The sequence below is a fragment of the Echiichthys vipera genome (genome assembly GCF_963691815.1).
Source record: "Echiichthys vipera genome assembly, chromosome: 18".
Classification (NCBI taxonomy): Eukaryota; Metazoa; Chordata; class Actinopteri; order Perciformes; family Trachinidae; genus Echiichthys; species Echiichthys vipera.
Genome location: NC_139843.1, coordinates 15,522,967 through 15,595,055, shown reverse-complemented (window position 1 = coordinate 15,595,055; position 72,089 = coordinate 15,522,967). Strand labels below are relative to the sequence as shown.

Below are 72,089 nucleotides of genomic sequence, written 5' to 3'. Positions count from 1 at the left end.
CTCGTTCAACTGATATTGCCCGCGGGTAAATTCCTCTACACTGTCCGTGTTGTGTGTGTGTGTGTGTGTGTGTGTGTGTGTGTGTGTGTGTGTGTGTGTGTGTGTGTGTGTGTGTGTGTGTGTGTGAATGCAAATACGAATAGAAGATGACGAGCTAAAGTCTACGCTCCTTCACACCACTGTAGGTTAAACAGTTCGTAGTAAATAGTTTACTTTATTTATTTAAAGGACTATTTCTGCCAAAGAAAATCATTTGTAAAAGGTTTCCCAAGTTGATCCCTTTAAAAGAGATTTTCATTCTCTCTTTATTTACCTCATTTGCTGTCAGGTAAAAACACGGTGCACAGCGGCCCCTGCTGTATTCATTATCCATTCACACAGTGGAAGTTCAGTTTTCTGCCTTCAAAATAGACAAATGCAGCTTCACGGTGATGACCACGTTCAAACTGTGTTTTTACCGGCTACTGCAAATATGTCCCATTGTCAGATTGACAATTTTCACCAATCACAATGTCAAGTTTATTATTTATTTTAAATGACGCTTCTCTCATAACATGCTGGGCCTCTGTAGCCCCTCATGTCTGATCAACTACTGCCCTCCTTTGGTGTGTTTCTGCAGCACTGGCATGACGTTTTAAAGGGTCAATTCACCCCAAATCAATCAGAAAATAATACATAGGTTTAAAAAAAAGAGGAAAAAAAATCTTATTTCTGGCATGAAGCATAGCTACCCAGATATACTTATTATGCCAAAAACCGAATCTCTATATAAATATTAATATACTAATTAATTAAAAAAGAATATAATAAAAAACAAAAGATGACACCTTATATACTCAAACTAGACACAAATGAGAGCCTATAGATGAACTTAATTTGCTCAACACGTGTAAAAGCAATCAAAACTTAAAGGGATAAGTCACCACCCAAATAATCATTTGTTTATTCATTCAGACAAATCGTTTTACCCTGAATTTTTGAAGAAAACTTTGTTTTTGTCACAAGTCTCCACAGTGAACAAAGAATAAAAAAGAGTAAATCCTTGATGCAATGTACATGGTTTTAACGACTTTAACAACTTCAAAACTAAATGAAATCATCCGTTTACCAACATCCACACAAGTGCAGTGTAATCCAAGTCTGGTTTATCCTGTTGTATGCTCAGTACTTCCAAAACACCTGCATCTTCGCTAAAACCTTACCATATAAAACACTTCTGCTCACACGGTGCCTGAGCCTGATTATGATAAAAAAGTTTTAGCATGTTTTTAGCCAAGATGCATGTGTTTGAGAAGTAGCTACTGAGCATACCACTGAGTAAACTCTGCTAATGCACAGGTTGTGTGAGAGTTTGCATACGGATGTTTTCATGTAGTTTGGTGTTGTTAAATGCAGTCCCCTATTACTTTAATGCATCAAGACTCGTCTCTGTTGTTTGATTGAAGTTTTCTTAAAGAAATCAAAGGCAACACTCAGGGAGTAATTCATATAATGATGACCATTTTTGGGATGAAGTGGTCTTTTAAGAGCAAGACATGTCATAAAATCTAAAAACCCTAAATAAAAGCAACCTCTCTTGTTTTGTCAGTATCCAGTATTATTGAGCAATCCCAGACCTGTTGAGTCACATGATCTCTGAAGTTGCCTTTAGGGAGTTTAGACACAAAGAAAATGGATGTTGTTTTTTATTTGTTTATGCCAATGTTTCTGTTATATGACAATTATCCTTAAAACACTCACATACATATTATATTTTCGAGTTTCAAAATACCAGTAATGTATTCCAAGAGCCTTGCAGCACAGTGAAAGGCCTTTTGAGGCATTTGTTGTGGGCAGTTCACTTGAGGATTCCTGCAGCAATGAGTGCTGTCTTACATCCAACACAGCATTACTTTATTGCTCCTCTGTTTCACTGGACAACCCAGATTTAGTCCTGTGTTACTATTTTGAAAAACTCTTAGTGCAATGTGTGTTGTGATACAGACATAAATCATAAATCTTCCAGTGGCATTGAAAATATCTGTTTCCATTTACAGTGGTTAAGTCTTGTGTCCAAATGGTTTCTCCTCACTTCCATCAACAGTCAAATAAAGACCAGAGGAGGACATCTGATCCCATGTTCCCATCATTTCTGTGGCAAGAATGCCCTTCATTACATGTTTATTAAGGCAGTTGAACATCTTGATCCATTAAAGTAGATATTTCCCAAATGCCCGCAGACCTTACAGCATATATAAGTATGTCTGAGAAACAGTGCATGTCTCAAGATGTTAATTTTTTGCAGACACAATCTGTGGTTCCATTATGCTCTCAGTTCTCACACTTTAACCCATTTGTGCCTAAGGATTATGTTTAAATATGATGAGAAAAAATGCCACAGCATTTGTTCCGATTGGTCCAAAGTCATGGACTCTGGCATGGACATACTTTGGGCAAGTATCTAACAGTATACCTTTGATATTTCTAGATCACATGAACAATTACACTTTTGTTAACGTTCAAAGTCAGGAATTTTTTTTATATTTGAAAAAAAAAAAAAAAAAAAAAAAAAAAAAACACTTAGAGACCTATAGCCATTTTACTATACTATATTTAGTCTTTGTGCACATGGAACTATGTTACTATGCATCCCATGTGAATGGATATAGTATGATAAGAAAAACTCACTTTAGAAGAAGAAGAAGAAGAAGAAGAAGTACTTTATATATCCCACAACAGGGAAATTTAATTTTTTCACTCTTATTATTAATCATGTTACACACACAGGCCCGAAATACACACACATGCACAAACAGGACCTATACATGCAATTAAGGAGAGATGTTAGAGCAAGGGGGCTGCCAGTGACCGGCGCCCCGAGCATTTGGGGGTTCGGTGCCTTGCTCAACAGCACCCCGGCAGTGCCCAGGAGATGAACTGGCACCTCTCCAACCACCAGTCCACACTCCATACATGGTCCACACAGGGACTTGAACCAGCGACCCTTTAAAACCAATTGGAATTTAGATTTTCACTTAGGCAAGCCAGGAATCCAAATTTAAGCTGTAGGCACTCTCGCAAAACAGTGGAAGATAATAAAGTAGATTATATGAAACTAGATAAATGAGGGAACAGAGGCCACTTCGGTCCGTACACAAGAAGATGCACAAACTCAGGGTCGCATTGATCAAATAATAGAAAGGTTTCAAATATATGAGCACTAAAAAAATCTACATTCATAACGTAAACATGTTAGAACACATATAATGCAATATAACAAAATACTTTACACATTTGAATCTGCTTCTAGATAGTCACATCTGTTAGCGAGTAACAATCCAAACCAAAGTATCCTCAGTCCTGCCAGTCTAAGCTTCTGTTTTATTGTGAAATTCTCATGAGGTTGTAGAATCACGAAACATCCACTAGATGGTGCATATGTCTTACATTTCAGTGCGGTGGTGTCAATTTGCAAAGACTGTCCTGACACACACACACACACACACACACACACACACACACACACACACACACACACACACACACACACACACACACACACACACACACACACACACACACACACACACACTCACACACACTCACACACATACACAGGAAAAATGAAAGAAACCAGGCTCTTCTCAGGATTTGCATGGTGTGAAGATCAAGTATTGGATGTTTTTTCATTTTTCATCATGTGTTAAGCTTCCTTCCTCTTGAGATGCTTCAGTGTGGGTCCGATCTTTAGAGACACTGTACTGTATGTGATATTGACTTCCTAGTAGTGTTTATTATGAGATTTCATAGTCTACGTATAGCCTTGCATTGCCAGACCCATATCCAAATCATCATTCTGGGATACGGCGGAAAAACGTTCTGGCTCCTTTTGTATTTCTTTAAACCAATCACAATCGTTTTGGTGTCGCTAAGTCCCAGATGCAACAACGGTGCCCTTGCAAATGAGATAGCGGAAAGGGCCTGATCCCAAGCAGCACTGTACAACCGGTGAGTGAGACTTTCTGTGTATTAATGCAAAAATAAGGATTCCATTCTTGTGTCTAGATAAACTCTCGGCTAAGTTTTGAAAATGACTATGAATTACACATTAAAGTTGTCAGGTTACACCCATAAAAAAACATGAAATTGCAGAGACTAGACCCCTTATCTAAATACTTGGTGTTTGTCTTTGATCCACAAATGTCATCCCAGACACCAGACACTGAAGAGACTCCCCAGGTACAACCTGTCTGCATAAACTACTAGACACAGTGGCTTATTGTCTGATGTTGCTCCTCTGTAATGTATGTACAAACATGCTCAATTATTTTTTTTCTGTCTTAGAATAATGTGATTTATCTTAAGGTGAAAATCGACCCCTGCACACGGTCAAAGGAACTCTCTACACTTCTCTGTGAGTCACCCAATCAAACCCTCACAACACAGTAACATGAGACAGCTTTCAGGGGCATGTTTTGTACTTTTCTAATGCGGTGTGTAAAAGTGGAACAGCTGGCTTGGTTCCAACACACGACAAAAGATCAGACCATGCCCAGAGAAACCATGGCAATTACCAGCTAACTAGGGTTTGGTCTGATCACTGTAGAGCAAAAGAACCCTACCTTTTGTACCGTACATTATCAAATGGAGCCATTTTCCCCTCAGAAAAAGCAATTTTCTTCCTTTTTTTTTACTTCTCAAATCTTCCTGAGAGTCATCAGTGTGATTAAGGGAGCCCCGTTAGGCCAAAATGAGCAATGCTGATGGTAATGACCTTCAGACATGAGGTATGAGGGAGAATCATATTAGTCTAGCAGCTTTCTCAGGACCTTGATAGGATGACAGTTGATGTAGTTATCAAAAAAAGTTTCACCCAGAGTACAAGCTGTACCTCTCTGCGTATCTTTTCTCTTGTTTTTACAATTTTGAGATGCCAGCTTCAGCATTCCAGATTGAATTGATTCTCCCTCAGACTGTATGTGGTATTATGAAGGCCTCAAGTCAAATATGTTGTACATCTGCTTTCTTGTGCTCGAGTGTTATTGAAAGCATGACATTCAAGTTGTATTGAGAAATGCTCATGGATGGACTATAAGACCATGGGCTCCTGGGCTCAGTGATGGAAAAGGTGTCTACAAAGGAACAAGACACCCAAAACTAAAGAGTCTACTATGAGTCATTTTGCATCCGTTTGTATCCACTTTTAGGCATTTTGCGTCACGTTATTATTGTTTTGGATCTGTGTTTGTTATGCATCTAATTGGGATCATTTTGCATCTCTTTGTTGAAGTTTCGGGTCTATGTGGTCATTTTGCGTGTCCTTATATTCATTTTTTTGCATCACTGCATTTGTTTCTGTTCGGTCATTTAATATCTATTTTTAGTTGTTTGCACTTTTTTTTGAAACTCTGTGAGTGTATTTTGTTGTTTTGCATCAGTATTTAATGTTTTGCATCTTTTCATGACAGTTTTGCATGTCTTTGTGATAGGTTTGTGTTTTTTTAGCAATATTTTGTGTGGTAGGACCTTTCAGTTACCCATCCTTGTTACATACTGTAGATATATAAAAAAAAATATTGATGGTGTAAGAATTTATGTTCTGGCCCAAACATGAAAAAATGCTATGCACTTACAAGACTAACAAGGAGAACACATATTTATGTATACACCTACTACCCATTTGCACAATAAGGACTTCCACAGCAACACTGAGTGTTATATTTATATATTATACCCCTACACACATACAAAAACTCAAAGGGATCCCCATCAGCGCAGAAATGTGAACATAATCCCACAACCATACACCTACACTGCAGAGGATGTTTAGACTTTAATTATGAGGGGGACGGTGTCACCACAAAAACAAACTCCCCTCATTGCTTCCTACGCCCCCACAACCATCAACGCAATTTCATCTCCCTTTGAAAACTTCAAGGCAGCAGCGTGGAGCTCCTCGAGATAATAAAGTGCCACCGGCTAGTTTGTGCTGATCTAATTGAATGGTCGACCTCGGTCGAGGAGGGAGTCAGTGCACTCTCATGTGTGGGAGAACTGGAAGTCTATTAACTGCTAACTCTCTCTTTCTCTACCCCTCTCTCGCTCTCCCAACCTTCCTCAGTCCTGATTAGAGATAAATAAGGAGAAAATGGCAATGAGTCAAGGACTTCCAGCCATCTGCGTAATGTAGCTCTGTGGCCAGACCAAATCACCTGATGCTTTTTACTTCAACTCCTCTTTCATCAGTAAACTCTTGTCAGTCTTTCCTCCAAATGTTTCCAGATATTTATAAAGTACATGGTCTGCAAAATGCATTATCCTGTACAACATAATGGAATAGAATGAAACCCATCAGAAAACTACAGAAATGGGCTTTCCCTGCTGAAACTGGCTAAAGGTCAGCGCTCCCATCTCTCCAAACTAAAAATACTCAACTCGATCTGGGATTTCTCTGGAACATATGATCGTTCCAGCCTCCCAGCGGTGTTGTAAGTTGCCTTAGCTACATGAAATTGAGGCCTCCCTGTTCTCAGGCTGCTTCACACTAGGACTGCAGTGTGTGTGTGTGTGTGTGTGTGTGTGTGTGTGTGTGTGTGTGTGTGTGTGTGTGTGTGTGTGTGTGTGTGTGTGTGTGTGTGTGTGTGTGTGTGTGTGTGTGTGTGTGTGTTTGTGTGTGTGTGTGGTTAACTAAAGAGGACCAGAGGAAGTAGCCCAGGTAAGGCCCTAGTAATGTGTTCCCAGGGGTCCACAGCTGCGAAAGGAGTCAAAAAGCTAATAGAAGACACATGTGGCCAGATGTTGAAGGGCATGCTCTTTCCCCCAAACACACACATGCACAAAAAACATATTCAAAACACCTTCTAAAGCTAAAAGCTCCCCTGCAGGGCTGCTGCCTCCACCCCACTGAAAAACAGAGTGGAGTGCACTGCTATTGACCGTCTTTTAATGAAGCACTAATGACACTTGTCTCTCTGTAGTCACACGCAGCAGTTAACACACTTCCTTCACTCCATCATCACCATGTTACATGCACAGTACAGATAATCTTTAATGTGCCTTTCATTGTTTAATTTACCATCAGCTCCTGTTGTTGTCCTTTTAGCCAAACAAGTTCAATGTCGCGCATAACTGATATACATTAATTAGTAGCCTACATCCTAATATGTAAAATGCAACAAAGAAATTAGGTTAGTGAAGCTTAGAGCTGAATGATTATTTAATAATATGGTCGGTCACACTGTTTTGTGGGCTATCATGACAATATGATCATACTGTACTGGGCTATATATTGCGCTTATGTTAATATGTTACAATTCTAATGAGTTTCTCCAAGCTAAATTAAACTGAAAATTGACTAAATGATAACTACAAGCATAGCTATCATGCAGGGGAATTGAAACTGTTTGCTAAAATAGCTCATATAGCTAGTAATAGGTAATGGTATACAGCTGAAATAAAATCTCTAAACAGTTGATTAAAGCTAGCTTAAAGTTATGGATAAACAACTGAAACGATTAAAAAGGTGAATTTATAAAATTCTTAGCGAAACGTAGGCTAATGGCAAGCTAAAATCAATAGATAGCTGAAATATTTAGCTTGTGTTGAACATGCTAAACGTAATGGATAATTAGTTGAAATAGCCATCATCATCATCATCATCATCATCATCAATTTGAAGTTTTTCTATGGGACTGTGCCTCCTTTTGCCATGATTTATTTCACAAACATATTCCTGTTCATACTGTGTGATAATCATTTCAACCTTCTCCTAACTGTCCTAAATGAAGTTATTGTAATCAGGCCTCTCGATTTGAGAACAAGTACTCAGTCTGTATTATATTTGGATGCAGGGAGGTAAACGAACGACCTCCTGGACGGAGACAACAGGTCTCTGACCCGGACAGCATTCCGTGTCAATCAGCATTTGCAACAGTGCACTGCGCTAATTGAGTGGTGCTATCCAACTCAGCTGTGAACAGAGCCAGGCACAGAGAGCTGGACAATAGCTGCCTAAAATCCCATTAGTATGAATTTGTGTTCTTTTATATGCAGAGAAAGACAATATTGTCCTCATCAAGATCTCAGAATCAGAATCAGAATCAGAAATACTTTAACAATCCCAGGGGGAAATTATTTATATCCTACTGATGCATCCGACTAAAGTTTGTTATCCTTTGTCCCTTGTAAACTTATGCTGTATGACATATTTTCCTCCCCCTGATGTGTCTCTTTCCTCTGCCAGCCGATGCTCCTCACGCCGGCCATCACGTCCTTCTAGTCCTCCTAGTCCTCCTAGTCCTCCTAGTCCTCTCCATCTTTTCCACTCAGCTGGCACAAACACCAGACGCTACACAGAGGCATCCGCACAAGTGTTCCCCGTCCTGGCAACCCCAGCCTCATTGACAAGAATGCATCTATTCTCTGGCTCCACTCTGCCAAGAGTGGATGAGTGAGAGCGGCCTGTAAAAGCAGCTGTTCAGGGAGTGATCAAAAGAAAGAGGCAGACTTCTTTGATTACTACCTCTTTGTTCGCCCTCCACTTAAACTTACGTATTCACTAAGGCTATTCTCTGAGTTGGCCACGAGCCAGGGCAATGCACTAAGCTTATCGGTTTGAGAATAGATTTTATCATTTAAAACCATTTACAAAATCCAAAACCTCACTTCCCAAAGGATATATATTTAAACTATAATATTGGCAAATGTCTCAGTCTCCCATGACTCTAACTGAGTCCCCACAGTCCCACATCATCTTAACCCTTCACCCCTTTGTGACAATGTCTTTTGGTTCTTATCACTGAAGAGTGAATATGTAGCCTTGGTTACAGCTACTCTCTCCTTGAGTCTTCTGGGTTGACATGCCCTCTCCCAGGATTCTCACAGGAAGCTCCACCCTGATCCAAGCATGTTTGTTTTGGCTCAGACTGAAACGCACAGTGGACTAGATGAAACTGCTCCCTTCTATCTGCTGATTATCTTGACCAAATCTCAACACAATCAAATGCTTTTCCTGGTGTTTCTAACAAAGTTTGCCCTCCAATTTGCTTTCTATGAAGGCTACAATTTAGCCTCATCAAAGGCTTGCCAAAGTGGTCAAAGTAGGTGTCAAGAGAAGTTGCTTTTACACCAACTGTGTGATCTTACACTTTATCAAAGTGTAATATTGGCAAATGCATACACTTAATCAAAGCCACATGTAAAAAAAGGTTGTTCATTGTGATCTCCACTGCATGCATCTTTAATGCATAACATCCGTCGTTAAACTCAATCCTACAAGTAAGCCATTTTTAAAACTTCATGTAAAAGATGAACTTTTTATAGTAAAATATTAAATTCTAATAGTTTCAACTGCCTCACACCCAGAGGCACATATAAAATCCGAAAGCACATTTGCAAATGCCCAGTACAAATGTACTCAGATGCCTTTGACTGGAATTTTTGTAGGTAGGAAAATCACACAAAAGTCTTGTGTAAGACATCCACGTAGTTATTTGGTGGGCTTGTTAACACAACGCAGAAAGCTGTCATTTCTCTAGGCACGCCTGAACATGCCACATTTGGGGAGTTCCTGTTCTGCCGTCCTTTTTCTCCTCAGCTTACACAAAAAAAACTCCAACATCGTTTCTCATCTCCTTCTTATAAACTTGCAGTCACAGCCCTTAAATCAAAACGTTGAAGAGTGAGTCAATCAGTTTGTTAAGTCAGGTTGAAACAGAGTGCGTCAGTCTACAGCCACTCTAATCCATCTGACCATGAGTATGGTTCTTTATAAATATTTGGCCCCAGGAGGTGAGTGCCCTCCCTCCTACATCCCCTCCCTTGTCTACCGTACAGGTTTTTTACTGGATCTGGTGTCCTCAGGGAAGGGATGACAACACAAAATCTAGTCTGGGAAACAAGGGATATAGGCCTACACCTGTATTGACTGCTCTGCCAGGAGCAGTCAGGAGTACCTTGAGGGGTACTGCAGTAGCTTGGGGGGTACGTGGACAGATTGTGGAGTAGCTTGACTAATTTGGAAAAAAGGAAATCATGATTGTATCCAGATACTGAGTCTGTGGTACCAACATTTCACCAGTCAACAGTTAGCTAAATGGGTAGACCATCTTGCAATGGGATCACACCAGCAATGGCCACCCATCTTCGTACCCTGCCTTTATTTTGATCTCAACTACACACCTGTCAGGTTTTGTGACTGTATCTTGCACGGTTGGGATGTTGTCACAGTGACAAAATCTGACCCAAGATATATAAACACCAAGCAAAGTAGTACAGTAGGTGTCTCCAGGACCACAATTTGCAATGATGACACACACACACACACACACACACACACACACACACACACACACACACACACACACACACACACACACACACACACACACACACACACACACACACACACACACACTCACACAAACACACACACACAAACACACACACAAGGTTTAAGCAACACCAGTGCCACAGCTGGTAAAAAGTTAGCATAAAGTAATGGATAAATGGTGTTTAAGCTAAAAGTAATTAATACAAACAGTTAAAATGGTGAAAATCTGTTACTGATGAACTTTAGTTGGGGATGTGTGTGGGTATGTCTGACAAAATACATTGGGAACCACTGGTAAAGAGCATCTTCCAATAGATATTCATTAATAGGTTAAAAAAACCTGTTAAAAAAAATGAAAGCTACTGTGTATACTCACATGAAAATCGCAGCTACCTTTGAGCGCTTTTTCATCCTGACAATGGTCACCTCAGGTGCTACACTTGAAGGCCACTACCACCCACAGTGTCGCAGGCCACACTGCGAGGGACAGCGCCCCCAGACCGGCCTCTCTGTGTTTGCCTTACTGCTGAGTCTCTGCCACTGCCTCTCGATAATGAATGGACATTTAATGATCTGCGAGGGCCATTCAATTGAGTGGAAAATGTGCAGGTCTGTAGAGTACAGCTCCACTTGTCGTAGGAGACAAAGGGCTCGGCTCTGTATTCACACACACACACACACGTACACACACACACACACGCGCACACACACACACACACACACACACACACACACACACACAAACACAGGGGACAGAGTGGATTCACACACTGGCTTTAGAGGATGCTGAACACACACACCGCATGCATGGCACTTTTCACACACTTTAGCACAAATTCCTAATGTGCTGTTTTTAATACAGAATTTGTTAGCAAGGATAAAGGGTGATATTCACTACTTTTCAAAGGATGCCTGCCCTTGCCCAAAAAATGACCCCATACGTTGTTTGTACAAGCAGCTTATTAGGACTCCATATTTACGTTTATAGCGGCGACGACCTCCAGTTGCGTAGTAATTATGATCGGGGCAAAAGAGGAAGTCAGGGGATGTACTATAAAAAGTGACTACAAACTACAAACCCAGGACTTTCACCCAGGAGACTGCCGTTAATGTAACGTAACATAATTCTATACGTCTATGACACATACAAAACTATTACTAAGTCAAGTTACGTGACAAACGTACTTATTTTAAGTAAATAATGGTCTTTTCTTTTCCTAAACCTAACTAAGTAGTTTTGTTGCCTAAACCTAACCAGCGTTACAAAACATCAACCACGTATTTAAAACTGCAACCCTTTCGTTTAGGTATAAGGATGTACTGCTCTGCTGCCACCAGTAGAGGCGTTAGGAACAAACTAGGGTTAGGGTGGGAACAAACAAACTATGTGGTTGTATGGATTAGAGGACTTGTTTCAAAGTCATTTCAACAATTCTACAAACAAACAAGTATTGCTACTATCAACTATTGTACGACAAACAGTTTCCACAATTACTACCTCCTGCCTCTTCATCAGAAAACTCAATCAATTGAACACACACAGACTTTTATATTTGCATGATGAGTTTATTAACGTTACAGCAGTTTCACCGCCAATCAAATCTGAACCATCTGCCAACCTCAGTTCACTCACAACAAGCAAAAGACACGGGCCGCAGGTTTGGCTGTGGAAAACCAACACATGTGTGTTCAATATAAACCCATCCTTTTATGTTCCAACATTCATTTGTAGGACATGTAAGCCTAGTCATAAACAAAAATAGCACCATGTGGTGATAGAGGGTCCACTGCAAACAGCCGATCAAAAGACAACAGGAAAAGAAATCCCTGGTGTTTATAGGAGGTCTAAGGGATGACTGGTGAAGTTTGCATGGGGTCGGGCAACCAGACGGCTTATATGCTACGCAGACAGGAGGGAGGCTTTATAAGGAGCATTGTAAATCATAGCAACTCACTTTACCACAGGAGGGAGGACAAGCGACGTGGGAGCAAGCTAGCGTTTGTGTTTGCTGGTCAGATTTACTGCAGTTACTCTCCAGATTGTGTCATTATTCAATGGTCTGTCCACAGGATTACATTAGGCCTGGTCACAGCACCATGCATCAGATTTACTGCCCTATATATTCACCTATTATCCAGGGTGAAGAATAGTGGGGCTGTTGATAATTGTATTAAGTGACTGTAGATAGGAATATAATTATCTAGTTTGTCAAAGTGGCAATGTGACTTTCAGAGACAATTGTAAGACAATATCCCCCATCCTTTCATGACCTTTCATCTCCAGAGATAAGACTGTGTTAACTAGAATAACGTGTGGCCACATGTGGGGTTTTTTCTGCTGTGCACCCATAAAGATAATGCAGTGCTTTCTGAAAGAAGGGACTGTTTAGGTCCCAGAGACAGATAACTGCTCCTTTGGTAAACATTACAAACAAGTGACGCCGTCGGCTCCATAAGATAGTTAAGTATCAAGTTCTAAGTTAATGTGTCCCATTGGATGGGGGGGGGGGGGACTCTTGACTAAGGTGAAATGATCTCCTGACCTTTTTGAGCACATGCAACAGCTAATAACTAGTGTGGTCTGAGGTTAAAACGCAGTCCTGTTATGACTGAGCTCTGGCTAAAGGTTAAGCGTGTGTGTCATTACCACAGAGAGATTTCTCTTTCACCCACTCACTCCCTTAAAGATCTTTGTTTTCTATCTGACAAATAAGCTGCACTAAATGAATTTGCATGGTATTTTTGTGGTACCTATTCCTTCTCTGTCTTTCATACTAAGAGCTCATGCCCAAGGTTATCAGTCCGCTGGGCACAGAGCCAGATCAAACCCAGCCTCCTCTCAAACATGTCTTTCTTTACCTATGACTCCTCTGCACAGAATCGTTCATTTTCAACAAAAGTGTCTCCACGGGCAGAGAAAGGAATGCCGCGTGGAGTGACTCCCTTTTTAATGATTAAACATTACTGAGAGTGCACCATTGTACAGCAAGTGTTTTAATTTCATCTTCACCCTTAATAAATCATTAACTCTATCACACATTCCTATCACGGTAAATGCAACGTTTCCCGAAAACACCGCAAAGGTTTGGGAATGAACTGCTCGGGTCTAAGTGCATTTTTAGCAAGTCATAAATTCCGCTAAGAAAAACTGTCTAGTTGTTGTATATTACTTTCTGGCGTGACACCAGTTGTTTCAAAATAAATGCTAATTTGCTTTGCTGCAGAAAGTATACTTTATACTACTCTCTAGGGATGGGTGATATATTATATTAGATCGTGAAAGATCAGAACATGTTGACGTTAGTAGTATCGTCTATAGGGCCCATTCTATCCATTGTTATTCTATGCTTTGCACAGACACATTAGGTTTTTTTCCTTACTTTTCCTTACTTCCTTACTATTCATAGAATTTGTAGAATAAGCTGTAAACTATGCACCTAAAAAATAGATAGATGTTCTGTGCAACCGCGGACCCTAATGTATTTAACAAGGTGGCAGTGCCGTCACTTCACAGAGGCCGCCTTTCTTTCCAAGCTGCCACACATAGTCTTACATAGTCACACAAGGTGCGCACATCAGATGGTAAGACAACAAACCACAACCACCTACAAAGAGAGCATCCTAAACAGTATGCTGAGAGTGAAATGGTGAGGAGACCAGCCACACCGCAGCCACCAGAGGCAACAGGTAGCGTGAGTTAGCTTTTTGTTAAATGTCTATTATACTTGGCACAAATTGGCAAAATTGCACAAACTGATTAAAAAAATGTTTAGAAATTATATGTTTTCTCTTTTAGGGCTATATTTTTATATAGGGAAATACTTTGTTTGCACTGTTCAGTAACTTGCAAAATAATTTAAAATCTATGTAAAAAAAAAACGCCCACCCCTACTACTCTCATATCTGTATGATAAACTACAGCTAGCAGCCAGTTATCTTATTTTAGCATAGGGTAGCCTGGTTCTGTCCAAAGGTAACACAATTAGCCCTTACCAGCACCTCTAAATCTCACTAATTAGCACTTTATTTCCTGTTTGTTTGTTCAAGTGGCAACCTCCGGGGCTGAAAAATGAAGTCAATGGAAGAAGTACCAAAACCTGCAGTTCCTTGAATGGCCACTTGAGGCTGGCTCCAAGAGTGAGTCAACCCCCTTGGACCGGCATGTTAAGATGACCAACTTAACGGCAGAAATAAACATAAAAACAGTTTTGGGTGTCTATAACACTGTGCTGCAACACATGTCCTTTGGTTTAATTAAAGGCATTTTTTAAAAGAATAACCGAATACCTATGAATATCCCAACAGTCGAATATATGGGTCCAGGCCTATCAATCACTGCTTGTGGCAAAGAACAGACAAATGAGATATAACATGTTACTTTATGAACTTCAGAGGCGCTTTTAGGTGGAATTTCATAACTGAGACAAAGCCAGATTTCCAGCTGTTGCTGGCTGTAGCTTTATATTTAGCAGAAAGATATGAGTGTGGTATCAATCTTCTCATCTAACTCAATGCGAAACACAAATAAGCTTATTTTTTTATGTCGAACGGTTCCTTTAACAGAAAGAAAGACAAAGCGGAGGTTTCATTGTTATCTTGGGAGTATTGTATTTATGACATGGGTTTGTGTAACAGCTGTTTTGTTTCCACAACACAGCAGATATGTCCCGCTGTCTCCCATCACTCTATTCGTCTGCCTGAAAGCTAAGCTGAAAAACAGGTGCCACTGGACAGTGGGAGAGTGTTGGGAGCCACGCCTTCCTCCTCAGGCTATACATTCCTACCCATAGCACAAACTGGAGAACGGAGGAATAGCAAGACCTTGTATGGCTCCCAAACCCCTGCTGCATTTCCTTCCTGCCACACAAACACTCGAAGAACACGCACATGTGGATGCTGACAGCCCCTGCCCACAGATGAACAATTGTGAACATATTCCCAAAGATTTACCCACATGAATGAATGAATGAATGAATGAATGAATGAATGAATAAATGGAGATTTAACAGGGGAGGGAAAAGAAATGCTTGGCAACCTAGAGAGAAGTCATAAAACACAATTTTCACGTGCAGAGACATCGTATGGAGCGGTATCGTGTAACATCAGGCCAGTTGTCCCATATTAGATGTATAGTACGAACATATGTGGTCCAGTTGGGACTGTGGTAATGGCAATTCCATCCTGTGTTACATCAATCCTAAGATTTGTTTATAACTCATGAAATACAAGATCTTGATACAATGTGGCGTTTTGGAGGATGATTGAAATAACACATGTATTTTTACAGTATATCATGCCTCCCTTCATACCAAAACTGATTGGTAGATAAGCCGGCGTCAGCTGTTTTCCCTGCTGTTGTGGACATTTGTTAGGTAAGATAGGGCTAGTATGTGTGGACTGCCCTGTATTATACAATACTGACTGCGATCTCTTTCTGTGGAGACAGAGGTTGGGAGTTGACTGGATTATTCAGGCTAAAGCTAGGTATATGAAACTAAATGACATATTATTAGATTTTGCTCATGTATTATTTATAGTTTGTTCTAAAATTGTTTTTCTGTCTCCAAAAATGCATTTGGTATTCTGCAGTTTAGCCAAGGAAACAGGCAGTGTATGAAAGTTAACCCTTGTCTTCACAGTGGGACTAAAATTGTGGCATTGTTATAAAGCTGCACATCTGTGTCACTGTGCAGAACGTCTGTGGTAAATTCCCGGTTTGGTGGACAGGCACGAGTAGATCATGTTTTATTCCTGATAAAAGGTCATCCGAGCCCAGCAAAGATTCCTGGGTGGACTTTAAACAGACAGCAGTGTCTTCTTCGACAGACACTACCACCGCTCAGAACATACTGGCTTCATAGCAACTCCCAGCTCCATGGCAACGGCCGACTCTGTCGTCGCCGTGCAGCGAGGGGTCGGTGTGAGAGCGTGCTGTGTTTCATATTCAACCAATGTCCTGCTCTGTATGTTATGTCCACCAGTAATGTGGATTCATATTCATCTAGTTACTTGGAGGCCACTGACATTTTTTTAACCTTGCGTATTTTCATGTTTACAAGGCTGTTTCTGTAGTTCTCACATAGTGTATTCCAACCCACTGCCTGAAGACTTTACACAAAGCCTATTGAGTAACTAGAGATAAGCGTGATGGGACTACTATGGAGCATAATGTTGCACTCTGTCAATTTATTATTATCACACAATCACATCAGAAACTACACGTAGCATCCCGCTCACCCACTCCGTCCCATCAGCCCTCAGCACTGTTTAAAAGGATGCCTCTGTGGAGCCATTCGGGATATACGACGAACCACAAAGCAGCAGGAAAGAAAGAGTGGGCATGTAGGCTCAACCTCCACAATTAAATGGATATGATGCCGCATTAAGAAAAGCATAGGAATAATGGCCAGGAGAATAAGGGGGGTAATGGTATGGTGCGTTTGGTGAGGAAAAAAACAGGAAACTGGGAGACAAATTGCAAACCACATTCCATGTGTGTTGTGTGGGTTAAGACTGGAGTATTGTAGAGCAGGGGGCTCTGGGGGCAGCAGCAACTGCATTTGGGTCTTTGTCCTCATGGTTCACAGAGACAGGTATAGGCTTACAGTTGGGTCAGGGGAATACACATTTAAAAGACGGAAGGTTTTTTTTTCTACTGTAATGTCGGGCAGGGGTTGAAAATGAGCTCACTGCCCTGGTGCGTAAATGCTATCAGATACAACTTATGTACATTTTAAATGTTTGTAACTCTATAATGAGTGTAGAGACAGCCATAACTGTAATTCACAGTTTGCTGTCAGTGCAATTAAACACCTGATGCAAGGGTAAATCTTTTTCTAACATAAAGAAGACTGCAGTTTGTCAGTATCAGCTGACACATATCCGGAGTGACAACTCTCAGATGTCAATAGTGTGGGTCTAAGACCCACAGGGTTTAAGGATCAGGTGCTCTACAGCCCTTTCGAATGGGAATTAATCACATAGAGCAAAATAACAGAGGAGGTTGGATTGTCTGTTGTCTTCTGTTAGTTTAAATTACTCTCTGCTAATGTCTCTCTTAGGACATTTGGCTTGTGTCGATTCAGGGCGGACGAGCTGTGTCTTTATTTACACGATCGCATGGATCTGTTCAACGTCAGCGCTGTACCAAATGCATGCTTTGATAAGGCAACAACAGGATGTTGACACTGTATACACGGGCATGTTGTGCACTCACCTTTGGGCTGAAAAGCACTCCCTTGCAAGATAATATTTAAATGCAAACACAAAGTTTAAGCCTGGATTAACTCTGGAGACATGTTAATATTCCAAAAAATACAGACTGGGGATGTTAAAGTGACAGACAGAGAGGTGACCGCCAACAAAGATTAAGAGCGCTGAATTACAATCAGTGGAATGCACCTTGACCTGCTGAATGCCGTATGTTTTCTTTGTTTTGTTTTATACGTACTTCTTGTTTCCTGGGGGAAGGGGAAGTCACATGTGGTTCATAAGCGATATGGTTTCACTATTTGACACAGAGCATGCACACAAGTACCTGTGAACACCTGAACAGAATGTAGTCAAGAACAGCCACACCTCTAAATACAGGCAGTGTTTCTTGAAGCCTGCAGAAAGTTTACCCTGTGTGCCTCTGGAATGTGCACAGAGAACTATATTCCCCACAGAGCATTATTTCACTGGGGAATGGAGAAAGAGATTACCTCTGGGTGAGAGAAACTCCTGGAGTGTGAGGAGATGCAGAGTGGGAGCTCGGCTCATCAATTAGAGGAGGTCAGCGGTGCCAGATGTAAGTCAGGAGTCAGCCAATAAAGCAGACACGATGAAAGATCACACATTGCTGTGAAGATACAAGCAAACAGGGAGAAAGGAGAGGAGATGGAGCTGCAGCTGGTCTCTCGACACCAGGGGGTTCCTAAGAGAGAGAGAGAGAAAGAGAGAAAAAAAAATTGGAGAAAGTGGGTGGAGGGGGATTCAGGGAAAGGAAAAGGATGCTTTAAAAAAACTCTGGCCTGTTCCGTGAACTCACTAAGGGGATTATGGGTTTAATGAATTGCCTATTGGAAGCCATAAGTTTGCGCGATAGGCAGTGGAGCGAGGCAGAGGGTGGCTGTCACAAGAGTGCCCATGTGAGGGCGGCCCATGCGTCTTGTTTTGACCTGAGGCCTGACTCTCTGAATGTTCAACAAACAATCATTTCAGAAAACCTGAAAATTAGCATAATTGTCAGGTTCATAGTTGCATTTTGGGTTTCTACTAGAAGATTGATGTTCATAAAATACACTTTTTCTCATACTGTCTGTCTGAATATACCTGTATTCATCCTCTGTCTAGTCTGACCACCTATTCCAGCCGGCATTCTCCTCCCCTCCGCTATCACGGCTGTTGATTTTGCAAGGGCATCGTCGCTGCATGATTGTGACTGGTTTAAAGAAATAGGCTACAAACATGCCAGAGTGTTTTCCCCCTATCCCAGCATGTTAACTTGTGTAGCCAGACTTTTCATCCAGCGCTGACACAGCATTGTGGAGATTGACCCCTCCGTATGATACGCTCTGTTTTAGCGCCTGTCAAGGAAAGCCCAGTCTCTGCTCTGATTGGTCAGCGTTTCCGGGTTTTCAGTATCAACAATGTCATTGCAGCCAGGAAATGACTGCAATAGAACTATAGCAGCACTTTCTACCTATAGCTGTGACATCACAGCAGTACAGAAGTCCTGGTGGCTCGTTTAAATACACACTTTCTGAATACGGTCTGTGTGCATTTGTGTGGATTTAGCGCTTTGATACTTTCACTGTGTTTATATAGCACCCCAACGTACTTTATAATTGAAAAATGCATGGAAATCTCTCTTTACAAATGGGACCTTCAATACTGCCTTGTTGTTTGTTGAGAGAGGACTCATAACAACTTACATGTATTGAAACCAATGGCTGTCTTTTGTGATTTATTTATTTTGCTCTTGAGGGGAAAATATGGAAATAGATGTATTAATAAGGCCATTTAATTGTTGATTCAAAACTAATTAAAATCAGAAAGAGCAAAAAAACTTTTTTTCGATACTAAACTTGGATAAAAAATAAAAGAGGAAGGTGTTTGCTGGAAGGTTTTATAAAGGCATGAATGAAAACCCAAGCCACATATTGCATACAAGTTATTTTCAACATGTTGTGTTTGTTCAGTACGTTATTTCAAAAGAATAGTGAATTGTGGACAGGCAGAACAGGTGGAGAAGAAAAAAGTTGTGCGTGTGTGAAAGAGAGAAACAGACACAGGAAGGGGGTTAAGGCGAGTGACTGGGGTTCCACGCGGCTAACCACACTCTGCAGTGTGTGAATGCAGTCAGTGCACTGGTTTCAAATGGGTGTGGAGGGCAGATAGGAAGGAAGGGAGAGCAGGGGAGGGCAGCAGAGAGGGAGGGAGAGGCAGAGGGAGGCAGGCACAGACACCTAGGCAGTCGCCTTTGAGTGCGAGGGGGAACAGCCGGCTCTCAATGGGCAGGTTTCTGTGAAGCGCGACCTACCTGTTGGAGTTCATCGCGGGAGACAGCCGTGCCGGACGCACGCCGATCGTGGATCTGCGGGAAACCCACTGCACTTGCGAGGCATGAACAGCCCAAACATGTCTCCCGGACTATTGCTCTGCGCTGTTTTGTCTTTGTACCACGGGACGCAAACCTGCAGTGGATTTAACATAGATGAACGGTTTCCTGTGATCAAAGAGGGGAAAACAAAAGGCAGCTTCTTTGGACTCTCAGTAGCTCTGCATCAGCAGACGAAGGGCTCCAGAAAGTACATGTAAGTTACCCGCTGTGCATGTCTAAGAAAATGCTCCACTTCTCATTTGGAGGTTAAAATACGCAGCCTGCGCACCTGCTTTAGACCAGGTGGAATAGCGAAAAACAACCATTTGATCCGCCTCAGGGGAGCTTATTGCGCACAGTTACTGCGCAAAAACCCGCGATGAAGCTTAACGAAGACTCTTTATTGCGTGTCACACCTGTGGCCTGTTTATAGTCTGCCCTTCGGACTTGTTTAATGGTTTTCGCATCACACACTTCCTTTTCTCTACACGTAAAGTAGCTCCTGTATTAAGGTCTGTAGACATGTTTTTACACGAACTGTGTCAGGTCATTTGTGCGTCTATCATAAGTCAAAGATTAAAAGATTTGATTGGACGTGCGGAAGTTAGTACCATGGTCAGAAGGCAGTTATAAAAACATGTCATTTGTTGCATCTGACGTTCTCCAACGTAAGTCATATTTTTGAAAATGCATAATTGACTAAATTAGAAATTGCTTAATTCCTGTTCTTTGAGAGGAACATGTACAGTAGCTGCAGGTTAAACAGCTGGGTCAGGTGAACACAGGCCCAGCAACTACAATCTGGGGTTTTTGTATGCTGTGGAGTTCAATGAACACGCTGAAGCGTCTTTTAAGATCAGGGCATGTGGGAAATTAAGTACTGATATAGTTTATAAAAACAGTCATTTCAGATCACTTTATGGGTTCCCATATTTGTCCCTTCTGTGTCGACTTCAGTGTCCATGCTCTACTTTCTATCCTCCTATCCTGGGGCTATTACATTCAGCTGAGACACAAGTGGGTTTGTGTTTCGCAATAAAGGTGTTCATTGGCCTGTAACACTTGTAGGTTGTTATTACCAAGACATGTGGATTTAACAGTGGTTGGGAGGATTTACATGAAAGTGCATTCTTTTTTTGTTTCCGGACTAGTTGATGTTCAAAGATAAGAATGTGTGTGACGTGTGTATCTTTCTGCAGCTTAATAGGAGATCCTCAAACTGTATCATTGTTTAGTGTAGGATTTCCCTCGGCCAATTACAGTGCCCCCCCCCCCCCCCCCTCATCCTTCCGCATCCATGATCACACAGCGTGTCCATAATAACTTGCTGTTATCTGTGTCCTCGTTCTGCTTTGAAGGGCTATGCAGGAAGAAAATTGTAAACCAGGGCCCACTTCCTCTTGCCACCAGTGAAGATTTATCAGTCTAATCTCTGCAGAAATTTCCCCTATAGTTTATAGAATGGACACCACTGTCCAGCTGACACTGGATCAATGTGCCATCTTGACCTTGTCCCCAGAGGGATGGAGTCAACGTTCACAGACTGCAACCCAAGAAGGGAACCACATGGCCGTGGTGAAGAGGCCGAAGGGGACAAGGAGGCTGTGAAAAGTCCCATTAGCCCACAGCTAGCTTAAAATACACCAAACCGACATCAAAGAACAAGTGATGATAAAGGCAGACTGTTGTGTCGCCTCACATCACCTGTGTCTTGGCCAAAATATTGCACTTGAACACGACTAGCACATATGTTCTGTATCTGCGTGAGAGGAAATAAATGATCCATATCAGAAGTTGGCAGTAGTCTGTATTCGTCATTCTAAAAGGGAAACCAGAAGACAGGACTGCTTAAGACACTTGTCAGCCAGTTAGCACACGTGGGCTAGTGAACAATAACAAAATCTGCGTCATGTCCTGCCTCCTGTACGCTCTACCCAGCGTCAGCCATTGTCTAAAAAAATATCAAAGTACTTCCATAAATTTGAAGAAACAAAACGGTTCATCTTGTAGTTTCTGCTAGCTTGACACCAACCAAGCAGCTAAAGCAAAAAACTATGCCAACCATGTCAGCAAGTAGATAGGCTACATCTTCTGTATTTTCTAGACCCCTGACATCTTTAGGTGCCATCCACTTAGCGTCTGTTTCTGGTACAAGGGTGCTGGGGAGCTTTTCTTCCCAGCACTTCAAAGTGCTGCCGGTGGATCTTGTTTCTATGACAACAACATTAATGTTAGCTAGTTGGCTATAGCTAACAACAAGCTGACAACAAGATTACAATGCAAAAATCATCAGTGTCCAGTCAATCAGCTACCACAAATGGGCTTTTCTGTCTTTGTCGTGATAATTTCCTGAACAGGAGTATCTGGGAGGAAATTAACGTTTTTCTTAAAAGTTCACAGATTTTCCACTCGAAACACTTGGACCGCCTGCACAAAAAAAGGCAGAGTGCTCAGAAAAAAGTCACTGGTCCAGCACCTTTTCTCTAGGCAGCTGCATGTGGCCGCATACGCTCTCTCCTCCTAGTAAAACTACATGAATTAGTCATTACAAAGACTGGGACAATTCAACCCTGAAAGTGACTCTTTGATTCAAAACGAGAGTGTTAACCTACATACCTGCAACCACAATCTTACTTTCACTCTTAAATGTCTCCAAAAGAAAAAGCATTTTGTTAGATGCAGTATGTTAATTTCTCCCATTTAGACAGTCCATTTGTGATCAGTGGAGCCACCACTGTTGAGTAAAGACGGTCATCCAGTACTCCGACCTAGTTGTGTACATACTCTGTGATTCTGTAAAGACACATCACAGTATGCTGATGGTGTGTCCCATGTTTGACTTAGGTTTACAGTGCATGTCTGTTTCCTCTCTGTTGTCTGGCTTCCTTTGTGGCCCCAGATCTGTCTCACCGCACCATAGAGCTGTTTGTTACACATTTCCTCATTATATAGGTGAACGAGAGTGTGACTGTTTGAAAAATGCAAAATCTCTGCATATAAAACGGTCGTGACATGTACAATGATTAAAGTGGCCTTTCTTTGTGCATGCATGAGTCAAACAGAGTCCAGGATAAAAGTCAAGACGGAGGGTTTCCACTCCCACTTCTGCAATATAGCGAGTGCAATAAAGCGTTCCTTAACCTCTTAAGATGTACTCTATTATCTAATAAGTCAGAATCTAGCAGTGTATTTGGGCTCAGCTGAAGCAATTTTAAAAAAAGGTTTTCTGAATTGAGGGGGGTACATGACTAATTAGTAGACCAACATTGCTTCTTCTTGGGGCAGGGCTGCGCCTGAATTATCTAAAAGCTACCTGAGGCCAATTTGTACGGGGTATTCACTTCTTCACTCCCCCCGTCTCCTTGAATCACCCATTTAAGGTCTCTGAGAGATTTCTTTCTGAGAGGACTTTTTTTGTTCTCTGTTGTAGTAGGGAGGAGGGACTGGGCAGTCAGCTGGCCACCTATTGGCTATTCCAGTCCCCTGACCCCATGGTATGCTTGGAATGTATTACCCTTCTCTGCACAGTCACAATTTACCAGGTTTCAGGTTGAGACAAGACAGGAGTGAGTGATCCTTGGGAACACACACACACACACACACTCACATACACACACAAGCCGTCCAAAATCATTCTGTTCATCCTTCAGCAGACAAAGATTCCTTAATTGTGTGGGTGGGACCCTCTGCGACCTGAGAGGAAGAAGATTTAATCCCTCTCACTGATGAATATTTAATCAGAGTTGAAGTTGCTTTGCTTTTCCAGCTCATCTCTGTCTGACTTCAGTGGCCTGAGGCCATGAAAGTCAGCCATTTAATTTGACGGGGCCTTCCCAGTTCTGCTGTGAGGTACAGATTAAACGGGCCTACCTACTGTAAGGTTTATAGACACACAGTCTGATGTTTGGTCTGAACATGCTCTGCTTTTTTTCAACCCCCCTTTGAGTTTGTTTGAATGAACACCTGATTCCTAAATCAAATTTCTGTTTTGCAAAGTTAATGTGATGCAGCAGAAGAAGATGGAGGGTTGTACAGAATCTGCTCAAACCTTTAATATTAAACTTCAGTTTTAGTCCTTTAAAGACAAGGAATAATGCACTATAGACATTGAAGTGTAAAGATAAACTCCATGCAAAACCTGTCTTGAATATTGAATAATGAGCCCATGTTCGTTTTAGTTACAATAGTTTCCAATGGCAACAAGTTGTTTTTGAGCCAGTACATTATCTTGTGGATGTGTTCACACAGTAATCGCACATATTCAGTGTAGACAACACATGAGGGCTCGCACTGAGACTGTGTGTAATACTCAAGAGTATCACTTAAACTGAGTGCCCCAATGTGTTATACATGACATGCTGTAGCTCAGGCCAATGTAAGTGATGCAGGCGTCCAACTTGGCTGTGATCCAACATTCTCCCTCATAGACTGAGAGCAAGTCGGAAATTGTGTGAAAAGGACGGATGGTAAAAAACAACATCTGAGTGAACATGTAATCTTATCTATCTCTGGAAGTTAGTTTTATACTTTTTTTTAATACGTTTATTTTTGGGGGCTCTATGTCGGATACCTTGCCGCTTGAGAGGAATTGAGGATTGCTGGATGTAAGTCATCAGATTCTATTCATTCAATTATAGGCCAAAACTGAGTTCTCAAACTAGTGAGTGTTACACACTTTACAGCCCCCTGATATATGTTGTCACCTTAACAACTACCCAAAGATCTCCAATTTCTATTGAAGTAGTCAAATGACCACGGCAAACAGTTCAGTGCTCGTTCTATCTGCTCAAATGGAATGAGAAAAATCCGGACAAAAACACATTTATTAACAACTTAAAACGGCAAACTCAATTGTTAAAAAACCCTTTATGAAAGACTTGACATTTTCAGCTGCAGACATGATGGTTTGCTAGGAAGAGATACACCCTACACACCTGCCAATGTGACTTTTTACAACTTGACAACCCAAAACCCAAAGCTTATAACTGATTTATGAAGCATTAGTCATGATTCATTAACCATTGATGAATCCATTAGTTACAGCAGTTTATAGGTTGGAAGTTATACATGGTAAGTGCTTTCTAATTCATTGGAGTCTAAGCCAATGCCGTGTACAAGGCAGACACAACGTTAGGTACAAGTGTGTCCATAGTGACCGGCCCTAATCTTTATGGTATTTATTGGCTGTATCCAATCAGTTGGTAATGGCATTGGTTGCGTTTTGTGTAGCAGTGGAATGAATGACGGCTTCTAATAACATGTTGAAATGGATCCCAGCGGGACATCAGGCCTCCTGCTAATCTCCACAGAGGAGATTCTCTATGGTGGTGCTTTCATTGGAAATACCTGCAGTGAAGACTGTTCCTATCTTCACAAAACTGTAAGAGATCCCCCTTTTCTCCTCTGCTTTTAGAGATACCCTCAAACAGCACAGAAAAGAAGCAGGCCCTCTGGCCTAATGAGGGCTGCCTGCAGCTAGAAAAACTATATGCTTCAATACCTTTCCCTCTTCATGCCATTTTTCGTCTTTGAAGGGGAAGTGATCCCAAAGTATAGGTTTACACTTGGTATGTGTATGTGGAAGTCAGTGAATGCTGTAACTCGTTGTCTGTATTTAACAATACAAAATGTGCGGAAAATATGTTATAAATATGTATATATATATGTCTCCTACTATATACTTTATCGTAAATTAAAATAAAAGAATGAAATACTTGATAGATAAAGCTAAATATCTGCTCCAGTGCTGTTTGTGGGCGTTTTTCAAGCCTCAACAGGTAGAAACCAGACATTTCATGCACACACCTGCACTACATTTATATGCGCTGAGTAATATCTGAGTGAAGACTCAAACAACTGGGCATGCTAACAGTCTGCTCCACTGCAGCTGTGAGGTAGTCCACCTGTAGACCCCCCACTCCCTCCCCCGTTTACATACAGCTGGGGTCAAAATGTTAATGGAAATGCGGTTACTGATACTGTGAGTCTCTTGGGAATTCTGCTATGGCTGCATGATGTGTCTGCTGGTGTGGGGTCACTAAGAAACATGTGTCCAGGCTCAGTCCAGCTGTGAGCCCTGTTTGTATGCATACATTTGTGTGTATTTATCTCTGTCGGATTGGTTGATTTGAATATTTTTGTGTGCGTTAATCATGTGTAGCAGTGTTGCGCTGTGCTGCAGTAGTGGGGGTTGCCAGTCTGACATCATTCACCCTGTGAAACCAGACACTGGGTGAACTTAGTTAGCTGATCAACCTGTAGACATAAGCCAAAATAACACTGGCCTTGTCATACAAGGTTTTACTTGTTGCTAATGAAAAGCGAGTTAGTTTATTATCAGGGGGATGGCCTGCCGTGTTTATTTTGTCACGCTGGGTCTAAATTAGTTTGCTCTCTTGTTACTGTTTCACCTGTGGCAGATGGTGGTCTTGAAACAGGATGTTTGTCCTGCTGAGATTAAACTGGTGTGTTTGTCTATGAGGAACGCAGGTGCAGCCTGATATTTTATTTTATTTTACACTATTCAATTGGTCCGTTTCTCTTTTGATCAACAGTAATGTATGCATTGCATTTCATTTCCGTCAAATGTTTCCTTTGAGACTAAATTATCATTCCTCACAATGATGTCAGTTCCTCTGTTTCTGATTATTCTGCATCCTAAGTCTGCTACTTTGATCTTCGATCTGAACTCAGTGACAGTTAGCAAGAGCAGATAAGTGTGACTGAGGCTTTTTAACAAAAAACTGATTAAAATTGATCAGTATTCTGACTGTATCCCACCAGGTGGATTGCTGTTCATATAAAATTACAGTTTAACCACCACTGGCCTCTGCAGTGTGCACATCATTTGCTAGGTTTGCCCATTATTCAGGACAAACTGCATTTCCCTCTTTGCATGTTTTGTTAATAATTTACACCCTTCCATAGTTTTACTTTTTCTTGTGGCTGAATGTTACTGTGTGATTGTCCCATGCTATTTATTGGCTACTTTTGATGTTACTATTACATAGTATGTAGTCATTTCACACATTTCTGTTTTCCAAATGCATCATTCTGAGCAGGCAGTGACTACAAACACAGTGAAGTTGTATTTGGAAAATATAAATATTATTTTGACCATATTGCCCAGGTGATGGCAGGTGTGTTTGACCACTGTTCTACTTGCATCCGGCCGATGTATCACTGTTTGTCCGCAGAGGACTCATCTGTCAGCCATGTTCTGTTCCTGCACACACACACACAGTCAGTGAGTTAACAACTAGGTGTGGTTTCTGTGAATAGTCTGATAGTAATGTGCATGCTCACCTTCACGTACTGCTTTATGAGAGTGTTTCCTGAAAGTACAAAGAACTCGATTTGTCACAGTGCTATTGGGATACAGAGAAACCACACACACACACACACACACACACACACACACACACACACGCACACTGTGCACTGACTCCTTATAAGCAGCACAGTAATAGCGGACCACATTGAAAAACATGTCCATCATATCATATCCTCTCATCTCTCAGTGAAGTCATTACATCATTATAAGAGCATAAAGAGATCTCCGCCCTGGTCTGCTCTTGTCCTCAAGCTTAATTCAATCTGCAAATTGAGTCGCTACACTCAATATTATCTCCATTTATTTGCTTGTGGCAATGTTTCCGTGGAATCAATATGAGTTGCCTGTCGTGCAATAGCTTTGTATCCTACTGATAAATACTGAGGGTGCAGTACAGGTGGGTGTGTGCGTCCATGCAATGGATTTAGGATTAGGGGTGGGGATTAATAGCATTGTGCCTGTTCCTCGCTTGTACTTGTTTGGCAGTTTGGTGACCGGCCATGTGCCACAGTGTAGAACATGAAATTCAGTGGTGTGTTGGTGGTCAGTGTATTTTGTGCACACCTACACCGACCTATTTTACTCATATGCTGCTTGTTTGTTTCACTTTTATTCTTCAGCAAGCAGACCTAGCTGATAACACTGATTTATTATGTCTCTGATGCTAGTAAGCTAACGTAAAGGCTAATGTATGTTTTTTCACCGACATTCATCATCCACAACAGCTTGCACAGTTGCTCTACTTCCTGTAAGGCAGCAGGTATGGGTTTCATCTTTTATTTGACTGGTGTGAACATGCTCTCCAACTCCAAACGTTAGCTGAACTAAGTCTTGCACAAGCTGCACCAGCCTGTTGCAAAAATATTGAACCATTTTTTTGTTATCTTGTGCACAATCTGATAATTTAACAATTGGCCAGTTTATGCAGTAAAAACAATCGTGTTGGGGATGATGACATCCCTGGTGCTCTCTTAAAGGTCCCATGTTGTTAAAAGTTGAAATATTATTATTAGGGCTGGGACTTTAACGCGTTAATTATGATTAATTAATTAAAGAAAAAAATGCGACAGAAAAAATAATGCAACAAAAAAAATAACGCAACAAGCTGTCAGGACTTCTGTACAGTTATATAGTATATAGATAGAAGGTGTCACTACAGTGCTGTTACAGTCGTTCCCCGGCTGCAGTGATGTTACAGAGAGCACAGATGCAGAGAACATGAAAACGCTGACCAATCAGAGCAGGCTGGGCTTTTTAGTCGGAGGTTCTTAAAGAGACGGGTGCTAAAAGATGTGTGAATACATGTATATTCAGACACAGTATAAGAAAATAATGTGTTTTTTAGAACATTTAAGGATGTAAACATGTTCTAGTAGAAACCTAAAATCAAGTATGAACCTGACAATGAGCTTAATATGGGACCTTTAAAGTTCTCATATCACTGAACCTCCTCAGCACTGTTCCACCTATCCCCCCACTGTATCCTCATCTCACAACAACTTGTTACCAGGGGCAACATCTGCGTGTGTCTACTTGTACTCAGTGGGTCCAACAACAGAGGCCTGACGCATCACATTTTTTTATAGCAGAAGAGGTAGACCTGTGGATGTGCCTCGATTCACAAAAATGATCATCCACAGATACTGTACCATACGGTTTCGTAGGAGAGACATTGGTGGAAAGGTAATGGCTTTTATAATGTATTTACATGAATCCCCTTTCATCTGTCATCTCTATAAATTGTATATCTTTATCAGTGGTCCTTAAAAGAGTTGCATGGCTGAAAAAGCATTCCCTGAGGTGCTCTTACATAAAGCTGAAGCTCTTTTCTTTTTCTTTGCCCTGAGGGCCACGACCGCACCCTGTGACCAACAGGTTTCCCTAAGCCTTATCTAAAAAGGTGATCCATCACTTGTATAAGGCTGACATACTCAAACACACTCGCAGCAGCTATAATACTCGGCCTCTTTGTCGTCCACTTTCTCTCACTTTACCCATTTTTAAATATTTATATCTTTTGACATTTAAGGCAAGGGCCAGCAGGGTTGTGCGCCAGTTTCAGACATTTATCATGCGTCTCATCACTGTCACAGGCCTGTTCAGACTGAGCCCAGATGAAGATGAACGGACTCTCAATGAGACATTTCTGCTCTTGTGTAAGCACGACTGACTGGCCCTGCACATTGTCTCTTCCTGTTAGTCTCACTAAAGCCTGAAAGATGTAGAGGAAAATGTCATCCGAAATAGTTTAGTCATGTTTAATTAAGTTGGATTTCCTGATTTCAATGCTGCTGATGTTATTCTGAGTCAGGAGCAGTCTGCTCAGGGGTGAGAGAGAATATTACTTAGTTTTAATTAACTACCAGAGAGCTACATGTGTTGTGTTTAGTGACTTATAGACATATATGTCTGTTTACCAAACTGAGAAGGCCTTGTAGTGTTCTCTTTTTCTCTCCTGTGAGACATGGATCACCTTTTTTTCTGCTCTCCTCTCTACTCCCTTCTTATCACTTCCTTGCTTTTTCAACACCTCCTCCCCCGCCTTTGTTTTTTGGGGCGCTGTCAGTAGCTCCAGCGGGCAAGTGGTGATGAAATGACTAGATAAGTTGACCTCTGATATGAATTTACAGTAGCTGATCTAACTCCCTTCTTCTTGGATTTTCTGAAGAATGCAGGCCATGCTCACCTTGGCTGGGTGTGTTCGCCACAGTAAATATTTACTTTACCCAGCCGATCGCTTGTGAGGCAGAGGGGGCGAATTTCAACATGTCCTCCAGTTGGAATGCAGCTACAGGTTGCCCCCCCTTCACTTCCCTTGCCTTTGACAGCCTGTTTATGAGGAGGTGATGAGCTAGGAGGGAGATATAGGAGAACACACAGGACAGGATATGAGGTGTGTTGTCATGGCCAAGTCAAGTCTTTGTGACTCAAGTTTGGGTGATTTTCATGTATGAATTGAGAAGACTTAGGAAATCATTTGAAATCCCCTCACATTAACCGGCTGACTTGCGTTCTTTAATGTGAAAAACAGCTTTTTCGTCAAGGTTTTCATCTGATAACATAGATATGTTACTTTTAGGCTTATGGGCTGATTAAACAAACAGTATACTAGGGCTGCACAATGAATTTATTACATAAATTAAGTATTGTTGCGCTGCCTACAGACTTGAGAAAAAAAATCTTTGTTTGGTACAGATCCACCCAAAAATTAATATAATATATTTTTAAATGAAAATGGGAATAATTATGTAAAAATTATAATTTCTTCACGAATTTCGTGAATATCACAAATGCAATATCAGTAAAAAATTAAATATATAAATGAAATAGAAGTATTCATGTACTCACAATTTATTCCCCTCAAGCTTTACAAAATAAGCAGCATATGTAAGTAAGACAATTATCAGTGCAGAAACATAAGCATGTAGCATAACCATATTTAACTTCTTCACTTATAAAAATGTAGCTTTACTTACACCTACACTATACACTCACATATTAATATGTATATTATGCAATTAACATGTAAAATAGCCTTCACCTTTTACTCCTACTTTTCACAACAGAGCTAGCGTAATTACATGCTAAATCACTCGTGGCTAAGCTAGGTAATGTGCTAATCTGCTTAATACTTAAAGGGGCTAATGCTGCCTCTACTTTGTCCTTTTCTCGTCTTCTTTCTTCTGCTTTTTATTGTATTTAACAACTTATAAGCTTGACAGCTAATGTCATGTTTCTTCAGTGTTTTGTCAAGTGCGTCAATTAATAATGACGTGCAGAAAACTAGAGCGGTAATTAGTTACCCCTCTTCATTTACAGTTACTAACCAAAAAAACTAAAAATTGACAGTGTGAGGCAGTTACAACCTTCTCATCTAAATAAAGCGAATAAGCGTATTTCCCAAAATGTCAGCAACTGTCCTTTCATTTAAGGGTCACCTTCATGAAAATACAACTTCCCTGTGTTAAAGCTGTATCTTTACTGTGTGTCAAAAATAATGGTGTCAATCAGCAGTGCTGAATTTCCAACAAACACAGGTGACCCACGTGGCTTGAATGAGACAGTGAGACATCAGTGAGTGTGTTTATGAAGTTGGGCTGGACCATGTCTTGCAGCATGTTCTTTTCTTTGCTGCAACGAGCAATCTGCCAGCCAAGGTTACCCAAGCCTCCCTAAAGCGTGCGTGATAAGCACTGGACTCTGTGCCCCAATTCCTCATAGTTTTTTTCTCTGTGTGCAAAGTTCACACTAACAGGCCTCTACGTGTTTTAGAACAATCTTGCTTATTCTCGGGGCTGACCTTTTTTCTTTCTTGCTCTTTCTAAATGCTTTGGCTATGTCACTTTTGTTTTTTTCCCCCACAAGAATGGCTGACCTTGTAAGTGAGTGTTTTGAGACACTGTGCCATTTACAGCTGAAAAACATTTTGGGTGGCCGTGACTTCTGATTTAACGATTATGGAAGTAGACAGGCAAGTTGTGTATCCAGACAACACACCTACGTACTTGCTCATGTGCTTACATTTTCTGTTGTATGGGAACACACACACACACACACACACACACAAACACACACACACTCATACTGTAGATTACAGAAGGGGCCTCCACACTCACAGTGGCCCTAATTCTCCACATATCAGTCAGCCCCACTAACTACCGCAAACCTCTGTGGAATCTCAGATGCTGTCTACATTACTGAATGATTACCTGAGCCAAGGCCTGTTCCTTCCACTCCACTGGAAACTGCTGGCCCTCAGAGGCCATCTTGGCTCTAGCTGGTTGTCATCACTGTGGCAAGATAAGTGATTCATTGCTGATAATGCCCATCTGGTAGCAGAAAGAAGGGAAGATTTTGCCTCTAAGTTTCAAACGATCGCTGGACGATGTCTGTTTTTTATGCAATATTTAGTGTAAAGCAATGTGGTCGCTGCCATATAGTTCTGGTGCACTTCTTACCCTGGTTGTAATGAGATTACATAAGTAAAAATGTATGGCACAACTCCTAAACTAGGATCAGAAATGTTTTTTCTCCAAGACGACTAGACAAGTTACAAATCATTAATGGGGTAATTCAATCTAAGATCAGCGGCGGAAACAAACTCACATGACTGATTTCCATGCAAAGAAAGAAAATTCTGAGTCCGCTCGTGTTCAGGTGGCACATCAAAGAGAAAATATTTGTGTCTGGACTCTCGAGATGTTCTCAGGATTAGATTGCAAGTTTGTTTGGGGCATTTTGTCTATGTGAGGGTGTGCTTTAATACAGAAGGCTGTGGTGTGGTGGTAGAGCATGGTACACAGTAAAAACTCACTGCATAACCTGTGAGTAATGTGGGATCGACCACAGCTTACCGCTAAAAATATTTTACTGAATCTATGACTTTATTTAATTTTACTCAGATAACAAGTAGTTCAGTATGCCTCATCCTTCTGCCATGTTTCCTGAGAACACAAAAATCAAGTTGCAACAAGGAAGTGATGACTCATGAGAGACATTTTGATTTGAAAGCGACTTTACTGTTAAGGTGTGTTTTAAAGTATACACCCATTATCTGTATTTAGTCTTGCTTATCAGTGTGTGTGTAACAGGGGTATAGCTGCCCTTCAGTTAATATGCCCACAAGCTGACTAATATCTTGACTCACCACTTTCCACTGTTCACAACTGCCAGCGTCAGTCAGCGTTGTATTCTAACTTTCACATTCAGGAAGCTAGCATGAAAAGAACACACTTTGACTACAGCGCTATATGCTTTTGTTTCCATCATAGTCCAGCGGGCAGTGTGTCACATGCACACTGTAAACAAGACTGTCGGCACCTTCCGCCCACAAAGTGGAGCTAATAAATCTTGTGCTGACAGTAAATAGTGTGTCCGTGCTGAGCCTTGAAGAGGGAGCGATCCTTCTACTTCAAAGTTCTGCGGTGTGTTAAAAGGTGCTGATGTAGGGAGTGTCTGGGTGAGTGGACAAAAAGATCAGGTCCATCACCAAGAGGGCAAAGTGTGTGTGTGTGTGTGTGTGTGTGTGTGTGTGTGTGTGTGTGTGTGTGTGTGTGTGTGTGTGTGTGTGTGTGTGTGTGTGTGTGTGTGTGTGTGTGTGTGTGTGTGTGTGTGTGTGTGTGTGTGTGTGTGTGTGTGTGTGTGTGTGTGTGAGTGTGTGAGTGGTGCTCAGACTTGTCATGGGTCATGCTCACTGCTCCACTCTTTCCACTATTAATTCACAGATCATGTGAACTTGCTCACTCTCTGTGTATTTGTGTGTGTGTGTGTGTGTGTGTGTGTGTGTGTGTGTGTGTGTGGTTCTCATAAATGTATGCACAATTTAAACCTGTAGGATTTTCTGTGTTTAGACTAGAAGGATTATCTGATCAGATATGATCATCTAGCTTTTTTATGTTCATGCTGCATGTCTCTATGTTGATTGCCCCATATTGTCCCCACCACGACAAAGCTCTGATGTGATAATGTGTCTCTGCTTTTCTTTTTGTCTGTTTGTGTGTGTGTGTGTGTCTATCCAGGCTTCTTGCAGGAGCGCCCAAAGAGAAAGCCGAATCTCTACGAAATGTCAATGAAACAGGTGCCATCTACTCCTGTCCCATTACAACAGACACGGCCGACTGCTCCAGAATGGACCTGGTCAGCACGAGTAAGCATGATGCACAGCTCATTTTGTCATTTCATTCATTAATTCATTTAAACCTGTATTTAATCCTCAAAAAGGTTCCCCTCATTTACAGTGATATCAAGATACAGAGGAATACAGTGTTAAACAAAAGAGGGGCTTTCAAGTGAAATTCAGCGTAAAATCATCCCAGGGTCTTTTTCAGCAAATTAAATAATCAAATAAGCCATTGAGACAATTTTTTGTGTGTATGAACTATTAACAGAGATATCCCGGAGAGTTGCTAACAGTTGCTAACAGCCAGCCGTGGCTAGCACTGATTAGCTCGGGACAGCAAGGTGAACGCATTAAAACGACTTTTTAACCACTAATACTGCTCATGATAACACCAAACCTCTGCAGTAGCATGATACGAGTCCTTAAACATAAAATGGAGCACCAACAACGTAGTTAATGAACCCAGAGTTTATTGAAAGAGTTTTTTTAAAGACTTACCTACTGGCCCCGGTACCAGCTCCTCTCAGAGTAAATTCCATTTAAGTCGATTACCAAATGCAACCCAAAAGGAAGGAACCCATTGATGATTTATTCCAACAAAACATGCAAACTTTTGGGTTTGTGGCAGTTTGGTGAAATACAAGTAAATAATAGATGGTCAAAGGTTTGGTAAAGTCCCAGACAGCGAATTTCCCCACAGCACCGAAATGTCATGCGAGGGGGTGGGGACGTGTGTTGCCGGAAGGGGCTATAGTTAGAGATGGCATCAGACATAGCATCAGTTTTCGGTGTGCAGGCATTTTTTAGTGTGCCTGTGATTACTGTGAGCCCATGGGCACCGACGATAAAATGTTTATGCTGCCAAGAGAGTGACATGTTTCGAATACTGCAACAGCTGTGTGACTGTTATGGAGGATTCCCCATCCCTCGTCAACCGCACCGTACTGGACACTTTGTTTCCATGTCCCCAGAATAAATTGGAAGAGGATTCCTAAATAAATCATCAATGGGTTCCTTCCTTTTGGATTGCATTTGGTAATCGACTTGAATGGACTTTACTACAAGAGGAGCTGGTACGAGTAACCTATCCTATTTCCCATAATTCAACAAACAGAAGGTTTTTAGTCCGACCCCCTCTGTCCTGTTTCTGTTATTATCCCCATGATGTAAACTGACACATGAAAATTTGAGTTTCACTCCATCACGTACAGTTTACTGTAGATTTCCCTGATAGCTAAGTGAGGACCTGAAATAATAATCTGCAAATGACAATCAGTTCGCTCTGTCATTATTCAATGGCCAGAGCCAGTGCGTCAGAAAATCTTAAAGTCTAATCCCTTAGCATGTCCTGTGGCCTTCATGGTCATTTGCTGCACCTACATGATTAGCTCCAGGATATGAAACTCTCAAAGTGCATCTTTCCCTAATTGAAGGTTATTAACTGATAGACTTATCATTGTACTACTTGGAGGTGAATTGGTCTCCCGGAGGCTACGAGTAAGAACCATAATAAAAGGATTCCTCATCACTTCTGAGGTTGGAGTGACTGTTGCTGCAGTCACGGTGCATTCTTGTGGTTTGTATTTGTCAGGGCATGATCCAGGCTGAATGAAGCTTTACTGTTTGGATTGGTTTTCCTGTGTCTGTATTATAATCATGTTGAATGTTTTTCTTTGACATATCTGACATGGACTGTATGTTTTTTTTTTTTTTTAATTGAATATGCTTAATTAACATAAAATGTTTTTGAAATTAAAAGAACAAACATTGGAATAATCTTGATGTGAAAGTGTGCACACTTTATTTCCATGTTCAATGTGACCATAAATTCCCACATCTGACCCATTCACAGCAAACCCATCTGAGATGGTGGAGGGCATGTGGCTGGGTGTGACAGTGGCCAGTCAGAGAAACCAGCCGGAGGGACGCGTGCTGGTGAGATGACACCCCGTTTTAGTCAGAGTCACAGGTTGCATATTATTTATATGGTAACATAAAAACCCTTTGTATTTCACGATGTTGTGTCACAGATGACACGGTGTGCTTGTTGCAATATTTACTGCAGCATAAAGCAACCAGATGATACACTCAGCATGCACACATCCAAGACAGAATGACACCTGCAGGTAGAGAGATTTTACCCCTTTTAATATGATTCAAAGAGAAAATCTGCTTCTATATGGGGAAATTGTCACTCCTGGTTATGCTGCGTTCACTTGTAATCGGAAATCGGGAACTTCCAACTTCTGAGTCATGCTTGTAGTAAGGGCAGAAGGGAAATAGGAACGTGTGTGTGTGTATGTATATAAGAGGGTAACATAAAGGGGACAGACCAAGATGGAGGCTCTGAAAGAACAGGCTCACCTGCAGCTACATCATACCGCCAAAGAGGCCGCTATAAACAGGCTATCTCAATTCGGATGGAGTACAAGTTTAAAGCTTTTTTCAAATTTAAGATTTGTATGTTAATGTACACTTCACAGAATAAGTACAGAAATATTTTTTTTTATTAATTGTAGCCCTGATTTATTCTCAGTATGAGTACATGATCACAAGATACACAGAATACACACTCTTCTCTGGTCTCCAGGCGTGCGGGCATCGCTATGTGAAGATCATCCGAGGCGGCACAGAGGAGCAGTGGCGAATGATAGGAAAGTGCTATGTCAGGAGCAACGACCTGACCTTTGACCCTGACGATGACTGGCAAACCGACACGTATCAGGTCTGCGACCCCAGCTACGAAATGGAGCTCGAAGGCATGTGCAACATGGGCATATCAGGAGGCATGACGGACACTGATGTCTACATCGGTACTACAGGCAGCTACTTGTGGCAAGGTGGGCACTGAAGAGTTACCTCCAAAAAGAGTGTGTTTTTGTTACTTAACACTGAAATAATGGGCTGGTTTCACAGACAGGGATTAAACCATGTGCAAGTCTGCTAAATTCTATTGTTAAGTCTACACTGGGATCATTCTCTGTCTGGAAAAACCTGTCCGTTGTGCATGACGCAGACACAACATTGTTGTCTAATTCTGCTTTGTTATAAAGGAAATGTCCATGTAAAGTGGAGAAATCCAGATCCATTGAATTCCTGGGACTCTATAAGCAAAGCGATCGGGCAGCTTGATAAACGATACAGTTACATGGGTAAATATACAGTATGTTTTTGCATCATATAAATATATACATTGATACACTTCCCCATGCTTTATTAGGCCTCTTAACCCTCCCACAGTCAGGTGACAGTTTAAGAGTGAATCTCAAATTCTGTCTTGCGCAGGTTACTCAGTTCTTGAGGAGAAGAAGCTGCTGATCCACGACGATTACACAGTGGTGACAGGGAGTCCCAGGGACGAGTCCAAGGGCTCTGTGATGTTTGGGATAAAGACTGACAAAAACATTTTGCCAGAGCTCATCATCCCTGGGGAGCAAGTGGGCTCGTACTTTGGGAGCAGCCTGGCTGTCACCGACCTCAACAATGACGAGTACGTCTCTGTGCACCACACTGAAAATTTACACTAGCTTTAGTCTTATATCTGTCTTCTATAATACATGCTGGGAATCAAAGAGACATTTATTCATTATGTCCTTGGTTTAAGAACATTTTTAATAAATATCCAAACAGTGTTCTCCAAATGAGAAAAAAATCAGTGCCTCAAGATATGTTTTACGACAGGGACCAAAATAAATTGGTATCCCATTGATTTAAAACCTAATCTTGCCACTTACTGCCATATTTAAATCATAAACTGCTAATGATTTCTAAATTCACAGATGGAGAGAAAGTAAAAGCATAAGTTTGCATAGGTTCGTGGGTTGTCTGTAACTGTATCTTGTGCTTTTGTGCTGCCTCACGCTTGAGTGCTCTGTAGCTATGATCCGCCTGCACAGAGAATGAATGACACTGATGTATGTATGCGCAGAGATGAGAGGAGAAAACCTGTCCCTTCAGCAGCTGAGATAAGATGTTCCTAATGACATCATGATGAAATCATGTGTCTTCCTCAATGCACGGGTGAAACCTTGTTAGGCCTGTAGGACTTTGAGAAACACTAACGTTTGAAACATTCAAACAAATGCCCTCTTCTGGTATGTGTGTGCGTTTGCATGTATATGCATACTAAAGCATATTTTGGGATATTTCCTTTTCATGTTAACAGCTGGAACGACCTGATTGTGGGTGCCCCATTTTATTTTGACCGTATGAAGGATCAGGGAGGAGCAGTGTATATCTACATGAATGAGAATGGATCGTTCCAAAAGACCCCCAGCGTGGTGCTGAAGGGTCCGACAGCTTCTGCATTCGGCATTGCAGTGGCTGCCATTGGTGATATCAACCAAGACGGATTTGAAGGTATGAACTTGTTTTACACTGACAGACTAAATAAAGTTCAGCTCCATAGAAAAATTGAAAAACCCGCTTCAAATCTCCAAAAAGGCTAAGTAATTGCACCCGAACTGCAAGTTAATAATTAAAAACAACTACAAAATGGTACTAAAGTTCATTTTATGAAGTGTTTCTATTATTTTGTCTACCCCTGTGCATACGACTGTATACTGAAAGGCTCTGCACTAACTGTTCTGCTGCCAGTGTTAAAGAGGAAGTGTTAAGTTCCCCATTAAGACTTTGAATTATTGTTTTTTATGCACTGTTGCTACGCTATTATTTCAGCACAGGAAGGTAATGCACTGCATTTTCAAAGCTGTGCAAAAATGAAGCAGTACTATGCTGCCACCTAGAGGGAAAATATATTCCAGACCTTCCTCAGTGTCTCCTCAGCAGTCTGCCTTTCCGTGGTTCCTTTTTTACATGTCGTGCCATCGTTTATGTGTGCAGACTTTGCAGTTGGAGCTCCATTTCACGACACAGGAAAAGTCTACATATGGATGGGAAGTAAAAAGGGAATCTCAGAGGAGCCTAGTCAGGTAACATCTGACTTCATGCCACAGACGTACTTCAGGCATACTTTGAAAGGGGCCCAGATTTATTGTGTTGACGTCCCATGTGCCGTTGTCGCCCCCTGTAGGTGATTGAGGGTAAGTCGGTGGGAAATGGAGGGTTCCACACATTCGGCTACTCCCTCAATGGAGGGATGGACATGGATGACAACCGTTACCCTGACATCTTAGTTGGCTCTCTGGACAACCGCATAGCCTTGCTCAGGTAGAAATAAGAGAGATTTGTGTGTGTGTGTGTGTGTATGTGTGTGTGTGTGTGTGTGTGTGTGTGTGTGTGTGTGTGTGTGTGTGTGTGTTGAGAGACTCCTGTAACCTGTATCTTTTTGAAATGACAAGACATTTTTTTGGTTAAAGAAGAAAATTCTATTTGTGTCTAAGGCAGTGTTTTTAAACTTATTGATGATGTACTGTAACTCTGGTACCGTCTGATTCCTTTTATCGTTTTTGTATTTGTGTTCAGGGCTCGCCCAGTCCTCCACTTGACGAAGGATTTCACTGTGGAGCCAAAGATTGTGGACCCCAATGATTGTCCCGGAAATACACCATGGTGGAATATCTTCTCAGAATATCTCATTCTAAATCTTGCTCTTATGATTTTGTCTGAAAATATATTTGTTTTTTTTCCTTGTGTTTTACAGCATTACAGCGACTCTGTGTATGTCTTTCACTCTAAGCAATGGAAACAAAGACTTCAAGAAAAATACAAGTAAGTCGTCTTCCTTTACCTAAATTACTGATTTTTTTTACCAATGCCAAATCATGTAATGTGTAAAATAATAATAATTTCACAATGCATACAATAAAGCTGCAATTTTTAATATGTATATCTATAATTTACAAAATGTGTAAAATGTACTGTGTGTTTCTACTTTGTAAAGCGATAAAGTACACGGTGGAGGCCGACGCAGATAGGAGGAGAAGCCCTCGTGTTCGTTTTGAGGACAATAATGATGACACATATACTGGCTTTCTGAGCCTACCATCTTCCAAATCCAAGTGTCATACTCTGAAACTGACTGTCGTGGTAAATCTTCAATGCAAATACACCATATTGTGTGTGTGTGTGTGTGTGTGTGTGTGTGTGTGTGTGTGTGTGTGTGTGTGTGGGTGTGTGTGTGTGTGTGTGTGTGTGTGTGTGTGTGTGTGTGTGTGTGTGTGTGTGTGTGTGTGTGTGTGTGTGTGTGTGTGAGATATCTTATTGACTGTTATGGACATCTGTTTTGTTGTTTCACATTATTTGAGAAGCTGCTGTTGCTAATATATTATTCTTGGTTGATTCTGCAGGCGCCTGTGAGGGACAAACTGGAGCCAGTGGTCTTTTCCCTCAGCTTGTCTTTACATGAACAAAAACCTAAATCCAGACGTTCCCTGCAAAACCTGGACTTCTTCCCAATTCTCAGCCAGGAGCAGAAACTCACTCAAATAACTGAGGTATGGAGTGATGCGTACTCAGGTCACATTTGAAATAACAATAGATAGTGAGGCACATGTATACATGTATGTGATAGTAAGTCCCCCTGAGGTAAGGTATGTTGTAATACTACACCTCTCCTCACTTTCTGTAGCTGCTCGCATCCGCTTCAAGACACTAGCACTTGCGTACCGGGCTATTAACAGATCAGGCCCAGCTTACATCCAGGAGGTGATCAAACCCTACACCCCTACAGCCCGCCCACTCCGCTCTGCATCGGCAAATTGGCTTGCTGCTCCCTCACTGAGAGGAACACCTAGTCACACGTAATTCACAAATGTTAGATATCCTGGCTCCTAAATGGTGGAACGAGCCCCCCCATCATCACTCGGATAGCAGACAGTCTACACAGCTTCCACCGCAGACTAAAACGCATCTCTTTCGACTGTACCTTGGCTAAGCAGATGATTTATTTGAACACAAAATAAAAAATCTGAACTATAGTTTGGCTTATTTGAAGCTAAGCATTTACTTAAAACTAGCTTATCTGGTTTGTACCCTAATTACTGAATGCACTTATTGGAAGGCACTTTTGCCAAAAGCTAAATGTAATGTAATGTAATACTATTTGCTCTTATTCCTACAGATTCACTTTCAGAAGGAGTGTGGCACAGACAACAAATGTAGCAGTAACCTACAGCTGACAGCCAAGTTTGCTGACGAAAAGGACAAGCCCTTCCCCAGGTGAAATGAAATTCTTAGTAATGAAAATTTTAACAAATGTCACAGATAGCTTTTGGGAAAATATGATTATTGTTTTCTTTCCAAGACTTAGATTAGAAGATTGATACCACTCATGCCTTTACGGTAAATTTTAGCTTGCACCAGCAGCTGTTTAGCTTAGCTTAGCTTAGCTAAGCATACAGACTGGAAAGAGAAAATATGTCATATATTGTTTGTTTAATCCATGCAATTGCCTTTTGCCTTTTATGCTAAGCTAAGCTACCTAAGCAAGGATATAAATAAGGCTGTAAATGTATTTATTAGCCAACAAAACATTTTTAAGCGAAGAAATAATACATTGTCCCTGTATCCGTGTGTTCAGGCATGGCAAATCCCAGATTCTTCAGTTCAACAGCAATATGAAGAGGATACAGCTATTAGTGGAGGTGACCAACTTCCCTACTCGGGGGAAGCTGGGTGAAGACGCACACCAGGCCATGCTCAATGTCACAATCCCTGAAGCACTGAAATACTCTGGTGTCAGGTCATCGGTACGTCCACTGGAGGGCAGCAGACGACTGAAAAATGTCCATGATTTCCTCCTGCCATGTGTTATATTACACTGTTAAATCTCTAAATATCATTATCATAGAAAGGAAATCCTTTTGTGCACTCTCTCAATATGCTGATTGTGTGTTTAGGACCATGACGTCGAATGCAGTTTTGAAGGCACAGTGATTTGTGAGTTGGGGAATCCACTTAAAGGCAATGAAAAGGTATGTTTGAAAGGATTTTTCTGTCAGAAACTCTTCTTCTCTGCTGAGCTGAGTTTGACACTCTTGCTTCTATTATCAGGTGTCACTTGTCATCAAGCTTGAGACCTCAGGGATCAATTTGTACACACAAGAGATTGTGTCGCAGCTGCTTTTGTCCACGTAAGTGCCTAACTTTGATGCATGATTGTATTTCCTCTATATCGAAGGTTTGGGTTCCAGTTTTCCACAGTTTAGCTTCTTCTTTTTTTTTAGTTGTTCCTAATAGTACATCAGTGCAACATTTAAAGTTGCATTTTGGCTCTAGTGGCTCTAAAACAATCATGGAATATTTCTCTGACACATAATGTTATAACAAGGGTTGTTTCTCCAGTCTCAGTGAGCAGAGTGACCTGGAGCCTGTGCCTGTGGCCCTGCTGATTGAAAACACCATCCTCCCTTCCTTCTCCATGTGAGTCCCATTAACTAACAACTCATGGCATACTGTATACAGTAAAGAGCACAGGAGTGACGTGGACACCAAAGTAGTTAATGTCACATCACATTATCTTCCACGTCAGTTTTTACTTGCACAGTGTACAATCATTTCTGTCACCCCGTCCAGAGCAAACCCACTGGTGCAAACAGAATTCAGTGGGACGGTGATGGGCGAGTCAGCCATGGTCAACACTAGTGACGTGGGCAGTCTGGTGGAGTTCACCTTCAATGTGAGTCACCTCCACCACTCTCAAACTATATAAGACCTCCAGGACTGTCTATACAATGCATGCTACCCACATTTCTCCACCCTGTCTTTGAAGCCAAAACTTTCATTCTTCAAGTTTAATATTGCGTGGTGAGGGATTGTTATGTGAGCCTTGGTTTGTGGTGTAAGCATGACCGGGGTGGATACTATTTAGAGGTTACAAAGTCACAGTCCTGGCTGTCTCCTCATATTATTATTATTTCACAAAAGTTTCCTTTTTTGTCTGCTGACACTAGGTGAACATGCGCGGACAGCCTCTGGGAGATATGGGGACCCTGGCTGTTGAGTTTGAGTGGCCCTTTGAAGTAGCCAACGGCAAGTGGCTGCTGTACCTGACGAAGATTGTTGTTAAAGGGGAATCAGAGGTGGAATGTAACCCTCCTGGAGAAATTGTCAACCTGCTTAACCTAACTGTAAGATTATTTTTGATGCTTTGGTTTAAAGCCACAATATTCTCCTTTTCCCAGTGTTTGTTTATGCCTATTTTTTTTCTAAATGTCCAAACATATTGGACTCATAATAAAGATTCAGATTGGTGATTGGAACCAACACATCCTGGGTTCATATTCAGACCTCTGAAACCTGTCGTGGTTTGCTGTATTTCAGTTCTTTTTTTATACAGCTTACTCCTACGCCTACACCCAAGACATGCACACACATCCAAAAATGTCCCATTACTGAAAAGCCACCAACACAGAGAGGGAGATTGAGAGAAACCAATAACATAGTCCAATAAATAACACTTAACAATGTTCACCGTCTTAGTTTAGCATGTTACCATGCTGTTGTATTAGCACTTAACACAAACGGTACATCATGATATAGCTGAGGCTGATGGGATGATCGTGTTTTGCAGGTATTTAGTCATAAACCAAAGTAGGCTATGTTGCCAGCATGCTAACATTCTCGCAATGACCCTGCTGACATACTGATATTTAGCAGGTGTAGGCTACTGTTGACCATGTTCACCCTTTTCGTTTCGCATGTTAGCATGCTAACTTATGCTACTTAGCACTAAGCACAAAGTAAAGCTGAGGCTAATGGGAATGTCAGACTGACATCTCCATGCCGTTAGCATGCTAACAACTGTGTGACAGATACTCACAGTTTAATTTAGTTAATTGTTGTTACCGGTCAGATACTTTTATGTAAGCAGTTCATTGATGAATTACACTGAACTAGGCTGATAATAAGCCAGACTAAATGTTCTTTAACTTCCCTGCCATTTTGCTGTGCACAGCTTTATAAGACTACATGAGCTGATAAATTACACCCTGACTTGAGTGTGTGAGCTGAAGCAGCCTGAGCTGTATGAGTAAATCCAGCAGAAAAGGGGTGTGAAAATGGCCTCGAAGCCAAACCACAGTTGGTCAGAAATACATTTTGGGGGAAAAAAACATCTGTGTCACCACATACAGACCTCAGAGAGCCCCAAATAGAAAGTCATAATGCGTGCAGCCTAGATTTAGACAGTAGAAATTATTTTAAGTGCTATTCTAAGAATAATTTTGTAATGTTTCTATCAAAACCAGTTATTACCACAAGCCCTCTGATGTCATGTCTCTGGCTCATCAGCTCCCTTCTTTAATTTTTCCTTCTCTTCCTTGTCTTCCAGCATTCAGAGAGTGGACAGAAGCGCACTAAACGACAGATCGTGTTGGATGATGATGATACGACAAAGCCCCATAATATAGAGCCCCAGGCAGCTATCACACTGCTCGGTCATCGCAAAGAGACCTACCTGTTGGTAAGAAATTGATCAGCATTATCTAGATCTCTCATGAACAACTTTAACGCATCATGTGAAACATATGTAGACTTTGAATGCCTGCAACATATTTCAAAGACTTTTCACTATTAATCACAAATGTCCACCTGATGGTGCGACCAGAAGAAAAGTCAGGGGTTCACCAAAGTCAGTAACATTCATTCTCTGGGGATGATGTATTTTTCTACTAAATTTCGTTTTAATAGCTGCTGAGATATTTCAGTCTGGTAGACCCCTAGAGTGCCTAGAAACTAATAGCAACAACCTACTTTCCCCTTCCAACTTTACTCGCATTGAGATTTCTATAACAATAACTTACCTTAAACATAAGGGCTCCTAGACATTAATAGACATTTTCTAAACTGCCACATCCTTATAGCGAATCTTCATCATTCATTCATTCATCTATCTTCAACCGCTTGCCCCTATCGGGGTCGCGGGGGGCTGGAGCCGATTCCAGCTGACATTGAGCGTGAGGCGGGGTACACCCTGGACAGGACGGCAGTCTATCGCAGGGCACATAGAGACGAACAGAGACAGACAACCATTCACACCTACGGGCAATTTAGAGTCATCAATTAACCTAACACGAGCATATCTTTGGACTGTGGGAGGAAGCCGAAGAACCCGGAGAAAACCCACGCAGACACGGGGAGAACATGCAAACTCCACACAGAAGGGCCCCAGTCGGGATTCGAACCTGTGCTAACCACCACACTACCGTGCCGCCTCATATAGAGAAAATTTGAGTCTGAAAAAGTATGGAATTTTGAAATTGAAAATGTGTAGGAACCCTGTGTTTACGGTCACTCTTTGTTGTCGTGTGTTGAAGGAATGCTCCAAGGGGACAGCCCGATGTGTGACATTTACCTGTCCGCTGCTCAACATGACGGATTCAGCCAAGATTTACGTCCGGTCCCGTTTGTGGAACAGTACGATGCTAGAGGTAAGTTCTCCAGCTACACACAAATACACGCGCATATTATTAATCATTTCATAAAATTGTCCATGGCTTCCTTTGACTTCTTTTCGTAAAAATGTTTTGATGCAGGACTATTCCAACGCCCTGAGAATTACAGTCAGAGGTCAAGCCACGCTGAAGCTAATTACAGATAAACCAACCATCAGCATGGACAGTCAGGTCAACATGGTGCGTGGTGGTGATGATGATGGTGGTGATGATGGTGATGATGATGATGATCATGACAATGACTTTACTTGTCTCTCTCCGCCTTTCTTGTAGTTCACGGTCGAAATAGAACCACTGGAGGGTGTGGAGCCACCCTACGAGCTCCCGCTGTGGATTATCATCTCCGCAGCCGTAGCGGGAATTCTCCTCCTGGGAATTATCATTCTTATAATGTGGAAGGTGAGACTACCAATCACTTTTGCACTGATACTCTTTCACATGCTGTATTTCAGACACAGAGACTCTGAATAGTTCTGAATCTCTCCACATGTATTTATTTTTTTTCTCACCCCAGCGGTCTTCTCTGGATTATTAGATAGCTGTTGACCCATTCATGCAACTGATTTCCAATCGTCATATCTAGCCTTTAGTCTAATGTTTGACTTGCACCTCCCCTCCTTTCCCATGAACCCTCCTCGCCTGCACCCAGTGTGGCTTCTTCCAGAGGGCCAGCAGGAGGGAAATGTATGAGGCCAAAGCCCAGAAGGCTGAGATGAAGATCCAGCCCTCTGAGACAGAGAGGCTGACTGAGGACTACTGAGGCCCCATGGGTCCCCCAACAGCACACACCAGTGGGGCTTTTGGGTAACATCACCCCTACGAATGGGTTTTCTATGGATACTATTAATTAAGCTTTGGCTTTGATTCAACTTTCTTAACACCTAACTTTCTCTATCTCTTTTATGTTTGCTGCTTGTATCTAACATTGCTTCTACTTCCCTCAGGCTAATACTGCGCACTGCTGATCACTTTATATCTCTTTATATGTTTGTCTTCACTGCTTTATCCGTCTTCTTCATCTTACACAGCGTGGATTTATCTTCTACCTAACTTTATTCTCCTCAGCCTATGAGTCCTAAATCTCCTTCTCGACCCACCGTTAATCCCAGCTCTCCTGCTGTTAAGTGTATCCTATTTAATGCCACCACCGTCTCTTTATCTTTCCACACTAGCTCGGATTCTTCAGGCGAGCCATCTATTACCGGATAATGCCAAAGCACCAGGGGGTGAAAATTCTCAAGGCTGAGCGCTACCAGTTCAATCTTGGATTTCAGCCTGAAGAGCCACAGAAAAAGTACTGGATCACCAACTGGACAGAGATGCAGCATTACTACTACTGAGGCCTTACTTTGGGCCCTGAACCACTCACCGTCACACTGGTTTGACACGGGCAAACAAAGAACATTGGGCTCGGTTGAGCCCCATACATGGACCAATTGTGGATAGTGCATTCCATTTTTATTTTTATTTTAACTTCAAGTAGACTTCATCAGCTTTTCCAGTGCAATATACTGAACAGTTTGTTTCAGAGATTGTACTTTGTTAAGTATTTTTGATGATTACAGTATTGGAATCTGGGTTGCATTCAAAAGTAAATTGTTTTGATTACGGTGTTTGCATGTAAGCTTCCAATTTTTTTTTCTTTTTGAATCCTCCAAGCAAAGTTGCTGGTCATTCATCGTGTTTATTTCCACCATGACTGTTTCCCTCTCTAATCAGAGGAGGGAGTCCCATTGATCTTCTCTGTGATTGTGTATGTTTGTGTTCTGCCTTGTCCCCGGGCATCACTTTGTGCTCAGCGGTGATAGGCTATGTAAGGGTTATAAACCTACATCAGTTGTTTAGGAGATTGTTGTCAAAGTGCACTTATGTTGACCATTCACTCTGTCATGAGCGTCTTTATGTGAATGTCCATGTCAGTGTTTGGCAAACATTACCTAGACTAGCATCTCAAATGCAGTTATGGATGTGGCACTGACCTTCAAAAACTGCAAAAAGCAACTTTGTGTGTCAGGCCACGTAGAAAAAATAATAAATACAGAGAGGTACTGAGAAAGTGGAACTCATTGGTAATAATAATACATTTTAAAACCCATCTGAAGATGTTTTAATTCAATTCCATGGCAAGAGTCATCCAAGCACCCCTGCAACAACTTTAAATTGAATAGCTTCTTGTCTGTGTGTAGCGTTAGCCAACATGTGTTGATGAGATGATGGGAGCACACTTGATTATTATTTATTACACTGTCTTGTGTTGTTACAGTAAAGAACCTATCTTTAAAAAATATCACAAACAGGGAGTCTTGACACTGGAGTAAATAATACATGATGTTATATATGCCTGAAGACTGTAAGCTCTAGCATAGATACTTACGTTATAAATTGTACATAGTGCCAAGTTACAGTGAATTGACTATTTGAATGAATGCTTATGTCATTGGCCTTTGCTGTTTCTCTGTCCCTGAGCTTTGTATTTTTGTATGAGACTGTAAGCGGACACTTGGATTGTTTCCAAGCAATTGTGGCCCCCATTGAGGTCAAACTGCAGCACTGAAAACAGACTGGACCAGGAGGAGACACTCACTGAACAGTCTCTGATGGGATAAAGTGTTGCGTTACCACTCTAGTCCGTGTTACCTGAGAGCCCAGTTTGTGACTCCGGCTCTTACAGAGACTCCTTTGACTCTGCCCGTAAAGTGGGAAGGGCTGAAACCAATGCACAAACTCTGTTCTCTGTTGTGGTGATGTTTTTTTACTGTGCAGTTTCAACGTTATTAAATTGTTTTTATCAACCGTTGCAGTTTAATTGCTACCATCATCACTCTGTGTTTTCCCAAAATATGTTTGAACACAAAAGGCAGAATAAATATTGAATATCTTTATTGTAGAAATGCAGATTCAACAAAAAAATAAACAGAATCAAATATTTAAAAATTCTAATTAATGACTTTACAAACATTCGTTTAAAACATGTCCTCTCTAAACATTCAAATATTGCAAATAAATTACAAAAGTGTAATGTTCTTTTGCATAGGCAAAAAATAATTAGACTCCAAGTGTATACAATAAATATACAAGACTAGATAAGGAGGCGGACCAAACAGGAAAGCAAATTTCATCAGATGAACTGTACAGTACACAAAAACACTGATGTTCACATTGAGGTTGGTACTGTGCTAGCGACAGTTAGCCATCACTGATGACTAGTCCTTCTACTTGAGCTCCATTTGGGATGGGGACTTTTCAGGCTTTTTTGACCTCCTGTACTTGTAGGCCAATAGGATGGTGGCCACCAAGAGGACCACACCAAGGACCAACAGGACCCATTGGCCAGCTATGGCGGATGCGCTTTCCACACTCATACCCAGGAAGTCCACTTTATCAGCCTTCGGGTCACCTGCAGGTCACATGCATGAATTATAAAAATTAAGTCCAAAGCCTGAGGGATTTTCCCTCACAAATTCATTCATCCATGACTGTAATAATAGGATATCAACTAACTGGTATCCTTTAAATAAATAAATAAACAACATTTAACAAGATTTAGGTCTCCACAAGGAGGGGCTGTTCTTTCCTCAGACCGGTTCTACAGTAAAATAAGAGCAAGAGCAGTTCCAGGGTATGTGCAGGAAACCTGAAGTTAAGTGTGATACCCTTTAAAAGTGACCTGGTATAGGTATGTCATAAAGAAATACCCTAAAAAGTCATAAGATAGTATGTCAAAAATATTATAGTAGAAAAAATGTCATAGTATAGTATGTCAAGAGATACCCTAAAAAAATATAATATACAGTAGTATGTAAAACATATTAAACATTATGGTATTAAAAAAGGCATAGTATAGTATGTCTAAAAAAGTCATAATGTAAAATACAATAAAAAACTTCATAGTATTGCATCTCAAAAAGGTCTGTCAAAAACGCAAAAGGTGTAATATCATAGAATGTCAAAAGTATAGTACACCAAAAAATATTTTATTAAATGAATTGTCATTAAATTGTCATTAAAAACAGCTAAAAAAAAAAAAAAAAGGTAATATCCTAAAAAGATGATAGTATGTCAAAACAAAAAGATGAAGATCAGTGTAACTAACTCGCTTTGGACACAATCATGTCAAACTTTGAATGATTGACTGATTGATTTCCTGGAAATAAAAAAGAAATAAACTTTTTAAACCTCCTTTCCACACTACTTCATTATTCATGTTTGTATCTAAATTCTGCATTTCTCTCTTGATCTGCGTGGCAACAGCTGTGTTCTCTTTTTCTCACTATCTCCTCGCCCGCTCCTTCACTCTGTTGCTGAGAATCTCATCAATCTAATCTGCACACATCCCTTCGGCGGGATCTCATCAGTAAAACAAGAGGAGCGGGAGATTGATTTCACTGTAAGCCGCAGCAGAGGAGAGAAAAACAAAACGAATGCCTCTGTGTGAAAAACATTGTGCATTTTTGTCTCAGACAGAGTTAAAAAATCATTTGGTATGGTAATTTGAAAACTTGTTTAATACAAAGTGAATAGCCGTGCCTACATGCATGTGCTTTTGTTCGTGTTTTAGTGGAAGTATCAAAGCATATGGATGCTTTAATGTGTTGTACGTACTGATTGATTGATTGAATGGCTTCCAGTCATACTCGGGCCACCCGAGAATATCGTTGTTCTTCTTGTTCTCTTCCTCCAGCCATTGGATGAGAGGTTTGAAGTACTCCATGAGAGGCTGGGCGCTCATTTTGGGCTGGCCGGTGATCATGGCCATGGCCTCGGGCCAGGGCTTACTGAAGCCCAGCTTCATCACATCACTGCAAACGACAACACAGAGCGGGTCAGAGAGAAGGTCGGAGGAGACTAGGATCAGTACCAAGAGTTTCCCAGAGATAATTACACACATGGTGCAAAGCCTGTTTCCTCCAGATGCCTGCACTGACAAATGCTCTATGGAAGATGGATGTTTTCCTGTATGTACGTATGATGTATTCTAATGGGGAAACAAGCTGAGGTTTGACTTAACTTCCAATCACAGTGAGGTTTCTCATGTGGCTAATGAACCATGGGATATGGATCATACATAAAGGACAATTTAATGGAAACCTTGGAAACCATTGCATATCATTCCCCACCAGGGGCGGTTATGGGTGTGTACACCTGTGTGTGCATGCGCAGGTGTGTGTACTAACCCCATTAGCTTTCCAGCTTCTTTAGACTTGTAGATATCACAGGTATGAAGAGGCCCGACTTGGTTGGCAGCACCACACAGAGCCTTGTGGAACTGAAACTGGATGATGAAGCTGACAAAGTACCTGATTGGAAATCAAACACACTGTCATGACATCGCTTTAATGCCAGCAGGAAACAGAAAATCACTCAAAACTGGCACTGTCACATCAATCCACTGGAGTGTGTTGAAGCTGTTATCAATGTAGTTGTGCTCAATTATCAGGCGCTCTGATTATTCTGCATAATCAGGAAACTTTACCTCACATAGGGCACATTGGCAGGGATGTGGAACTTTGCACCCGGGTCAAAGTCATCCTCAGTACGGGTTACAGGTGGGCACAGTCCCTGGTACTTCATTCTGCAATGTAATGCAAAAGCATAATCTTATTGTTAAGTAAATCATTTACAAATGGATTCATTAATAACAAAATCAATCTATCATTTACTGATTAACTTTATTTTATTATAAAGGATTTCATTTTTATCAAGATGATAAACGTTGCACTTTGCTGTGTACTTTACCTGAGGTTCCACCACTCTTTATTGTATTCAGTCGATGGGATGCGTCCGTCAAATACCTTCCATCTCCACTGATCCATCAGATAGCCAAAAGGTAGGAAGGCGATCTTGTCAAGTGCCATGCTCATCAGGAAGTTGATATCACTCTCTAGAGGAGGGGACAGAAACACCAAAATAACGAGTTGTGTTATAACATCACATGTTTTTACAGAACTATACACTACTCATGGTCACAGTCACTCACCATAGTTGTTTTCAACTTTGTCCAAGAGGCCGATGCTCTGCAGATGTTTGGGTGTGGACACAGACAGGGCTAGCACATCACCAATGGCCTCATGGAAGCCGGGGTTGGCTCCATCACGGAAGGACACAGGCTGGTCTTTGTATTGCAGGAAGTACTGGACGTGGCCCATCTCATGGTGCACCGTGATCAGGTCGTCCATTGTCACAACAGTGCACTGTTTGATTCTTGAGGCACAAACAAGACCATAAATAAAATATAGAAAAATAACACATAAATATACAGTATATCTCCTTGGCTTGCATACACTTAACAGCTAAAAAATGGACAGAAATACAGAACAGAAAAAAAATAATAACCTGAAGTCTTTTCGATTATAGAAGTCCCACGCAGAGGCGTGGCACACCACCTGACGTCCGTCAGACGGCTTCTCCAGCATGGATTTGTCCCAGAACTCTTTTGGCATTGGCAGAAGACCCAGAGAGGTGAAGAAACTGTCAGATTCCTGGAACATTTTGGTGGCATTCCAGCCCTAAACAGGAAGAAAAGAGTTTATGTGAAGATGTAGATATGCGCATATATATATAAATAGTTTTGGAAGCAATGAAATATTCAACATTTGGTTAAAGCAACATCTATGTTTAGAAAAGGAATGACAGCACACAAAGTGTAAACAAACTATGATTTTAGAAGGATAGGAGGTAACATACCCTTGAAAATACAGTATACAGTATATTCATGTTTTATATACACTTCATGTCATTTAATCCTCTGTATTTATCCTTGTTCTGCTCAATCCTTCACTTGGACCACGTCCCAGTCAAATTTTCTCTCCTCCTTGACCTCTAAAGTGGTGGAAGAGTGCACGGGTTCTTGTGTATTCATGTGCGTAGTGGTGATCATATGCAACAGCCGACTAATGTGTTCATTCACCTTTGACACCATAGCAGGAGTGGCGTCAACCTGCGTGGCATCCGGGTAGGGGATGGCCAAATCCATTATGCCAGACCACGTCTGTGCCCACATGTTGCCTGAAAGGACAGAAGACAGCATTCATAGATTTTTTTTTTCTAAGTTATTGGGCAAGTCATCCTCTGCTCTGCCAGAGTTAAACCATGTGGGATTTGTGGCTGGGAGTCAGTCCAATCCCTCACCGTGTGGAACTGTCACACACAATCTCACGCTTGACGCCTCCGACGGCAAATTAAATCCCACCTAAATCCGAATGCATCTACCAGCCAACGACAGAATATCAACGGAGAATGCTTCCACACAAAAGGAGAGTTTAGGCTAGAGTGTTAGAATCCTTTAAATTCCAAAGGGACATACTGACTGAGACGGCATTCGGCCTGTGATCTCAGCCTCAACTCATGAAAACCTGATATAATCTAAGTGAAATTTCTGTATCTACAGTATTGTATATATTGTCTTTAAACAGTGTAGCTTTATGGAAAAAAACAGTCCCAGAACTTCCTTTTTGTTACTTACCCAGCAAATGAGCAGGAATGGGTCCCTTCAGGTTGATGTGCTTGGAACCATACTTTTTGTACAGAGCCCTGCGGACATAGGCATGCACGTTCTGATAGAGTGGCTCCAGCTCCTTCCACAGAGCCTCCAGGTCTTCCTCAAAGGTGGGAGTTTCATACAGAGAGCGCCAGAAAGCCCCGTTATCAGAGTGGCCTACAGACAGTACCAGGGAAGAAAACAGTCAGTGTGTATTGTAGGCAATGCACATTTTATGTAAGTTACATGAGTCATATGCAAACTTTTGAAGCTGCTACTGAAGCAAAAATATTCTAAACAATGAAAATCATGTCTGTATGGTCAATCAATCTGTTCTCCTCCCAGCTCATCATATACAGCTGTTTTGTCAGGACCCTTGTTGACCCCAGTTGTCAATGTAGCCTACTACTGTAGGCAGCCATGCACTTAAAACTTTGATGCTCCGCTATGATCACTGTTTTTAAACACAGGGAACACATTTTAACAATGTGAATTCAAATAAAGCTACAGTACGTGGTCAGGTTTAGGCAACAAAACCAATTGGTTTAGGTCAGGAAAAGATTGTGGGTGGGGTTAAAATGAGTGTGTTTGTAACGTAACTTTACAGATGCTTTACCCATTTCGATCCACGTGTGTGTCATGGCAACGTGGACGTTGTGTTCATGAACGGAAATAAGAACGGTCTCTTGGTTGTTTCTTTGACCCACCCACCACCCCAACCTCCTCCCAACAAGGACTTTGTAGCACTTAATCCTGGAGGACCTGCTCTGAAAATTTCATTTAGCTTCAGATGGGTTAACAGATGAAAGTCTGGTGCGTTTCATACAGACGCTCAAGGGTGCCTTGTGCATCGATATCAAACACTGAGGGCCTTTACGATGTAGTATTTGAGGCCTTGTGAATGAGAACAGGCTGGGTTACTATGAAGCCACTGCAATCAGCCAGCTTAGTTTAGCTCAGCACAAAGACTGGAAACGGGGAAACAGCTAGCTTTGCACTTTCGAAAGGTAACTAAATCTGCCTATAGCACAAGGGGGTCAGGTGCTAGACTATATTTTGACTGGGACCATGTTTGTAGACTTTCGAACGGCCCTCATTCTGAAAAGGGAAATTGTCAAACTGCTCTCCAGGGCCAACCTCTTGTATTTTTCAAGCACCAGAGATCAGGGAGAATCTCAAGTTGGACTACTCTTTAAGGTCATACCATTGAGTTTGGCAGCTGTGTTTGCCAGTTCAACGTATCTCTTGTAATCCTTGCGAAGCACTTTGCCGGCAGCATCTCTCCATCCTTTCCAGGCAAACAGCAGTTCATCATAATCCCTGGACTCTGCCATGATCTTCTGGAGATCTGAAAAACACAGTGAATTGTTTTATTTTTTTCTTGTGAAATACTTGAGGACAAGGAGATGATTATTGCACATATCACAAGTATTACTTTATTTCCTACTAGTCAATAATAACATGTATCAATTACCAATATGCACAGAATAATTTGCCATTAAACTATCTGTTAAGTATTAAGCAACTACTGCATATATACTGTATATGATACAATTGCTTCATGATTTATTTTATTTAATTATATATGTATATTTATTTTATTTTCCCTATTATGACTGGCATAAATGTCATAGTCTTACCTGGATCCAGTGGATGGCAAGTCCCATCATCTCTGCACACCTCCGCCACACTGTACTTGGTCTCCATGTTGGATAGGAGATTGTTGAACTGACAAAGTAAAGGCATCCACCAAGCATTAGATCCCACTGCAACCATCAGCAATCATCTGGTTTTGATATTTACATGTACCAGCTTTCTAAAGTGTGCTCAGGTGGAGGGGAGAGGATATGAGCATGTAGGAGAAACAAATGACTGACAATGATATGAATAAGAGAATCACCAAACAATATGTTTAGCTTAAATAGTTCACATATTGACACTTGCTACAGTTAGTGCTTATTTTTTAAGTACTTGAGTTGGTTGGTACTTGTTTGGAATATGTATTCCTTTGTGCACAGCTACAACTCTGTGTCTGTTTCCTTTACAACTGCTACAGTTTGCAAATAGCATGGCACATACAAGTTCATGGCGGCTGGCTATTGCTAAGTTGCTCCCAAGTAAACTACTGTTAACAGGTTTAAAAAAACGTATGTATATCTGCAATTTTTTTTTTTAAATGTGGACTTTCCACCACATTCACATTGGACTGACTGACTCATTTTGATGGGCAGCACAAAGGGAAGGGTTAAAATATCAGAGCACAACAAGCAAAGATTGCCGAAAAGAAGAAGTGTTAGTCAGAATATAAATAAGATAAGTATGATAAATAGCATTAATGATCTTGAAAAGTCTGCAGACTAACTCATTTGAAAGTGTGTGTTAAATTAAACTAGCATATGCAGTATAGAAATGACCTCCCTTCATGCTCGGATTACATAATTAGATATTTGCCTGTAACTATCTGCTCAGAGCCATGCATTTTAAATAGGTGTGGTCCTGCACAAAACGTGGTGGGGGAGAATTTTTTTTAAAGTTACTAGACATAACTCTGGTTCTAGGTAGTGAGTGAGTGCAAAGATTTGTTTCAGGGGTGGAGCCTCAATGGATTAAACCAGTAGTGAAGTCTGTTAGAGAGCGTAGCAAGTATGAAATAGCAGCCTGTTTAAGGTAACACAGCTCACAGTTACTGTTAATGGCTGTTTATTCAGTAGTGCACATGTTTGCACAGCTCTAGATTAGGGCTTTGGTGATCAGCCTGAAGTGTCTTTAGAATTTCAGTGTTTTCAGATGGAGGGCTGATGATTTTGGAGGGTTGATTTAACATTGTGATCACATTTTTCAGGTAGTATTGCAGATCTAATGTCAACATAGCGTCTGATTTTCTGCCTAAAATTGTCGCAAATTAACAACTTCCACATTCAACTCAACCAATAAAACGGTTTCGGCCTCCAGACCTTCTGTGTCTTGATATTTGTAAAACTAAAACCATTTCCGCCGCACCTCTTCCAGTTGTGGCTTGGACAGCGCGGCCCTCTCAATGTCGCTGAGTTTTTTGATGATGCGCTTGACCGAGCCGTCCTGGAAGTCAGTGGTGTCGTACTGGCGGGCCTTCTGTCCATACTTCAGGGTGTGGGATGACATCGCCAGGCTCTTGGCAAGCTAAAGAGGAATAATGAATACTCTTTAATTTTTATGTTTTTACATTATGTGTCAGTGGAAATGGATGGATGGATGGATGGATGGATGGAAGGATGGATGGATGGATGGATACATAGATACATGAGTTGATTGGTGACTCACTGGTTCAATCAATTATTGATTCATTGACACATTTTTGATTAAGCAATCATTTTATTGATTCACTGATGTAATGCACAAAATCAACATGAGATGCAACAGTCCTTCACATCTGATCGATGATAGTTGATGCTTAAACAGTGTTAAGGTGATCTCAGTGGAGTTGGTCTGTCAGAGGATCTCACCATATCCTTCTTATTGGCTTCGTTGATGTCGGTGTTGTAGTTCCAGGAGGCCTCAGTGTATTCGTTCCACACCACCTCAGCTGTGCTGTTGTACTCGTCCAGAAATTTCATTGCATCGAGCTCATCTGTATTTTTTTCTGGGTAAATAAGAAAAGGGACAAGTCAGCTGATATACTTTAATTAAAGATGCATTTGCTGCAATCTAAAAAAAAATACACATTTTAGCTAAATTACAACGTGTGAACTATGATTATGATGTAGACACCAGAGGCTTTTCATTTTTTTTTAGGCGTATTCTTCCAATGGATAAGAAAACTGTATTTTTCTGTTTGTGTGCAAGCATGCAGAAAATAATCTTGGAACAGACTGTGAGACATGATACCAAAGCAATAGAGACACAGTTTGCACCACTGTACCACATCTGATCCACCCTGCCCCGCCACCAATTGGTTGTTAAATTCTGAAGAGAAAATAAAAGGCTTCTTCACCTTCTTACATGCTGATTTATTTAGAATAGTTCTTATATTGTATTCCTTCCTTCATGATAATGTTAATGGTCATCTTTTGTTATTTTGCCCATTCGTTTACCATTCATTTTGAGCAGTACGCTTACCAATATCCTCAGGGTAGCCCTCTGGGATGGGTGGGACCCAGTTAAAGTCAGGCCATCCTAATGTCTCATTCACATTTTGCTTTTCCAGCCAATTAATAATTGGTTCAAAGTATTTCATCAGTGAGCTGGCGTCCAATTTGTTGGTCCCTATAGCTTCCTGGAGCACCACAGGCCAAGGTTTGGAGGAGCCGGCCAGAAGAATTTTCCTGGAAGGGGTAGAACAAAATTGTATCAACAGCTTCACAGCTTCCCTATACCCATTATTCATGCATTGTGTAATTAACATGGAGATTCAATCACATACTTTAAAATGGCCCCTGCTTCTTTAGAGCGGTAGATGTCACATGTGTGCAAGGGACCCGTGTGTGTGGCTGCTTCGCACAGTTTCTCGTGAAGCTGGAACTGCAGGATGAAGCTGACAAAATACCTGCATAAAGAAAGAATGACCATCTCTTCAGTGAATTATATTGACACTACTTTCCAAAAAATTTCAAAGTATTTTGTTAAAAGTTTAAAAAAAAATTTTTTTAAAGAGGTGCTATTCCCTACTTTTAGGTAAAGACTATTAAAAATCTTTCGTACTTAGATACGACAATAAGAATCCTTTAAGCATGTGTTTCAGCAACCAGTACACAATATGTGTTTGTTTAAGTAAGTATGTGTGTGTTTGAGTACCTGTCAGTCACCACATTGTTAAAGAAACCAGCTGGAGTCAGAGGCTTTTCTTTTAGAAGCTTCCTGCTATTGTAGAGTTATTGTATCGTTTTTAAACCACACTCAAGTGCCAGTAATTGAGTCTGGATTACAACACACAATACCTTAATTTCCCAATCATTACCGTATTCACATATTTCCCTGGTGCCCTTATACTGTATTAAAGCCAAGGCACGTACACAAACATGTACACACATCATGATTGTGAAGTTAAAAGGCATCATTTCATGGAATTTAAATGTTTCAAGTCTGTGTCTGTAAAGTGAATCAGACTGCTATAAATATATGTCATGAAAATATCAATAGTCCAAGCTAATGTCTTTATCTCTTCTGTGTGTAAACCATTTGGTGGTAGCGAGGCTGAAACAGAATGCTACCTGATGTATGGCGTGTTTCCAGGGATGTGGTATTTTGCTCCAGGATCAAAGTGCTCCTCTGAACGTCTGGTGGGTGGGCAGATACCTTGATATTTTGTCCTTTAAAATGAAATAATAGATAGATTTAAAACACACTGGCATACACTGCTTACATTACTTAGACATGAGCTCTGGGAAGATAATCAACTTATAATTATTGTCTGTTTTTGTTTCTTCTGAGGTTTTATGTATCCATTAAGTGTCAGTTTTATATTTACTTGAGCCTACAGACATGACAGTGGTTGTATCAATTTTCTCAGTTGACTCTCAGCAAGAAAGTTCATAATCCCGGTTCCCAAAAATCAAACTATTCTTGTAACATGAAATATGCTGAAAGTATCCTATAATAAGCCTGTGCATGAAAGCCTACCTGAGGTGCCACCAGTCTGCATTGTACCGCTCTGGAGGTGTGTGCCCGCTAAACACACCCCATCTCCACTGGTCGATGAGGTAGCCAAAGGGAAGGAAAGCTATCTTCTCCAGAGCCATCTTTAACAGGTAGTTGGTATCAGTTTCTGCAGAAATACAGTTTATATTGTAAATATACATAATATACAAATAAACAAGTGAAATATCAATATTTTTTCCTTGTTGAGACGTGCTAAATCTTCATCTTTTGAAACATGCACACTGGATTTTTGGATTCAGTACTCCACTGAGAATCCCGATGTGGAAGTGCTAATACATTTTTAAAAAAAAAACATTTGATAAAGAATACAATATTCAAAGTTTCTCTGTGTAACATTCAGAAAACTCTTCTTATTAGCGACACCAGTGGCCGTGAGTAGAGTTGCTCGTACTCCATTGCCGTGAGCGAGTACTGGCCAAAACAGTGAGACTGAACATAATTGACCGTCATCCTGTTGGTATAATGCTGTAAAATTAATTACAGTCATAATTAAAATAACGCTAGCTTGCCGTTTGCAAATCACTCCATCAACCACCAGCAACACAAAGTAACCGACAACAGATTCATGCCCACAGCTGGTGGGCTTGGTGAGCTAACATGAGCAAGTAAACTAACATTAGCAAGCTAGCTGTAACTTTTGTAACTGTAACATTAGCTGTATTTTGCTGTCAGCTAACTAGCAATCCAGCCACATTAGCAAGCTAAAACCACAAATATTTCACATCAGTGTTTCCTCTTTGATTACTAGGAAAAGGGTTTTATTGTAGGCCTACCACCACACATGCTATGCCTCCGCTACACACACTCTCTACAGCAGCCAGAAGCCTATGTACCATGAGCAAGCGTAAACCCAAGCACCATGAGTTTGATCCCGGACTGCCAGAGCAGCAAACTAGGTGAGTTACTGCCATTACACAGGACAGCTACCAAACTTAGGTCAATTGTACACCGCTGCTGCAGAATGTATAAGAGAAGAACAGTATGTGTAGACTCTGACAGTTAATTTGTTGACGTTAGAGGACTTCATTTAGCTATCACTGTTGGCTGTAGGCTAACTAAAGAAAGGCGAGGGACTCAGGAGCATGCAAAATGCCACATCCTTTTGAGTTTCCTGGAAAATCCATCCAGAAACCTTTACATAAAAAACAATTCATACGTGTAAAATGTTACACACAGAACCTTTAAGAATTGATCTAATTAAATGTTGGCAATTCATCTCATTACCAGGGTCAGAGGTTACAGTGTCCAGCAGATTAATGGTATGCAGATGTTTGGGTGTGGAAACGGAGAGAGACAAAACATCCCCAATAGCTTCATGAAAACCGGGGTTGGCTCCGCGACGATAGCCCACAGGCTGGTCCTTGTACTGCAGGTAATACTGGACGTGCCCCATCTCGTGGTGTACAGTAAAGAGCTGCTCCATTGTTACTGTGGTGCATTGCTTAATCCTAAACAGGATAAAATGACTTTGTATTACCAAGTTTTATTAACAAGATGATCATCTTGTAATGTATTATAATTAATTTTACCTGAAGTCTTTGCGATTGTAAAAGTCCCAAGCAGACGCATGGCACACCACCTCTCGACCTTCAGGCTTCACCAGCATGGATTCATCCCAGAACTCTTGAGGCATCTCATCTAAATCCAGAGAAGTGAAGAACTCCTCGGCCACACGAAACATGTGCGTGGCATTATAGCCCTGAGGAGAGGAAGCAATCAAGTCTCAATTCAGCCCATTGCTATCTGAAAAAAACTATTACAGTCAATTCCAGTGGCACAAAACCTTTCCCCTATACTTACTTGTTTGACCATTTCATCAGTCACATCCAAGTTTGGTTTGTCAGGAAATGGGATCATCATGTCATAAATATTGTTCCAGGTCTGGGCCCACATATTTCCTGAGGGTGGGGAAGAAAACACAGTTAAGCAACAACTCTGACTTGTTTGGGGATACTCCGCTCAGGGGCACTATAGGAAATGCTTCATTCAAAGCAATGTGATAAGCACACAAAATGACTTGCCATGCATAGTGTGTACGCATTTTAATACTATATTGTCCCCGGCGGGTGGAGTGGGGTTTCAGAACTTTAGGTATGATAGTATTTTTTTCTCAACTAAGAGATTTCCTCATCCCATCTAAACAAATCCCTGCCGATCAAAAAGATGTAATACAAGATTTGCAGGTAATAACACAGAATCAAATGAAGGCAACTTTTAGCTAGGGAAGAGATGGCACACTCTAAAGATAAAGTTCGATCCATGCTTACATTAAAGATCCACATTTCATATTTCTGGATAATATCATATTTGTGCTCCGGCTACTGCAAAATAAAGATGGTTGTTGTACTTTGTGTTTAGAAAAATATAGCCGTGGAGTACACACACGTTTTTTTTTTAATGTAACTGTTCACAGAAAATAAAGAAATATGCCTCCCCCAACCTCAACTTTCCTGTAATGATTGTCGTACAGCCCCTTATGTCATGCAGCACATACACGTATTCCTGGCTTTTGTCAGCGGATAGTGTATGTTAGCAAAAATAAAACGTCCAGTTGTACCTAGCAGGTGGGCAGGGATGGGTCCTTTAAGGTTGATGTACTTGGAACCGTACTGGTTGTAGAGTTGGCGTCGCACAAAGGCATGCAGGTTCTTGTAGAGGGGTTCAATGGTCCTGTAGAGTCCCTCTATATCCTGCTCAAAGGTATTAGACTCATACCATGAGCGCCAGTCAGCTCCAGTATCAGCAAACCCTTAACAGGACAAAATGTTAATGCTTTCTGTTTCACTCTCTTTTGCACTGTTTTCTTTCCTCTATAAGTCATTTCTACCTATTTACTCTCCTTGTTCATTTGTAGCATTATTAAGCTTGTGCTCTCGATGTAAAAAAGAGTAGGGGAAGTTCTTACCATCAGCTTTAGAGGCTTTGTTGCTGAGCTCCACAAATCTCGGGTAGTACTGCTTGAGAGGTACACCTGATGCATTGTGCCAGCCCTCCCATACGTACAGCAGCCTCTTGTAGCTTCTGGAGTTGGCCATGATGTCTGTGAGCTCTGCAAAATGAAAACAAATCACACCCTAAATAATGTAGTATAAAGTGAGGCTGGTGCATAGACCGAAAAATCCTGGGTTTTTCCTAAAACAATGAAGACGTATTGACAATTAGATAACTTCGTGCTCTCAGCAGGGAAAGGCTAGAACAGACGCATTATTCCAGAGATTATCTTTGAGTTATGACAACTCCGTGATATTCTGAGCGTCATAAAAAAAAGTTTATCTTCAAAATGCCAGAAATAGGAAATGACTGTGAAGCAAAGGAGAAAGTTGAAGACCACAGAAGACAGTGGAATGGTGGAAAAAATGATTGTTGACAGTCTGTTTGTTATTATAATGAAGGGCTGTACCATGTACTTTGAATAACCCTGTTCCACCTTAGATTGTTTCCAAGACCAAGGAACCAGTACTCACTATAGGCACTGCACTTTAGAAACAGTAAATTAGCATATTTATTTGTATGGGTTATCACTTTAAGAAGAAATTATTTTTGTCATTCTGTGTGTTGGCAAGCTCACAATGACTTTTGGCAGTTTTTGCTAACAAAAACAGAGCTATTGTTCACAGGCTATTCCTGCAGAGTTAAAAGCTGATGATGTTTCTATAGCTTCTTACTTAACACTCATCCACAACACTTCCTTTGGAGACCTCTCTGAAGTCATTCTGCCCATCCTGTTACTTTTCCAAGAGCAGATAAGATCTTAAACCACTTAGGACTGTTTTTCTTTCTAGACTTCCCCTTCACTTTGTTGTGTGTTTCATAATCCTCAATCACTCTGTTCCTGTTTCTTTCAAATAACACCAAAGCATCTGTATCACGTGCATTATGAGCCTTAAACTTAGACATTATTAGATATTTACTCACCAGGTTCCAGGCTCCAACTTACGTTCGGCTCTGGATGCACTTTGGCCGTTGAATAAATATTGTCCATGGTGCTGAGAATTGTGTTATACTGGAGGCAAGAAAAAGAGATATGAAGTCAGCACCAATATGTCATACGTTATAAAACGTGACATTTTTCACAAAATGTAACAAGGAGGAAAATATGAAATACAAAACGAACCTCTTCTCTTTCATTCTGGGGCAGGTTGGCGGCTCCCAGTATCTTGACCTTATCCATCAGTTTTTTGTCAGAGGCAAGAAGAGAGTTGAGAACATCAGGAGAGAAGACTTGTTTGGCCTTCAACCCCCATGCTGAGGAGAAGGCCTGCTCTTCAAGGGATGCATTTACCTAAAGACAAGAAGAAGTGAATGATAACAACATATCAATTACTCCGAAAAATCTTTAATCTGCCAAGAGAGGCTAATGACTATGTAGCATTAATCATTTAGCTTCTTCATGCATCGAAGTAAGTTCTTATTACCAAGCAAGAGCCATCGTTATTTTGCTGTGTATAGAAAGTGAGCAGTAAACTGCGTAAATTGGGATTAGAAGAGGTTATCTTTGTTGAGCGGTGTGGGAGGAATCATCTGCAGCTGAGTGTGGCCAAAATGAAGGGGGAAATGGTGGAAATGAAGAGACACTCACACAGACTTGATTATCCGTGGGGTCTAATGGACAGGGAACAACAACATTTTAATCTACTTTTTTAAGGAAGCTCAGGTTGTTTGATCAGTTTGTCATTATACATGCCGTCTTTTTCACTACTGAAAACTATTGGAAAATACAGTTGACAAAGTAAATGATTAACAAGAAGTTATAAAGCTATAAACAAAGGCCTGAAGAACTGTTTACACAGTAACGGCTGCAGATAAAAGACTACCACATTTGTTTGTACGGTAAAAGAAGATGTGGCCTTAGAAGCGGCATGTCTGTGTGCTTGTGTGCGTGTGCTTGCGTGTGTTGGAACAAAGCACATAAAAAGCGGAACAGTAAAATGAATCATGTTCTTCCTAGCCGACTTCCAAAAGCATCAACATCTGATCACTTCATTAGACGGAGTTTGTGAGCAGCCAAACATCACAGAAAAGACTTCAAAAGTATTTTAATCGTAATAGGGGTACTACAGCGCAAGAAGATCACCATTTGTTTTTAAGCAGTTAGTGTGAAAGGTTGGATGGATTACAATGAAATCTAGTGCAGGCATTCATGGTCTTTGCAATCATGTGTCATAAAAAGCATCATGTTCCCATCATAGACTGTATAAAACATGGACGTAGTCTCCATGACGTCACCCATAGGTTTCTCAAGAGCCATCGTGAAGCTCAAAGTGGTTGGCTCCGACCGTCACCATCTTGGCAGTGCCTGACATCATCTAACTCTCAGCTAATTTAAAAAATGGAGCTATAGAGAACAAAACCATTATTTATTCCCAGTAGTAAACATGTTTATTTCTGCTGTAAAGTTGGGCATGTTAACATGGGAGTCTATGGGGATTGACTTGCTTTTGGAGCCAGCCTCAAGTGGCCATTAGAGGAACTGCAGTTACATAAGTTAGGTACATTACGTAATTTAACATATAAGTTAAAATGTCAGTGTACAGTCTGCTGGGAGAATGTCCTATGCAACTTTAATTAGAAACGTCTTTGTAATATGTCAAAAACAAACGTAACATAACTAGAATTAATGTAGTTGTATGGGAACATAATTTTGAGGAAACAGGGCTGGATCTTTGTGAACTTTGGTGACTTTTGCCATCATTTCAAATTTTAAATTCTATAAATTTACCTATCAAAAAATGTGTATTTCTTCACAATGCAGGCAACACACTCTTGTTATCCGACTCCTATACCTCGCAGCCTGTCTTCACGTGTGCCTCGATGTATTCCTTGACAGCAGTGCCAACACATCTCTCCTCTGGGGTCAATAAAGTGCTCTATCTGTCTATTGGGAGCAAGGGCAGAGCAGCAAAACAGCCCTAGTTCAAGGATAATATTTCTGAAAAATGCCTTCGTCAATGCTCAAGTACACATGCTTCAATATGACCTCACTGAATCTCAGGAGCTTTTCTTTATGGCACTCTGGAAGGTCATGGACGTGTATGTTCTCGGTATGTAATGACAGTGCTGGGAGAGTGGAGTCAAGGCTGCTGTGGAACATTATTACATGGATAGTTTATGTGTGTCACTGATTTGCTCCAATTCAAAATGATAAACTACTGCTGTATTGTAACATTATGTGCCTCATATTCTGCACCTTTAACATTGTATTGGCCTTTTATTGGCCTTACCCTGTAAAGTGAGCTAGCTTACCCTTGGGAAAATAGGAAATACCTGCACACACTAATGTTGAGGTAATCACATCCTGATAAAACGGACTAAACACTAGCTTCATTCCAGTGATGTTTTCATTGAAGCCTTTCTTATCTGTGTCTTTCTCACAGCCTTCACTGAAATAACAGGAGGGAAAACTGGTGACAGTAAGTTGAGGTATTAGCTCTGACCTCGGTGTTCTTCCTCTCAATCAGTCTTTTTTTTCCAATCATTTTTTTCCCAGCCTGCCTACACCCATCCATCCACCCAGATAATCAGTCTCAACCAAAGACACAGGCTGAAATGCCTTTTTTTCCCAGATGTTCTTTTTCTCAAAGTCTTTTTGTAATACAAGCTTTAATGTGTGTTGTATTTTGAAAAGAGTTTACAGTACCTTCTCATTAACAAATCTTTATACCCAATTTATTTCTAAAATGTGAACACATGCTCTTTGAATGTTAGCTCTTTCATTAAGCATTTAGGTAAAGAGTTATTTGAAGATATTTGTATATGAAATACCTACATGGGCACATGGGAGGGCGTATAAATAGCACGCCACTTTTCACGACTTTCATGACCTTTTCGCGTGCATGTCTACGCATATAAAGCTTTTCGCGTGTCATTTAACCCCCGTAGTTCCCCATACACTTCTATTGTGAGCTTTTCGCGTGTCATTTAACGCCCGCCATTTCAGCCATCCTTCACATGAAATATTGCTTTAAAAATAACCCTCTGACAGAAAGCTCCACCACACGTGGGTTTTCCCTCAATGACATTTGTGCGTCAAATGACAACGCCATCTCTGCACAATACAAGTCAATTGAGACTAAATGGCGTGAAATGACACGCAAAAAACATGACATGCGTTGTAATTATACGCAAGATGGCTTGAGAGAAATAGCGTGTCATTCACACGCCTTTTGGTGATACCAGGCTGGAAATACTAAAGACTAATTTTGCTTGGCTGACAAAACAAACGTTTCCAAAAATGGATTTATAGTATTTCAAAATGAAACTTTACTTTAAGCTAGTTCTAAAACCTCACATTCAAATCGTGTGGAAAAAATGTCTGTTGTTTTTTTTTTTAATGAGCCTTGAGTCTGATTGTGACACTTGAAGGCAGCTGGTGTTTCAACCTGGGGTTCAAAGGACATCAGCCATTGATATTCACTCTCATTTGTTTTTATTCGCCATGATTAGAAGCTTGTGAACTGATCCTCATTCTGTTTGATCTTCCACACGTCTAACGTGAGCCTCATTTGCACCGAGACCAAATCCCCCTCACCTCTGAAGCTGAGGAGGAAGTGTGTTTGCGTGAATGCGTGATGGCGTGTACTTTACTTACTTTTGTAATTTAATATGCCGCTTTATTCTAATAATTTCAATGTAATGTAATCCATTTTCAGTGCAGCGCTAAGTGGAATTCCAGCATTAGAACATTTCTCTGTTAGGCTGAATGGTCATGCTCCCCCCTGGCTGCCAGTTTACATGGGGCTCAGCACTCTGATCCACTTTCATCCCGTCTTTGAACTGTCTGTGTTCATACAATCCCGTTCATTTTCCACCTTACATCTCTGGCACACTCTTGAGAGCAGAACACATTCTGCAGCCCGACCCTGTTGACACTGATGTGGTGGGGTTTAGTATCTACACCTGTTCAATGTGTGAGAAGACCAAAGCCTGGATAGTGAAGTGAAATCCTGTTGTGACAGCTGTCCAAGCACACAAGGGGAGGGAGTGTGCTGGCTGGACAATTTGCTTTCAGTAGTTGGTTTAATGACAGAAAAAGCTTGTATTGTTTGCACATGTGTGCATTGACTATGACGCCCGAAGGCAACGCTCTGTCACACTTTTATAGTTTCATTGGCTAATGCAATCCCCTGCCTCGCTATACTCTTATCCTGCTTTATAGCCGGTATCTTCTCTCCCTCATCTACCCCGTTTATGCAAATGTTTCTCAGCCATATGTTGATAGGAAACTGTAAAACTTGCTATTCACGTAATGTCCCATAACGGGCCTACTAAAAAGCCCCATTTTGAAAATCTTGCAAAGGTGAGGCATTTTATCGGCTGCAAATTCTGCTACATGGGACCATAAAGAATACCATCTGGAGAAATGGTATTAAGCAAAATATCATCAAAGAGACAGTTAAACAAATGAATAGCCAACATAATAGCATGCAAGACCTCCTCGAAATATATTCAAAACTTGAAGACGTTTGCACTGCGGGGATTCAGATCTGTTTTATAATTCCAGTAACTCACAAGCTGAGTTGGCTGCACTGCAAGGAAACTGAGCATGTAATTCTTGAGAGATATGAATAGGGGTGATCTCCAAAATCAAACAGGGCTCAGTTCCACAGAAAGCCTTGACAATTCATGCATTTATGGTGACGTGCCAGTACTGGCAAGAACTGATGTAAATGGGCCAATTTCACACCAACATGAGAGAAAAGGTTCACCTATAACAGGGGTAGGCAATTCCGGTCCCGGAGAGCCACTGTCCTGCATGTTTTAGGTGTCTCTCTGCTCTAACACACCTGAGTCTAATGATGTGCTCCTTAGCAAGCAGCTGAAGCTTGTCACAGTTTGATTATTGTTAGGCTCTGAGCTTGAGGGGACTTGTCCTACCTGAAGCTCTGAGTTGTGGGTCGTGATGTTGGTGTTGTAGTTCCAGCTGGCGGAGACACTGTAGAATAACACCTCTTCAGCAGTGCTGTTGTAGTCGTCGAGGAACTTTAGTGCATCAGCCTTGGTGTTCTGATATTCCTCTGGCAACCAGCTTGCTGGCAGAGCCTCAGAGAGTCCCAAGACTGGCAGCAGCAGCAGCACTGACCACAGGAACCTGTCCATGCCAGTGCCCATGGCTAGCCTCCACCAAAGAAAAAGTGGAGGAGAAAAACTGTAAAGTGAAAGAGTTGGAAGGATGAGCTAAAAATACACTTGCTCCAATGAAGTGAGAGTACACCTTCCCCCTGGAGCTGTTGTCTCATCCACTCCTCTACTGCTCCCTTCTTAGCCTCCCAGCCTGGTTGCTGGTGAAATGCAAAGAAGCCAAAGCAGGCTTCTTTTTAAGTGTCAGTTTAACCCAGCCCACACTTCTCTGCAGCCTTCCCTCTAACCACTTTACAGCACTGGAGACATTTCCCCCCCCCAGTTCCCTTCCTTACTACTATCTTTTCTCCCTCTCTTTCTTTTTCTGTTTAGCAGCCAGGATTCATACGGATGACAGCATCTTTTATCAGATCCAAGTTTCTGTAACTGTACGAGATGAGCGATAAGATATGAGACACCAGTGCAGTGTGCCTGCCTGCCTGCCTGCCTGCCTGTAGAGTTGCAGATCCTCAATAACTAGCACTGGAGTGTCTGGGAGGGACTCCACATACTTTGCTCTCTCAGTTCCCTCCTTCAGCTTAGTGACAACAGAGGGAGGGGGAGTTGAAATGAAAGAAAGCGGGGACAGGGGAATGAAATGGGGAGGGGGGCAGGATTGAATGCTAAGGGTTGAAAAGGATGTAAGAGATTAACAGAAAAAGTGAGCTTGAGGCACAAAATAGTGAAAGGCGCTCACCTTACCTGAGTTTTATACAGCACAGCTATATCTCCCTGTGATGTTCACACGGTAATATCAGCCCAATTCACGCTCTCTCATCTCATTAGTTGCCACTTACACAGGTTGAGTTCCCTTGTGTCAGGTCATTTTGTTTGCAATTAAACACACTGTTTAATTGCTGATCTTTTGAGTAATGTTATGTTGCGTCGACCTCTTTCATAGGTCTAGCTATGAGTTCTTGGGTTGTAATCGTTTTGCATGTTGTTAGGGTAAATAAAAACACATTTTTTAATATTAATACAATATTTAATACTTTGTGTCCTCATGGCTTGCTCCCTTAAACTCCCTAATCAGAGGAAAGAAAGTATTTCCTCATGTGGTGAATATTTACAAAGTACCCCATTAGGGATAAAAGGGATTTTCAAGATGTCGCATTTTTGACATCTTAATCTTAAAAAGCAGAGTGGACCTCTTTCAAAGATGTAAACATTAACATTCCAAAACAGCCCTAATGTATTTCCTGTTGCAGTGAAAGTGAATGACATTAGATGATAGGAAGTTACCAAGGACCAAGGCTGTTGCCTAGCAATGGAATTCCATTGCTATAGTCCCACTACTACTACTAACTACTCCCATACTGTACTGTAGCATATAATAATCCCTTTTTCATTGGCTGTTGCACAGCAACTGTCAGTGCAAGTACCAGCCACCGTGTGACAGTGTATTGCAATCATGCATTCAGATTAGCACTAGAGTATTCATGAGGGAGAATACATTCCTCAGAGCTGTTCATTTCCTCAACCTGAGGGAATAAGTAACACGTGCACTAATTGACCGAGCTGTTCTTTTTGAGGTGCTACACTGTCTATATATATATATTAACAGTATGTTCGGTGCAGATTTCATGAAGGAATATTAAATCTACTGTACATGACTATTTACAAAGCACACAGTGTATCTTTCAAAGAAAAACGTCTGCATTAAATATTTTTTGAGGCAGAGGAAAAAAACAAAAAACCACAGGTGTAATTTGACCTTTTGGAGTTATTATTTTTAAGGTTTTTTTAATTGATTAATTATGAGATTAAATCCCATTTGTTATCATATTTATGGTCAGCACTTTTTCTGCAACTGCCATTCAATACATTTACTTTAAGTAATTATCTCTTTTTATAGTAGTTTTTATCGTAAATGGCCGAATCCACCCCTTCCATGCTGGATTCTAGAAAAAATGCATGCACATGATCCAGTACAATTTTAATTTATTGATTAGAGTCTCACTGCTTACTGTTTGATTACTGTTGGCTCTCTTTACACTGTGTGGCGCTGTATTTAGTTATTGCCAGAGCTAAACTATTTTCTTGTGTTATTCCCTTTGGTTCAAGAAAGGTCTAATCAGCCAATATATATTTTATCCATTATGTTCAATTTCGATGAACAAATGATGAGCATGTTAGGTCAGTCAGTCCTTCAGCAGTTTCAATGTCAGCACAGCAGAGTTAAAGGTCCCATATTGTTATAAGTGAGATTACTAGATACTGTAAATACTGTGAAAGTATCAAACCGCTCACTCCACAGAGAAATACACACAGCCCATATTCAGAAAGTGTGTCGTGAGGACTTCTGTAAAGCTGCGCTGTCACAACTTTACTATATATAGTTAGAAAGTGATGCAGAGTGCATAGATGCCGAAGACCCTGAAACGCTGACCAATCAGAGCAGCCTGGGCTTTTTCAGGAGTGCGTCTTAAAGAGACAGGCGCTAAAGTGTTTCAGACATTAAATACAGGTATATTCAGACAGTATGAGAAAAGTAATGTGTTTATGGAACATTGGAACATTTAAACATGTTCTAGTAGAAGCCTAAAATACAGGAATGGGTCTGAAAATGAACATAATATGTTCCCTTTAAGTTCAGTTTATTTGACCTATTTTGTCCCATCCATCATCAGCTTCTGTTGCTATGAACCAGCTGATCATTTACTTGACCCTGGACTCTGACTGAAATTGGTTACTCTTTGAACAAGAATTAAAAATAAGCCATACTGAGTCCACAGAGAATGTGTATGGCTGCTTTCTTCTTTGCACTGTTTGGAGTGTTCAGTAACGTAAGTAATGGAGAGAAACAGAATGTGTACATGATATGAGCAGACCACCCGTATTCATGATTACACTCTGATTTTGTTACAGCCAAAAACAAACCCGAATCATCCTTCCAGCTGGTGAATCTCAAGTGTGAACTGTGAAGAGTCTGAAAACATTGACAGTTAGCTGAGAGGAAAGGTTTTTGAGTGAAAGCAACAAAACAAGGGAGTGCGTCTTTAAACTGCTCAGTGAGGCCCTTCAGAATGAAGCAGTGACTGAATGAGGCCATAAAACCATAATGTTTAAAAGAGTGATATTATATTGCACAAAGAGGGGGTCATACATCTTGAGAATCTGATTTCGGTGGGTTAAAGTTTGAATGCATAGTTTTTCTTTTCTAGACAACTAACAAGTCTAATTGTTTGATATGACTCATAAATAATCCTGGGTAATGTCGATCTACAGGTATCTGGCATGTTGATTTATAGCAGCTGGTGATAGTTATGACTCAATCAAAGTGTCTATTAACCTTGATATTAACATGACTACAGCAAATTGATATGTATGGTATCATAATAATATAATCCTTATCATTCAACGAATGTCCCTAAATTGAATCTCAACCTTAGAGATTGTCTTTGATGATGGAATAAATTATGAGTTTCCCTTTGGAACCGATAAATGTGTCATTTTAATGATGCTGACATTTTACTTACTGACACAAGGTTGAGCCATTTGTGATTCCTTGCACCAAACTGATTGCTAAAGTTAACTTTTAGCCAGTTAAATAATTAACACTGAAATGGTTACTGTGATGTGATCTCTTTTTTTTTTTTTTTTAAAAGGGAAATAGTGATCAAAGCTGAAGCCTGATTGGTGTTTGCCAGGTCAAGGCAGAAGGACTCATTATCTCCTCACAATGAGACAGAGATAGCTATTACATGAGTAGTTCAGGGTCACAATGGGTTCAGCTTTGGATCGCAGGATTTAAAATCACACCACGCTCTCCTTCAAACAACCCTCGGTGCTTAGATCTACCTCGATTGGGGCCAAACGAAGTCATCCTAGATATCTGCTGAGCCACGTAGCAGAAATCCCAAAAGAGATAAAAGGTATCTCAAAGATAACTTCAATGTTCCTGTCAACGTTCATGGTGCTGTTTCTGTAAACCTGAGACACATGTTCAACAAGTGGGCTGTGTACTGATTGACAGAGTACATCTTAGTTGGGCTGATAGGGATAGATGGAGCATTGTGATGAAGTGATAAGGCAGATATGCGGGTGTAAAGTTGCTGAGGTGAGAGACTTTTCATAAACTTGTGCAGGGGCCAGTTTCACAGAGATATGACATAGATATGGTCTTTGTTGTAAGACCATTCTAACAGTAATGTTGCTGCTAGATTAGTCAAGACCTTTTTAATTTAGAGGTGTAAACGTTCCTCCCACAGTCCAAAGACATGCACGTGTTAGGTTAATTGATGACTCTAAATTGCCCTTAGGTGTGAATTGTTGTCGGTCTCTGTTCGTCTCTATGTGTGATAGACTGGCGTCCTGTCCAGGGTGGACCCCGCCTCACGCCCGATGTCAGCTGGGATCGGCTCCAGCCCCCCCGTGACCCCGACCCCGGGATAAGCGGTTGAAGATGAATGAATGAATGAACGTTTCTACATACATATCTAAAGTCTAACTAGCAGTTCGATCTAAGCCAAAGTTAAAGCCGATTTGTGAACTTGGCCCAGGGCCATAGTATCTAGTCAGAAAATGACAATCTATGTTCAATAAAATGCCAAAAATAATGTTATACCTTTGATGAGAATTCCAAAGCTAGTGGTTTTGAGCATGTGCCTCGAGACTAATTGGAAATGAGTTTGTGTGCGTGCGTGTGTGTGTGTGTGTGTGT

General features: G+C 41.1%; 2 protein-coding genes across 2 annotated transcripts; one reads left to right on the top strand and one right to left on the bottom strand.

Moving 5' to 3' along the window:
• Positions 1-19,782: 19,782 nt before the first annotated feature.
• itga3b (integrin, alpha 3b) lies at positions 19,783-46,510 on the top strand. Its single transcript, XM_083933234.1, has 26 exons — positions 19,783-20,106; positions 33,744-33,871; positions 35,697-35,779; positions 36,435-36,684; positions 36,898-36,996; positions 37,130-37,334; positions 38,010-38,203; positions 38,687-38,775; positions 38,877-39,013; positions 39,269-39,355; positions 39,447-39,514; positions 39,687-39,832; positions 40,093-40,239; positions 40,866-40,963; positions 41,325-41,493; positions 41,644-41,718; positions 41,798-41,877; positions 42,089-42,166; positions 42,320-42,422; positions 42,697-42,873; positions 44,076-44,207; positions 45,061-45,174; positions 45,280-45,378; positions 45,472-45,597; positions 45,848-46,002; positions 46,371-46,510. The coding sequence occupies exons 1-25, from the start codon at positions 19,916-19,918 to the stop codon at positions 45,956-45,958; spliced, it is 3,186 nt and encodes a 1,061-aa protein (XP_083789360.1). The 5' UTR covers positions 19,783-19,915; the 3' UTR covers positions 45,959-46,002; positions 46,371-46,510.
• A 1,829-nt stretch (positions 46,511-48,339) lies between these two features.
• Positions 48,340-67,553, bottom strand: ace (angiotensin I converting enzyme (peptidyl-dipeptidase A) 1). Its single transcript, XM_083933111.1, has 25 exons — positions 67,184-67,553; positions 62,424-62,591; positions 62,225-62,312; positions 61,215-61,358; positions 60,867-61,058; positions 60,110-60,207; positions 59,839-60,008; positions 59,534-59,757; positions 58,271-58,415; positions 57,862-57,960; positions 57,075-57,197; positions 56,771-56,976; positions 56,158-56,294; positions 55,676-55,834; positions 54,316-54,403; positions 53,880-54,023; positions 52,661-52,852; positions 52,106-52,203; positions 51,532-51,704; positions 51,176-51,399; positions 50,935-51,079; positions 50,672-50,770; positions 50,373-50,495; positions 49,801-49,997; positions 48,340-48,595 (listed from the first exon to the last, which is right to left on the bottom strand). The coding sequence occupies exons 1-25, from the start codon at positions 67,415-67,417 to the stop codon at positions 48,411-48,413; spliced, it is 3,855 nt and encodes a 1,284-aa protein (XP_083789237.1). The 5' UTR covers positions 67,418-67,553; the 3' UTR covers positions 48,340-48,410.
• Positions 67,554-72,089: the final 4,536 nt, after the last annotated feature.

Coding starts and splice junctions, on each gene's coding strand:
- ace (XM_083933111.1), bottom strand. CDS start 67,417: ATGGGCACTGGCATGGACAGGTTCCTGTGGTCAGTGCTGCTGCTGCTG. Junction 54,404..55,675: donor CCAAGCCACAACTGGAAGAG/GTGCGGCGGAAA, acceptor TTACTTTGTCAG/TTCAACAATCTCCTATCCAA. Junction 48,596..49,800: donor GCCATTCAATCAATCAATCA/GTACGTACAACA, acceptor TGTGACCTGCAG/GTGACCCGAAGGCTGATAAA.
- itga3b (XM_083933234.1), top strand. CDS start 19,916: ATGAACAGCCCAAACATGTCTCCCGGACTATTGCTCTGCGCTGTTTTG. Junction 33,872..35,696: donor AATGGACCTGGTCAGCACGA/GTAAGCATGATG, acceptor ACCCATTCACAG/CAAACCCATCTGAGATGGTG. Junction 41,878..42,088: donor TCGCAGCTGCTTTTGTCCAC/GTAAGTGCCTAA, acceptor TTGTTTCTCCAG/TCTCAGTGAGCAGAGTGACC.